Source organism: Branchiostoma belcheri, unplaced genomic scaffold (genome assembly GCF_001625305.1).
Source record: "Branchiostoma belcheri isolate BF01 breed outbred unplaced genomic scaffold, Haploidv18h27 scaffold15, whole genome shotgun sequence".
NCBI lineage: Eukaryota > Metazoa > Chordata > Leptocardii > Amphioxiformes > Branchiostomatidae > Branchiostoma > Branchiostoma belcheri.
In genome coordinates, this window is record NW_017802935.1 from 227138 (window position 1) to 284661 (window position 57524).

Consider the following 57524-nt stretch of genomic DNA (forward strand, 5'->3'; position numbering starts at 1 on the left):
ATGCCCGGCATTCCAATGCTGGAGCAGGAAAGCTTGAAATACCTACCAAAACACTTGAATACAGACATACTGTCAGAAATGCTTCTGTGCAGGTGTTAATCAAGTTAAATCCCAACAGCCAATCAGCAAGAAGTATAGAGGAAAGCTGCATGCCTATTGGTTGATGCCCTGCATTCCATTGTGATGACTCATGCCCAAACGTGGTAAACAAGGCACACTTACACAGTAATACATTTGCTATAACACAGCCAAAAAACTCAAATAAAACCATTCTAAAAGCCTGTATCACAATAATTTAAAAAACGCCTAGGGGTATTTGCCCACTGTACCTCCATACCAAATTTCAGGACCTTGGGCCCTAAAATGAAGAAGCTGAATCCATTTAAAAAATGGCAGGAGGAGAAGGAGGAGGAGAAGAAGAAGAAACATCAGAAAAAGCAATATGGTTTCACCACACCACTTCGTGGTGTGGTGAACCCATAAAAATAGTCTGAGGTACATCTACGGGCAGACAGTCACGCAGCTTACACTAGCAACATGTCGACTACAAGTAGACTGTTATAACAAGTCTACTGACGCCTTAAAGTAGAGACTGCGTGTATCTAGCAGCGGTAAGGCTGATGCCCAGAAGATAGACGATTAATGTCAAGACTGTGCATGATCTACAAAATGACTAATACACTGGTGGATGGAGGAACTACTAAGAACTTTATTCCTGTCCAGATAAGAACAAGAAAGAGCCACGCCTTTACGTAGCTTAACTGAAATATCAATGCAGGATTGCGGTTTACAACATCACAACTTTGAAATTTGTTTTTCTGGAACTTTTGTAGACTGAAACTCGTTGCCCCGAGTACAATAAGTGTGTGTGTGGGTGGGGGGGGGCGGGGGCATCATCACCAGATAGCTTGAAAAAACACTTGCAATTAGATGTGCAAAAGTTAAATCTGTATCTGTATAGCCGGTATAACCGCCTTTCGGCGTAACACACCAGCTTCGCAGGCACGCGGCGCGGCGGCAGCTGGCTATATTACACCGATCGACTTGTTACACCTAACCCTTGAACTTCTAGCTCTAGACTTTGTTGAAAGCTATCTATTGACAATGCCCCTACTGTACTTGGTGACAGTGAGTTCCACTCTGCAGTAGTTCTAGGAAAGAATGAATTCTTGAAACACCTCAATCCTTGGTTGATAACTCTGGTACTTGAAGGCATGGCTTATAAATCGGTTATACCAAGAAGCTTTGAAAGAAATTTTAAAAGCTCCTTGGTTCTACCGGCTACAACGTTACAGACACAGACCTGGGCATCGGGAAGTTCCTATGCCGAAAGGTACGAGGTAGTGACGGAGCTTCTTGCCGTTCTTGTAGAAGGTGGTCTTTTCCTTCCCGTTCTCAAGATAGCGGTCGTACTTGAAAGTCTGAGGATGACACAGGGTAGACAGTGTTGTAATATCTGCCACACATTGACATTTACACATCGGTAAGTTCAAATCTCAGAAATGAATATGGAAATTGATACTATCTAATATTTGATCCTACCTAACATTTTTATTTTATTAGGTACTTTAAGGCAGTGGATAATGAATAGTCCCACATTCTGCATAATTAGTGGGTTTTGTGATCTTAGTAGAAACGTAGTCTTTTGGTGGTCTTCTAAATGACGAAATGATGGAGAGATTGTTGTAACTGTCTGAAATAATCTGTTTCTTTCGGTCTCATAGTGAGGACACTGGCTAACAAAATGTTTATTATCTATTCCTGATGCCTAATCTCCACCTTAAAGCTTGTTCATAAAAAGATGACTTTTAGACTTCCGGGAAGTATGCAATCGTCGACTTCCTGAATTCCCCATGTCTTCTGGTCAGATTCTGAGACCTTTTACATCTTTTACATCATGTTTCGAAAAAAGAAGCCGAACCCAATAAGTTAGAACTAGAGTTAAACATTAGATTCCAATATTTAGGCTAGAGTAGTTACATGCTGTATAGTTACACATTGTCTGTTCTTTGTATGTCCACTTACATGTACTTGCAATTAGCCCACGGGCAAGAACTTGCAATAAACTTATCTTATCATTCTGCCTGTCAATCTCTCCCCCCACACCCACGTGCTGTCAACCTACTCCGTCCAGACAAACAGACAAACACACTATATTCAGCCAACCAAAAACAATATTTCTGTATCCGTGGGTATATTAAAAAAATGTCAACACACCTCCGGATCTTCGTACACTTCCGGGTCCATGTGAACGATCTGTGGGAACAGCGCCACCCTGTCCCCCTTGCGGATCTTGAAGGTACTGCCGGAGTTGAGGGCTATGGTGGTTTCCTCCAGCGCCTGGCGGAGGACGATGGACACACTGCTCACGCGCAGGGCTTCGTTCACTACACTTCCTAAAGAACGAAAGATGGAAAATTATGCTTTTAAAATTAGAGAGGTGACATTTGCAAAGCAAATGCATAATGTTTACCTTCGCATATGGTCTGCTCTGTTAATTCTTACTCAAACACATTCATATATATGGTGACAGGAGTTAAATCTCTCCTGCTATAAAATTGTAACACGATGTAATCCAACACCAGTTACCATGGTGATATACGTCTGGTTCAGGTCATTGACCTTTTGTGTTTGGAGAAGAGGAAACTGAGCAAAACAATATATTTTCCTTCGGTAAACATGATTATGTTGTTGTTTAACGACGTACACGTACATGTTTGCCATGCTGTCAGTGTTAGACATGTTTACTTGATATTCTCTTTCTTATTAAATGATTTTTTAGTTCGCAAGGTGGTCTTGTGTTTGCAAGGTTGTCGACTTAGAATATGAAAGTTCTGCGTTCGAATCCCCAGCAGGTCCCAATGCTGTGCCCGTATGGAAGGCACTTTGCATCTATTGCCTCACTCAACTCAGGTGAAAATGACTACCTTGCTTCGGTTAGGGACGTCCTCTCAGACAACAGGACGTAAAGCCAGAAGCTCCGTGTTTGAGGAGAGCCACACCTCCAGCACGTTAAAGAACGCACTAATCATCGACAATTTTGTACGACCGATATATGCACAACTGTCCAAAGAATACAGTTAGGTTACGATCGTGCGGCAATCGTGTGCTGATCGTACGACGGTTGTAAGATGATCGTACGACGGTCGTGCAAAGATCGTATGACGATCGTACAACGATAGTATGAAGGTAGTATGTCCATTGTACGACGATCGTATGAAGGTTGTATGTCCATCGTACGACGATCGTATGAAGGTTGTATGTCCATCGTACGACGATCGTATGAAGGTTGTATGTCCATCGTACGACGATTGTACGACGATCGATCAAAGATTGTATGACGATCGTACGAAGGTCTTGCGACGAATGTGACCGGACCCTTACCGAGACAAGCCATGTCGGCTAGCTGTTGCCTGGTGAAGTCGATTTTCTCCCCTCCATCCCGGAATCCAGACACGGTCTGCCCCGTCTCCTTCAACAGCTGAAAGTATCAACAAAATATAATATATAATTCAGCCAATCAGGATCGTCAGCAACAAACTTTACGTGCTAAAGCAGTGCTGTGTAACTTAATGTGGTCATCTCAGTGACTAGTATTGTATGAAGAACCGTGGCTGGGGCAAATCTATGTTCTTGGATACGGGAAGACTATCCAGAACCGTGCCTGATCCTCACTCTAACCCATTCAACTAGATAGGCACCGTTCTGGATACGATAGTAGTATAGTATCCAGGATGATAGTCATTCAGCACCAAGGAGAGGGTGCTGCGATACTAGTGCTTTGTTGCAATCTTCCCGGCCGTACAGGCAAGCCCGCCATCCTATCAATCTTAACTTCCAGGGACCTGAATAGTGGAAGGGCTGCTAGAAGCGTGATGTAGCCAGGCTAGGGGCTTGACCAGTGGAAGGGCTGCTAGAAGCGTGATGTAGCCAGGCTAGGGGCCTGACCAGTGGAAGGGCTGCTAGAAGCGTGATGTAGTCAGGCTAGGGGCCTGACCAGTGGAAGGGCTGCTAGAAGCGTGATGTAGTCAGGCTAGGGGCCTGACCAGTGGAAGGGCTGCTAGAAGCGTGATGTAGTCAGGCTAGGGGCCTGACCAGTGGAAGGGCTGCTAGAAGCGTGATGTAGCCAGGCTAGGGGCCTGACCAGTGGAAGGGCTGCTAGAAGCGTGATGTAGCCAGGCTAGGGACCTGACCAGTGGAAGGGCTGCTAGAAGCGTGATGTAGTCAGGCTAGGGACCTGACCAGTGGAAGGGCTGCTAGAAGCGTGATGTAGTCAGGCTAGGGGCCTGACCAGTGGAAGGGTTGCTAGAAGCGTGATGTAGTCAGGTTATGCATCTCACTAATACCTGTCAGATGAGTTAGAGACTAGGAAATATCTAAAAGTCAGAGGAAACAATTTCGTACCGTCTCCACCTCCTTCCTGACCGCTGCCATGGCGACGGGATCCTGCAGAAGGTGGAAGAGAGTCCAGAACGCCGTGGGCAGGGTGTTACTCTGTAGAACAAAACAGAAATGAGTGAATGTCGACTGCTTTATCTATTTTCAACAACAACACGATTTCTACTGTATTGAAATACGATAGCAGCCATGATACGGCTGAATTGAGGTCTGACTAGTACATAAAAGCAAAACCAGACACCGGGACTTACTTATATGAAGGAATATAACTGATTCTCCTTCCTTGTGGCCTGACGCAAATTTATCAACCTACTTTGTGCTGATGCCATACATACGCCCGTCTTTCCATTGAATTACCCAAAACAATACTTCCCGAAGGCAAAAAATAATAAAAAATAGAGGTATATTTACCAGAGAGGCCCACATAGTTGAGAAGTGCGCGCCTGCCAGCTCCCTGCCGCTCAGCCCGCCTCCACAGAACACCTCGTCACGCTGTTCTATCAGCTGCAGCACGTGTCGCTGGGACAGCTGGTCCTTGTGCATGAACGTCTGCAGAGGCAAACACACAGGGATTATCAGTTTGGAAACAAACAAAAACACATAAGGAAACAAACGTCTCTCTGGGACAGGTGGTCCTTGTAGCCTGGTTACCAAACCTATTATAGCTCCCGAGTCCTACATCCTCTCCGCAAATAGTCCTTGTGCATGAACGTCTAGAATGTAAACCCGTGAGAATCAACGGTTTTAAAATAAACAAACAAACAAACAAATAAACAAACAAGCAAGCGCATCTCTAGGCCACTCCTTCCCCACGTTTTCAGAAAAACGTAGCAGACGTGGCCTCCCAATAAAACGGACAAAAATCACGCACGGCGGGTTGTGACCGAGGCGTACTGTATGTAAAATGTAACGACTGCAAGTTTGACAATCGCGGAGTTTTTAACTCACCAGAAGGAAGTCCAGCTGACCCTTAGCTTTTCCCAGCATACACCACGGTATTCCGTACCCGGAAGTGAAAAAAAGTGTCTGCTGTTTATACTTCTGTTTCATAATTGCCAGAATTCCACTTTTCTGTGCCTGTGCCGGTGTATGTAAAATGTAACGACTGCAAGTTTGACAATCGATTGATGATTGTAAAGCGTTAAGCATGTGTAGGATAAAAATTGTGTAGAAGTCTAGTGGCGTAGATTCTCAATGTCATTTTATATGATTGTGAAGTCTGTGACTCTGTATTGTTTCGTCTTGTGTTCTTGGAATCCAGGAAGATTAGTCGCACAAAAATTTGTGCGACTAATGGATATCCTAATAAAGTATCAAGTATCAATCGCGGAGTTTTTAACTCACCAGAAGGAAGTCCAGCTGCCCCTTGGCCTTTCCCAGCATGCACCACGGTATTCCCGCCACGACCTGAGGGAACTTCCTGTCGTACTCCCAGAACGTCTCCATGGCGACCATGAACCGCGCGCGCTCCTGCTCCACCGGCTGCGTCTTGTGGCGCCCGAAGATGGTGAGGAAGGACGCCTCGGAGATGATCCGGCGGACGAAAGACCACAGGCCGTCTTTCTTCCAGGCTGTTTCAGGACCTGTGTGACAAGAAAACAGAAATCTTGCTCAGAAGTTATGCTGCAGTGCCAAAGAAAGCCGCCAGGGGGTCCAAAATCTAAAACTTTCCTTGATGGGTCAGAAGATGGTGAGGAAGGAGGCTTCCGAGATGATCCGCCGGACGAAAGACCACAGACCGTCTTTCTTCCAGCCGGTTTCCGGGCCTACGTGGCGACAAAATAAAAGTCATGAAAAAATCATGAGCCTAGAACGCAAATTTCTGCTGCAGTACCAAGGAAAGCCACCAGGGGGCCCAAAATTTAATAATTTTAATAGGTCAGAAGATGAGTAAGATGATCCGGCGGACGAACGACCACAGACCGTCCTGTTTCCATCCAGTTTCCCGGCCTAGAAAACAAGAAGAAAATCATGACCCTAGCACATTCAAAACCTGTTGAAGTTTTGCTGCAGTACCAAGGAAAGCCGCCAGGGAGTACAAAATCTGATAATTTTTTTATATGTCAGAAGATGGTGAGGAAGGACGCTTTGACCTTTCAACATCTGTCTGCCTGTCAATCTCCCTTTCCACCGATGTGCTGTCAACCTACCTTGTCAGGACAAATAGAGACACAGATCCACTGCTCACTACCTGTTTTATCCTGAAGTAGAAAAAAAACAACAGAAAGGAAATGGCACATATGAAGGTGAAGGTTCAAAGGCGAAGGTTCAAGGTCTTACCCATGTCAGCCAACATGGCCGTCTGCAGGTGTCCCATCATGCAGTTCGTGAGCGGGTCCAGGGCGCTGCCCTGTAGATGTACCGGGAAGTAGGCATCAGCCGTGTGCAATATATGCGCTCTTCCGGTCCGCTCGAAATGTGTGGTGCCGAAACCGCGCTCTACTATGTCCATCCCAACCGTTTTAAAGTCAAGAATTCTGCAAGAAAAACACAGAGGAATCTTCATTGATACAACAATAGTACAGGGAAGTACATGTGTACATGTGTGCAGCACGTGCGCTCGGCCCGTCCTCTCAAAATGTGTGGTGCCGAAACTGCACTCCACCATGTCCATCCCAACCGTTTTAAAGTCAAGAATCCTGAAAGAAAACACACACAGAGAAAGTTTAATTTATTGACATAACAAAAATACACGGAAGTAGGCATTCATCGGTGTGTGGTGGCAAAACCAAGAATCCCGAAAAAATAAACACAAAGAAATCTTCATCGACACAACAATAGTACAGGGAAGCTACTGCTATGCTAATTCTTACTTACATTCATACACATGTATATGATGGGACCAGCCCCTACAACTCTGTCCTGCAACTTGCTACATAATGTAACTTGCTACATAATCCAAACACCACAGGGTTTCTGCTACAGCACCAGTTACCATGGTCACAGACGTTTGGTTCAGGTCACTAACCTTTGGAGGAAGAGGAAGACGAAACAGCAAAAACTGTAGGTTTGAATAATTAACCCTGTTAAACGTCGATGAAGGTTAGACATCCAGGTAATACGATACGCCAAAAAACAGTTACTCAAGCAACTGGATTCCAGTTGCTTGAGTAACTGTTTTTTGGCGTAACCCTGTTAAAGTTTGTCGGGCGAACTGCACTTACTTGTGCTGCCGCATGACGTCGCTGTAGGAGTGCGGGTCTAGCACGAACGTGGTGAACTTGCCCGCGAGTTTGACCGTGAAGACGTCCCCGTACTTCTCCTGACGCGACCGGATGAACTTCAGACTGCTAACAAACTACTGCTGTGCTGATTCTTACTACTCTTACTCAAACACATTCATATATGGCATATATATGGTGGCCAGCCCCTTCAACTCTGTCCTGCAACTTGCTACATAATGTAATCCAAAATCACAGAGAGTCTGCTACGGCGCCATTCCCCACGGTGAAAGCTGCATATCATTGGATGAACCGATTATTACCATGCTGTTATTGGTTGAATACTAATGTTGTTCAAAAATTGGTCTTCATTCCCATATGAGGACCCACATCGGCAAATGAGGACCTGTATATACGCCTACTCATCTGTCGCAAGCGACAGGAGATTCCAAGACTAATGTTGTGATGTACAGTCAGGAGCTGCACTTACTTGTGCTGCCGCATGACGTCGCTGTAGGAGTGCGGGTCCAGCACGAAGGTGGTGAACTTGCCCGCGAGTTTGACCGTGAAGACGTCCCCGTACTTCTCCTGACGCGAGCGGATGAACTTGAGGCTGTCGGCGGCGAACTGCAGCGCCACGCCCAGATACGGCACCGGCCCGGCCTCAAGCGGCGGCTCGTCTGGGGATCTGTAGGCAACGGTAAAAAGACAGGCAATGAAAACATACATTGCCATGGCGACGGTGGTTGCTGTTAGGGTTATTGTTTGCATGGCACTGCATGATTTTGAGGAAGACTTGCTACCTGTTAAGTCTAGACAGATAAAGTGCACTGAGTGTATAGTGAACAAGCCCTGGGGTCACAGAAAGTAGGGCATCCGGGGCAGGGAGGCCTTCCCAAGGGTTTCCAGGAATGTGGGCATAGATGTGGGTCAGAGACATGCCTGTGGATATTCCATTCTTGTGGAAAAATGCCTGTACCAATCCTAGAATTCTTGCAGACTGCACACAATACTGTACCATTAGGCTCCTCCCTGAGACGTCGCCAAAAATCCGTCTGATGTTTTGATTTTTAATTATACAAACTTTATTGTACAACAAGTGTAAATGATGTTGCTACAGCTACTATTAGTATATTTTCCACCTTAGTTTTGTTGTGTCAAATATATTGCAGAAATGAGACATGTTGTTTTTTTGTTGAGTTTTAGTGTTGTTCCCCTGTCACGTTCACGCTCATTGCACAACAATAACAAAATCATATAAACTATAACTCTAGTATACGTTACACTAAGACTACAATATTTTACGTCATTTGTGGAATTTCTAGTATAGAGCGCCACGCCGAGCTAAGTACGGCACCGGGCCAGATTCAAGTGGAGGCTCGTCTTGGGATCTGTGGAAAAAAAGTTATTCGCACTCAAGAATGATAAGGCCACACTACTGAATTAATTTTATGGATGACATCCTCTGAAGACCCCTAAAGTAGTGCGCGCTGGCGAATGAAAATTTGGGAAGCAGACCTACCCATGTGGCTCTCTGGTGCAGAAGAATTTTTGACATTGAAATTATAGAAAGTACTTTCATTGGGACTTGTTTTAGTGTAGTTTACCATAGGCTTCTATGGGCAAAGGTAATTGTACTGTCTGCCCTAGATTCAACGATATCGGTCTTTCCGTGTGTCGTAGTTTTGAGCCGATGAAACGTATTGCACCCATTTCTTCTCAAACCTAAGACGAACATTGCAGTAAAAACATCGTAGGTACTTCCACGGGGCTTAATAACGAGGCTAGCGCTGTATCAATAGTTTTAAATCAATATTGTTTCTTCCGCTCAAGCCGTAACGATTTGCAAACAAACGACCTACCGTTTCCTGCTGACGGCCTGCACCAAGATGGCGACCAGCACCAACACCAGACACCCGGCAAGAAGTCCCGAAATCATCTTCGGTCTTCTTCTTCTTCTCTAAAGTGTTCCCGGACTAATAACTGACGATTAGACTGAAAGACAAGAAATGGTCAAACACATATAGCCCCTACCAGGCTTCGGGAGGCGGCTGGAAAGAGTAGAATTTGGCCAAATAGAGATATAACATGCCTGGGGAGTTGGTCCGCAAGAGAGCAAAGTATGCCGCACCAGAAAACTGTACTATAGCTAGCAGACCAACTCCTTTGGCATGTTATGTCAAATTCTATTCTTTCCAGTCGCTTTTGAAGCCTAGTAGAGGCTACAGCACACATACACAGAACAAAATTAGCTTACTGAAGAGCTTCCACTGTTCTTGCCAGAGAAGGCAGACTCTCAGTACTAGTACATCAAAAAGCAGTTACTCAAGCAACTGGATATGATTTTGGAATCCAAAATCATGATTTTGGAATCCAAAATCATATCCAGTTGCTTGAGTAACTGCTTTTTGGCGTATAGTATTACCTGGATGTCTAACCTTCATCGACGTAGCTCAGTACTAGTATTTACACTCATTTTACTAAGGAAATAATTACCAATCTGTCTTCAACATGTACATATATGAACAGTACTAGTGAACTGCGATACGACCGACAGACAACCAGACTTACGTCAAGCACCCGACGGACAGCGCTATTGTCTGCACCTGTTTTAGTGTTTACGGAGAAAATACTACTCGGTATCCCCCATTCACCGTGCATGTAGCGGCCTCGCTCTCTCAATGCCGTGTTTTTGTTGTTTTAACCCTCCCGGCTCTCAGCACTTCAAAGTACCACATGGGTTCTATCACGCGTTGTGACGTCAGGTCCAAGGTCTAAAGGGGGTCTGGAGGGTCTGCATGTCGTTTTCCGCGAGGTGTACATGTAGCTGTTTGTTGTATTTAGAACCGTGCTTATATCAATAGAGCCAAGGCACGGTTCTGGATAGTGTATGCGTAGCCAGAACCGTGCCTGGGGTAAATCTACTCTCCAAGCAGAGGTTGTGGGGGAATGATCGTTAGCTTTTTATACATGGCCGTTTTTTGTCACTAATCCCGTCGGTGGCCGCGGACCTTCTCTGGCTAATGGATACTGCCTGGCCAATTCGATACTGTCTTTTTGCCACCGAGAGGGATGTACTTGGAGATTAGGGTAAATCTACATTCTTGGATACGCGGAGACTATCCAGAACTTTGCCTGACCCAAACCCTAACCCATCCAACCATAGAACTAGATAGGGACGGTTCAAGATACAGTACTAGTTTTACAAGTTCAACGTTAATCGTAGTCGGCCTGCTCGCGTTATCGGCATATTATTCGCCAAGGGTATTTATATAGTTTAATTAGAAATAGATTCGGGATTGGTGCCGTTTTTTCTCTGTTAATTTATTTATATAATTCATTCATTTTCTTCTCTGTCAAGTATACACACGTTGTATACCGGTGTTTTGCTTTGTTTTCTTTTGTTTGGAATTAGCCTATGGGCATAGTCTTGTAGCAAAGATATTATAATTATTATTATTATCATTGAACTGGTCGCTCTGATTCCACGTTACTTGTTATCATCGTTAAATCGACAAATTCTTCGTATCAGAATAACTAGTGTCTTTAAATACGCGTCAGTTTAACGCAAAGCGTTGTCGGCATCCCCCCATGCAGACCCTCGGTTTACTTTACCCCAGAGTGGCTACACTGTTTCTCCATTCTCAAGCAAGTGGGATTCCTTTTAAATGTTTCTCTCCCCAACAGCCCGCATGGACGCTCCTACATAAACAGTCCATTGTTCCGTACGGTTTCACAACACCTTAATTGTGCTTCCCTCGCGCCTTAAGAGAGTGCCTTTTAGCAGTGCCGGGTTAGCCTCTACCAGGCTTCGGGAGGCGGCTGGAAAGAGTAGAAAGTGGCCAAATAGAAAGTTTAAATACCAGAGGAGTTGATCCGCTAGATAGCACATTTTGCCGGACCCAAAATGTACTCTCTATAGCTAGCGGACCAACTCCCCCGGCATATTATCTCTCTCTATTTGGCCGATTTCTACTCTTTCCAGCCGCCTCCCCAAGCCTGGTAAAGGTTAGAGTCGGGTCACTCGCTTGACCCGAAGTTCATTAGTGACTGTTTGTGGCAACAGTCGCTCCTTCTTAAAGTAAACCCTGGAAAGTACCATCAACCTGGTTTAAAGTGTAGTGCAAATTCTTGTCCCTGGACTAATTGCAAGTAACAGGAAAAGAACGAGCAAACAACGAAGCACAATACAATTTTATACAACACGTGGCGACGTCGATGAAGGTTAGACATCCAGGTAATACGATACGCCAAAAAGCAGTTACTCGAGCAACTGGATATGATTTTGAAAACGGTCAGACGTTTCAGCTAGTATCCACTAGCTTTCGTCAGTGTCTGAGAGACCAGAGGGGAAATGCAGGTTTATAAGCACTAACTATTGACATAGGACAGCAACTACTAGTACTACAGAATACCAGTGCAGCAGGTGCGGGAAGCTGTGTGCCTCAGCCTTTGGGCTGAGAAGTCACCAGAGGATCCACCCCACCTGACGGGCTGTGCACAGAAGTCATCATCGGAGACGATGGACAACCAACCATTGACTGATCTACGTAAGCACAATACAATTTCGTACAACACGTGGCTACTCTGAAAGCTGGCTCTACATCGTGACTCATGTTTCTCAGAGACAGCAGTGGATGATGAAAGATCCCACAATTAGCCAACCTGAGCTCGCCTTCTTGTGGGGTGTACGAACGAATGGCGCGCCATTTTCACCACTCAAATCTCCAGAATATTGTTCCTAAAGCTAAACTAATCTCCAAGCAGATCCCTTTCGGTGGCAAAAAGACAGTATGAAATTGGCCAGGCAGTATCCATTAGCCAGGGAAGGTCGCCGGCCACCGACGGGTGGGGGTAGCGACAAAAAAAACGGCCATGTATAAAAAGCTAACGATCATTCCCCCACAACCTCTGCTTGGAGAGTTTGCGATCGTACGAGAATCGTACCACGCATGTGACCGTCCCTGTGTTTACCGTAATGTTAGTTTTAACTACTAACATAAACATACCATAAGAGCAGCGCACGTTAAAAACCCCGCCCACAAATATTGTACAATGCACCTGGGACTTTTTTTCCATGAATATCGTAAAGGAACATCGTAGGTTTGCGAAGAAACGGGTTCAATTGTTTAATTTTCAAGCTAACCTACATCGTACCACGTATGCGGCCGGGCCCTCGTGTTATGTTATCTTTAACTACCAAAATAAACATACCGATAGAGCGGCACACGTCAACTGCACGGCACTTATACTCACCTACAATCGTAAGATCAGTTGTCTGTCGCCAGAGCTTCGTTTTCACAACAGTCTACTGCGTTCAGAAAATGGACAGCTCGTAAGTGATGCGACCGGGACCAGAGTAGGTTATCTCTTGGCTGGTATTGTTGGGTTAATGATCAATCGTTCAATATTTGTTCAAACTACCCTAGTACTACTGAAGACAACCCTGCACCAATGTCTATTGCAAGCACGGCAGGAACACAAACACTACAACACACGGACAGAGCCGACTGGACATACACATCACATCTCGGCACGGTTCTGGACGGTCTCCGCGTATCCAGGAGCACAGATATGCCCTTGTCATGGTTCTGGATACGCGTGGACAACTTACCTACAATCGTAAGATCATGAGTTGTCTGTCGCCAGAGTTTCTTCAAAAGTCGTTTCGTCAAATGACAACAGTCTGCGGCGCTCATAAAATGGGCGATGTGATCGTAAGTAGACATCAGTACTAGTAGGTTATCTGTTGACTGGCTATTGTTGGGTAAATGATTGACTATGTAATATTTGTTCAAACTACCCTTCGTCACAACATACGACTGATTAGCGTTTGGTCACGTGGGAGGGGGCAAGGCCGCTGTGGTTCTCAGTATCCGACCTTTGCTGAAACGTTTTAGACTTTGCTACTGTGATCCTCTACTATGTTAGAATTGGGCGGCGATTTAGGGGGGCCCGCAGAGCGTAATCGGCCGTTTAATTCTACGTAGAGCGTAGACGGACCGCTCTAATACTCGTATATTTAAACTACATAGCGTATTCGGCGTTTGAATTGTACGTAATGCGTTGTAGCCACTTTGAATTTATCGTAAAGCGTAATCGAGGGGTTTCCGAATTCAGCGTAGAGCGTTGTCGGGACCCCCCCCCCTTTGCAGGCCCTCATTTAGTCCAGCGGCATAGCTAAAAAATTGTGTGCACTTTTGTCTAAAAGCACCAAATTTGGCACACATGTAGCTAAATATATTCTAATTATAAGCAATTTAGATATGGAGGCATTTCCATTTCTACCCAGCATATCTTGGATCTTGTTTAGTACCTAGCCTCCACCTGGCCTTTTTAAGGGGTTATGGATCGCAAAATTCGGTAAAATTAGGGCCAGTCAAAAACAATTGGCCAGGAGAGTGAGTCCTCGGGTAACATTTTCCCTAACTGCGGAAAGAAATGAACTACTCTATGGTTAGCCTATACCGCTCCTTAGGTTGCTGGAAAAATAGATATACATGTAGGTCAAATATACTAATTGGCATACCAGAGGAGTTAGTCGGCCTGAAGGACGGCAGCGAATTGGACCCTCTAGCCTTCTAACAGAGCTGGCATGGCAGTCAGTCTACTTGACCTATTTTGTCCAGCTACCTTAGGAATATCCTGGTAGAGGCTAGAAATCTCCCCTGGCAAATATTGACTTCCTAAACGGCCAGCGTACTGTTACTGTCAGGTGGAGACTAGGCGCACCCATGGGGAGACAGACAACCATAACTTACGTGACCCTCACCACGTAGGCAGTTCCTCTCTTACGACAAAGTTTCGCTGACAGTTTGTAATGTATGGGTTAGCTTAGCTGCAAGTTTCTCCAACAAACCAGGAAGACTGATGGAAGCTAAACAACGGGTCTAACTGGTTTTGTTATGTTCGAGCCACATTGTCTTGATACGTACGTAGCAGCGTGCATTCAAGTCACAGGTAAACAAGGAATAGGGGGAAAGAGATCCAACACTTTTATTATCCACAGAATTGGATACCTTTTACAAAATGAACATAAGGAACAAACCTTCCGCGGTTCTTGCAGTAGCCTTCACCCCTCCCCTGGCCTCAAGAGCGTTTTCATAGTGATGCAACACAGAAGCGACGCCTGGTGATCTAATGTTGTACTGCACGTTTTGGGTCCGTTTTGCATCACCGCATGCGCGATCTCTACATTTCTACATATGTTCTTTTATTTCGGTCCTGCATTATCTGACGTATGAACTGACACCACTCACAGAAATAACATTGATGTACACACACTCAAACGTACATATACAAGCACGCACAAACACACAGTTACAAGTTACTAACGTTATATTCGTACATGTATGCATCGTCCTCACTCTAAACTACAACTGTAGCTTGTCACCTCTGTAGCATTTCATCAACATATGTTTACAGAATATATTCCTGAGGGCGTGTCATTTAGACCACTCTCATTTTGACGTAATTCAAATAATCTAAGTTTGTACAAACTGGATGTATGTTCTGAGCCACATACACACTCATAGTTGCACATAATGACATCCTAAGAATTTTGGGCGCCTAAAAGTCCTGGACATTTGGACATGTGTTGATGTCCGTCTCTGTCGGAGTGCTAATTGTTAACAACATCTTGAAACAAACTTGATACGTAAAATCGTCATTTTAAACCATCCACGGATTCCTGAGATTGTACCTTGTCGCTTGCTATACACTAGTATGTCGCATTTCGTTGTCGATTTTTGCAGACACAACAGAATGTAAAACAAATAAAATATCACCGAACAAACGTAACGTCGTCGATCAGTCTAACTATTCATAGAACAGATTCCTGAGAGTACATATCAACAGTCACGCCGGGATAGCTGTGACGTGTCAGGATGGGGCCACGTCCGGGATGACGTCATGAGATCTGCTGTGACGTGTCGTCAGAAGTGGTGACGTGTCATGATCCCCGCTGCACTTTCGTTTCTCACTGTGGCTGGAAGGTTAATAACAAATGTGTTGACGTTATTCTTAATGACCATGAAATTGACCTGTCCTAGCGCTTTGTGTCAATAATACTTCTCCAGTAGTCGAGGTATCGTGTTCATAAACAAATAAAGAAAAATTACATTCATATTTGCATAATTTTAATATCATTATGTTAAGCATCACTTCAGCTACCTACATGCAAAAAATCACGACGATCCATCAATCGGTTCTTGAGTTATCCGCCTTTAAACATTTTTCAACTAATGCCCCTGCAGTTCCAGAGCAAGCCGCTAGGGGGCCCAAACTCACGTCACTTGTTCCCCAGCACAAGTCACAAGAGCTACCTGCCATCCAAATTTCGTCACCTAGCATGTCTAGAACGAACGCCTACGAAAACGTAACCTGCTTTGCGAAGGTAATAAATGCTCGACGTGGGCGTCATTCAAAAGTTGTATGACGGCACAGGCCATTGCACTGAGCACAGCAAAACATTGAGACCACTGCAAACCAAGGCTGTCTTCAGCTATAATTTTTTGCCCGTCCTGTCCCGTTTCTTTTAAACGTTAAATGATTATATATATATATTTCATCCTTTTTGTCCTAACTGAATTTGCATCATATAAATTTTTCGTTGTTAAATCTGCCATTTTAATTTTTTTCTTCATTATCTTGAAATTGTGATTTTTTTGACGGACAAGGTGAAATTTTTGGACAGTTCCTGGAGACAGCCAATATTTCCAACACTACAAAAACATAAACTGCAAAACACACAACATCGACTGGACATATACGGCACTACTCGGCACGGTTCTGGATAGACCACCAGACTCTTTTGCAGGCTGATTAAATAGTAGAAGTCGGCCTAAAAAGAACGTAGCTGGTCAGGGGAGTTGCAGGCAAATTGGACCCTCTATGGCCGACCAATTCCCCTGGCCAGCTACGTTCTTTTTAGGCCGAGTTCTACTGGTGTAGTCAACCTGCAAAAGAGTTTGGTGAGGACTAGTTCTGGATAGTCTCCGCGTATCCGGGAGGGTACAATTTCCCCAGTCACGGTTCTGGATACGCGTGGACTACTCAGAACAGTGCCTGGACATGTTTCTGGATAAAACACGGTTCTGGATACGCTTGGACTATCCAGAATAGTGCCTGAACATGGTTCTGGATAAAACACGGTTCTGGATACGCGTGGACTATCCAGAATAGTGCCTGAACATGGTTCTGGATAAAACACGGTTCTAGATACGCGTGGACTATCCAGAATAGTGCCTGAACATGGTTCTGGATAAAACACGGTTTTGGATACACGTGGACTATCCAGAATAGTGCCTGAACATGGTTCTGGATAAAACACGGTTCTGGATACGCGTGGACTATCCAGAATAGTGCCTGAACATGGTTCTGGATAAAACACGGTTCTGGATACGCGTGGACTATCCAGAATAGTGCCTGAACATGGTTCTGGATAAAACACGGTTCTGAATACAGCACAACAAACACACGACAAAACATTTCACACACACACTGCCCTGCCCACTGCCTTACGCTGGTATGTTTCTCGCTGTATCTACTTCTCAGCTTTGTCTTCGTCCCTGTTCACGGATCTACCCTAGTGTGGTTTAAGGGGAAAGGGAGGGAGGGATTGGATTAATAGTAAGGAATCGTTAGTAAAGCTCGTTAATCAAAATATAAAGGGGGTAAATATTCAACATTATAAAAGCACATTCGCATCCCATATTACATAGAGTCGGATAGATTCACACCAGCACCAGTGTATAGTGTTTCAATTCATATGAGTATGCATATAGCACATCATCATCATCTTGTCTTTCGTGAGAGTTTCACTGATGTTCATGACATATAGTACATTGCATTCCAGACTATCAGATATCAATGTTTTACATCTGAGCGTTCAGCCCTTTCGGCTTGGGTATGCAATAAAATTCATCAGTGTTAAAAGGTATGAAAGGATTGGCCATGGGGGAGGGGTTAGTTGGTAAGGCCACAGCAAGTAAATTCAATGGATGACATTCTCCGCAGACTCCAAATCTAATGCGAGCGGGCGAAAAAAAAACAAGGTTCTTACATTTTGAAATTTTGACTAAATTATGTACAAATGGTTTTGATTCAGTAGGAACAGTACATATACACAGCCAGCATCACATATCACTGCATCAAAGTAAGAAACAAGACATTAAATCAGAGCTTTTTCTTGTCTCCTCTCTTTATAGTTATCTGCCATCCACCTTTCGACATGGCAACAGACATCTTTGCCCATTTTGGCATGTTGACCACTGTCAGAAGGCAACGAAATGTCTTGTTTTTTTTTCTCCAAAATCAGGCGCGCGGTGATGTCATCCATAAAAATTAATTGCTGTGGCCTAAAGGAGCGAAATGAAACCCAGGGATAACAGATGCTGTTTCTCACCCCGTGGATCATCATCCGTGTGACCTCTACCCGGGCCTGGATGTCCTTCAGCTTCTTCTCCTGCTCCTTGACGGAGGTCCAGACCCTCTTCAGGGTGTGGATCTGTCGCTTGGCAACCATCATGGCGATGGCGTTACCTGGAGAGGGGGGGGGGGGGCGGCAGAGTAACAACCCAACGTTATTGTACAACCCTAACTTAAATATTAATATTATTTTATTTTATTCGTGCCCGAGGGCTAATTGCAGGAACAGAAGAAACATATGGTATATAAAATAAAAAATAAAAAAAAACCAGACAATTAGACATAGAACTACTGATAACTACTAAGAAACTACTAGTAAAACTACTGGGTTTGACGTCTTTTTTGAAGACAGAGGAAGAGAAAGGATCACACTTTTTCTATAATTTGTGGGTTTTCGGATGTTAAGAGGAGAGTAGTTTTTTTCATTTGTATATGTGTGAAAGTTTGGGTAGAATTTGGAGGTTGCAGTCAGATAATAAACTTGATTCGCACAGCAATTGTACAAGGCACACAGTATGGTATTACCGGTACATGTACATAACTAGACATTTTTCGTTGGTCGTCGTACGATTTTGATGTTGTAGAATTTTTCAAGCAGGCTGTGAGAGCATTGCGTCTGTAAATTAAAAGATAGGAATATAACGTATGAATTTGCGCGTGTGTGTGACACCACGTTGGGGTTATCAACAGGCTATTAATAATGCATGGCAGTTAGCGGCTGGTGACGTACGTCAACAGTAGGGAGGAAGAGAGGCGGGGTGTTTGTTTGGACAGTCGCTTCACCTGCCAATCATCATATTGAGTCATTGCTCCGTCTGATGTCGCACACGTAGAGGATCAATTCTCGTGTGTTTGAAATCTTCATTCAAAATTCCACTTAGCTGCCTTATTGTGTCTTAGACAGTCTAGATTATTCGAGCCTTTATGCACTTGACACTATAATATCATCGCTTGTCAGTTGTCGTTTGAGTTGAAATATGGAGCACATATTGGACCCCCGCTGAGGACCATTTGAAGTATCTGAGCACTCTAAAATTGGGTGCCATATAATACCCAGCTGTCTTGGTACGGAAAAGTCTTCTTAGTGACTTCAACTTCAGACTGTTGAACAGTCCCTTCTTTAGAAACTTGCTCCCCCCCTCCCGTGGGCAGACAAGTAACAGGCACACAAGACATTGTAACGATCTAGACACAATCAGAACTAGAACTGAAAGATTTAGAAACAGTAGCATACCTTACCTTGTAAGACTACTGAACAAATACAACAATCTGTCATGACACGGTATATGCTATTGTAAATACTTTTAAAAATTTTGCTGTTTTTAACCGCTTGACTATGATCGCCACCTATTGTAAATACTTTTAATAATTGCTGTTTTTAACTGTCTTTAATAATTGCTTTTAATGTTTGTGCCAACCGTTTTTAACAATTTGTAATGCGGCAGATCAATTCAGGGCCCTGCGGGGACCCTGCTACTCTGTACAGCATAGTATGAAAGAAATAAACCAGTATTATTATTATAGACGCCAGCGCACTAAACCATCACCGAAAAAGCTTTAACCCACGATAATGTCTCACGGAACTAAATAATAAATCTTAGATCCTCGTCGGCGGTTGATTTCTTCAAAAACCCACCAACTTTATTCCTAAAAAAAAACTTTCCGTATACGTGCACGCTACCAACCGTCACACATTACTAATAGCCTGTTAGGAAGACTGGAGCAAATTCATACGTTACATTCCTGCCTTTTGATTCATAGCCGCAATTTGTTCAAGAAGCCACCAGATATTATTCAAGTCGCAAAACAAAACCTTTATGGCACTGCGGAGTTTAAGCCCCACGACGGGCTATTTGGTTTACATTTGAAATAATTTAATTCAATGCCGGCTGATTGTTATAATACCAGGAGGAAAATAATCCACAAAACGTTACGTTAACGTTTAGCTTGGAATTGTTACATTTTAACAGGATGTCCTTTGGAAAGACATTGTATTGCCAAAGTATTGCCAAACGTGGCACACTTTGGAATTTTCATACAGAAAACTCTCTTGAGTGCTGTGGAGGTTTTAGGCCGAGTTGGGCAGTAGAAAACGTCAAAGGGAAAGGTATCAAAGACACTGTGCACTGTGATGTGCATGCACGCCCACAGTGCGCCGATATCTATCGGAATCCATTAATTAAAAGAAAGCAAATATTTTCTTGTACAATTCTAACATCTATTTCAAAATCGATTTCCGTGAAGTGAACAGTGATATTTCTGCGCTGAACTTTTTTCTGTTTTTGAAAAGAAACATAATTATATAATTCTGCGGAGAATGTTGAGATTTTTTGGGTGTTAAAGTATGGCTTTTAGGTTCAAGTCTGCCCTCAAAACACCGCCTTTTGAGAAAAAGACAATCCCCACAATAGTAAATGTAGTACCTTATAGTTGATCAGACAGTTCATGTATGTGCTGTAAATTCATTACTTCACTTTACGGGCATGATTTTGCAAATAAAAGACATAATAATTTCAACGTTTTGGTACCATCATGCGGGTAATAAAAGCCAAACATTATTAATTGTCAAATTCACAGTTATGGAAAAAAATCAATATAACTTACCTTCCCTTCGCAAAACCATGATGTCTTATATCAGAAGAGCGAGCGCGACAAGAGAAAATTCTCTTCCGTGTTGTTGGGATGAGCGAGTCAGAATGATATGCCAAATTTTCTGTGCGCCTCCTTTCTTTTATAAGAAGTATTTTTGGTGAGTGAAACATGAGTGGTGTTGGTATGCTCCTGCATGATTCAGACCAGATTTCTGCAAGGCTAGCAGGTCTGGGAGGATGTTAATTTTTTCAGCTGTTTTTGAACAAACATAAAATGGAAATCTACTGAACATGTTTGTCCCCTGGGACTGTCACGTGGTCTTATCCTAGGGCGCGGTCACATTCATAATTGTACTATTTTAATGCCAAAGGATTTTCACACAAGCTGTGATAGAACCAACCGCCGACAATGATCTACGATAAACCTTTTTTTGTTTTGCAACAAGACAGCTGAAATTTGCAAAGCACTTTATGACTATCCCAATAGTGCCCCCAGTGAGATGAGAATGGAAAGGGACAAACGTAACATTCTGTTATCATATAGAGACCCTCAAATTCGAAGCCCAAGCTTGAGAGTACGCAATTAAGGTAAATTAAGGTCAATGACCCTGGTGACTACTGAAGACCATTTCTGACGTTCTGTTCAAGTCTCATAGATGTAACTGATGGAAAAGTCATCAAGACATTAATGATGTAAAAAGGACTATGGTATGGTCTAGATCAGTGAAAAAGTGAAAGGCAAAAGACTAACACTCTGGTTCCATAGAAAAACTCAACCCGACGCTCAGTCCACACAAAGTATCCACATGAGGTCAATGACCTTCGTGATAACGTAGGTCCATGCAACAGTCTTCAATAAAGTCTTGTCTGTTGAGTCTTAATTGAATAAAATGTGTTTTGTTTGTATCGGATATCGGTAATCGATGGATTAAGTAATTAGATGGATTAGTGACCAGGAATACACTTGTAAAACCCAGACCGTAATCGTGTGCAGTTGAGCGAAGTTTTATTTAATAGAAATCCTATTAAGGAATGGGGACAGCGGACGTCATCAGCTATCGGGTCAAGCTGACCCAAATGTCTTTTTCTCCATTTTTAGGTCTTTATGACTTTTTAACGACATTCATTCTCGGAAGACTTACTATGAGATGCGTTTGCTATGCTCATGCGATCAAATTGGAATTTGTGTGACTCTTTATATTATTTAAAGTATGAATTAATTATACTTGAAGAAAACACACAAAAAAGTAAAAATTATTTCTTTATCCATGAAATTAGATTTGTTAAATCTTTACTGTCGCAGCGCGATCGCATTGATGTATTGGGTCACGCCGACGCAAATGTCTTTTTCTCCATTTTTAGGTCTTTATGACTTTTTAACGACATTCTTGCTCGCAAGACTTCCTCCGAGGTGCGTTTGCTATGGTCAGTACAGTGCAACAACACGTATCTGGTGTCTCTCGCAAGTTTCCTAGTCTCTACCAGACTAACTACGCTGGCTATATATAGGAGAATATTTGCCTGGGGAGTTTGACCACCTTGGGGTTTGACTGGCCGCGCAGTTCGGAGGGAAAGAAACTACCTCCCCGCGGCCGGACTCCCTTGGCCAATTTTACTTTCTTGTTTGCCGAATTCTACGATCCGTATTGCCGTAGAAATGCCTGGTGGAGGCTACAAGTTTCCCAAAACAACCTGCGATACAAAATATAAATACCGAAATAGCTTTTTGTGGCGCTGTAAGCATAGTGAACGTGTACCTCGGAGGAGGTCTTGCAAGAAATAACGTCGTTAAAAACTCATAAAAAACTAAATACGGACTAAAAACAGTCAAACCTGATACTTTATGGCGTCGGTTGCCCCCATTCCGCAGTAGAATCTCTACATCAAATAAAATTTCACTCGACTACACCAGATTATGCTCTCGGTTTTATGAGTATCCTTTAATCATTGACATATCTTCTTAATGAATTAATTACTTCTATGCGATATAAGAAAATTCGTTGTGACGCTAGCGCGCTGCACGACCGTGACCAAGAATGGAGGCTACAAAATTGCGAGCAAGAAAGTCGTTGAAAAGTCATAAAAACCTAAAAACGTACTAAAACAGCCTTACCCGATACTCGTCGGTTGCCCCCATTCCAGACCAGTATCTATCTCTACATCAAATAAAACTTCATTCGACTGCACAAGATTACGGTCTGGGTTTTATAACTATTTTTTTTTTATTATTGGCATATCAACTTAATCCATTAATTACTTATATGCGATACAAGCAAAACGCTATTATGACGCTACGCAACCGTAACCATTATTCAGACATGTACATTCAAACTTTCTTCCATAGTTTGTCTGTTAATACCGGTAAACTGATATTCTATAGAAAATGTAAAACTGAATACTGTTTAGAACAATACCTAGAACAGTGTGACTTCGATCAGCGCTCCGCTATTAGTAAAATTAGAATCAGTGCCCACTCCTTGGAAATCGAAAAAGGGCGATATATGAAACTACCTGTGTCGGAGAGAATTTGTAAATATTGCTCCTCAAATGCAGTGGAAGACGAAATTCATTTCATCTCTAACTGTCCATTTTATGACGACATAAGAAATCAATTATTTACCACCGTGTCCAAAATGCTGCCTTACTTCCCCACCATTCCTTACCACAAAAAAACAATTTTACTACTAAAATCAAAGAACCCACATATTATAGAAGAAGTGGGTAAATTCGTCTTCCATTGCCTAAAAAGAAGAAGTCAAACCCAGTAAAACTAGTGTCATGTCATGTTGTAGAATATATAGTATAATGTTAGAAGTAGATATAGTCTCACATACCACTGTATTTTCTTTCTATGTTGTTTGTAACTGCAATTAGCCCTCGGGCAAGTATTTGCAATAGACTTTCTACATTAAATGACGACTACAAAATTGTCTTTACTTGAGTTCATTGACTCCGTGTGGTCCCATCTATGACACCAGAGGATGACTTTGGTTTTATTGACATTTTTCGTGACAAGTGGTGAGAAAAATACTTGCCATTTTCTCACTCTCCTGGCTATTCATTTACCCTATTTTTACCGATCCAACTTCTACTGTCCATAACTCTTTGGGAAGGCCGGTGTATGCCCAGGCGTTTGTGTCTGTAAGATTTGGCAGACTTTGTTTCTTGTAGCATCACAACATGTGAGGTTCATGCCGGATGTGGAAAAGGTTGATTCAGCTTTAGATCTAAAGTGCCTGTGTTTTGCCCTGACGAAATGGTGGTTACAGAATAGTCTTCAATAGTTATTGAGTTCATTGAACCAATATGTGTCATTATACATCACATTCAGGACACCAGATGAAGATGCTGGTTTTATTTGTATTTTCCGTTTTAGTTAAATGTTGAATATTTGGGATTTTCTTACTCTCCTGCACACTTATTCACCCTATTTTTTGCCATTTGTACTATCCATACTGATACCATCTGCTGGGGCTAGCATTTATGTCAATCGGATTTGGTAGACTTTGTAGCATCACAACAGGCGAAGTTACATTCGGGATATACGTGGATAATGTTGATTTTTGACTGACAAAATGGTGGTTACGAGGAATGGTCTTCGATCGTCATTGAGAGTTTATTGACCCAATATGTCATCACATTCGGGACATCAGATGAAGATGTTGGTATTTTGGTTTTATTTGTATTTTGCGTGACGTGACGGATGTGGTTAGTGTTGATTCAGCTCCGGCCTTCCGGTGTTTTTGCCCTGACGTGACTCGCTTTAGAGTTTCCCAGAAGTCGGACGGACCGTCTGTCTGCTGATGCCGCAAAACAGCGGCGCAACAAACAAGGTTATGATTAGCCTCCTGTGCAGGCCTCCGGGCGGGTGGGAGTTTTGATACTGCGTTTTGTAGAGTTTTTAACGCGTTCTTTTAATTGCCGGCCATTCTACAACCAGCTAGTGGGCAAATGGAAACCTTTTCTGGCGACTGGTTGTAGGATGGCCGGCTATCAAAAGAACGCGTTAAAAGCTCTACAAAACGCAGTATCAAAACTCCCACCCGCCCGGAGGCCTGCACAGGAGGCTAGGTTACGATAAAGAAAACTTCACCGCAAAATAACGTACATAATGTTCAGCAGAAAAAGGAATGGATGTAAAAGAATATGATAATTATGAAAAATATAGCCTTTAAGTATTTGCGAAATATTTAATGTTTTCCTTTTCACAACTATTATTTTAGGAAGAAATGTCATTCTCATTTATGATATAAACTTTATTGCACGACAATTGTAGAAGGTTCAAAGTATGACAATATTTTTGTATAACAAACATACTGTGAGACTAGCTTACAAAAAACTATGTAGTATGGGATGAGGATGTGATTTAATAGACATTGGTCAAATATCTATTCTTAAGGCATTTTAGGATATTGTTCTCCTATTATGTACAATGCATGGGATGTCATTTGCCAATATGTGCTGAAATTTGCTATTTGAATCCGCTGAGAGAAATCCTGGTACGGACTGTGGTGATAGTACTACGCTAGCTATTATGGGATTCGACTTCTTCTTTGAAGGAATGCAGTTTTTGGTGATCTTCTAAATGACGAAAGGATGGAGAAATTGTTGTAACTGTCTGAAATAATCTGTTTCTTTCGGTGTCATAGTGAGGACACTGGCTAACAAAATGTATTTCATTTCCCACTGCATTCATTGGACAATATTTACACAATCTCTCGTGCACAAGTAGTTTTCTATAGCGGCCTTTTTCTATCTCTCACGGTGGATGCGCACTTATTCTAATCTTACACATGGCAGCTCGCTCGTCAAATTTATTGTGGTATAGGTATTTTTCCATAGAGTATTACATACATCAACATATTTGGGACGCAGAATGAGAAAGTGATCTGACGAGTTGGCTCCCGGAATAGAACTCTGACCAGGCCGGTAAGTAGGTCGGCAGGAAGCGAGACGGTATAAATACGGGGCGCGTTTGCTCAGCGCTTAGAACAGACACCAGCGCACAGAGAAGACCACAGCACTCAACATCTCTCCAGCTTTTGGAAACATGATTGGACCTCAGAGTAAGTTTTCAATTCAGATTTTTACTTTTTACCTTACTGACGAAAGGTAGTGGATGCTATTCGTGATGTATATGACCGTTTTCAAACTCTACACATTTGCTTGAGTAACTGTTACATTTGTCAGCGGCTTTATGTATTTCGCATCTGGGAGTGATACACTACAATGCTAGTAATCTCAAGGAAAGTTAGACATCCATGTAATCAATGACGAAAAGTAGTGGATGCTACCTGAAAAGCCTTACCGTTTTCAAAATCTTTCCAGTTGCTTCATGAAATGTTACATTTATAAGCTCATATTATTGTTTCTGACCTGATGGTGAAACGGTACAATGTTCGTATTGATGCTCGCTGAAAGTTAGACATCCAGCTACGTACAAATGTTGTAAAAAACACCAAAGTAACAGCGAAGCAACCGGATAGAATCTGAACTGGTCAGGCGATTCCCCTTGTACCGATTGGAGCCTTTGTCGGCAGAAACTTCGATCAGGATACTGTTAATGTGTTAGGCTGGTTTACCATTTACAAAGCCTAAATTTCAAGTCAATTCATTGATTTAAAGTGACCTGAAGTTCAAAAGTTCTGACTTTTAAGCGAATATCGTAAATTTACAGACTCCAACAATGTGTTTCTGTTGAGTTGTATTAGCTATCTTATGTACAGGCCTTGTTGATTGCAATAGAACGTGTAAAGAAAGAAATGAAATGTATTAATATGTTTTGATGCTGTTTTCGCTAGCTTTTTCCGTTTGATAAAGGCTTTCGCTCCGTTTGTAGGTACCGAAGTAGCCAAGCGTCTGCTTCAGCATAACATCCGGGTCCTCCGGAACGTGTCACATGACCTGGAGGAGCGGGAGAAGCGATTGGTCAGGATGAGAACGAGGCTGAGCCGGCTGGAGAGCGCTGGGACTCTGGTAGGTGTCAAAATCTCCAAAATACGGTGAACTAAAAAGGTCTGCATGGGGGTCCAATCAAGGATTAACGTTAAATTGACGCGAATTCATATTTCCACTAGATTCGGGTATCTCATCGGTAAGATGACCAATGAAAATGTACTGACGTTGTTGCTGCTACTAAAAACTTAAAGTCTAGCTAGCCGTGCGTGGTCGACTATAGAATTAACTTGTAAAGTAATTTTTCATTGGTTACATTGAAATGCTAGATTTCCCTCCTGTGTGTTGAGTCCGTTTAGTCTTCATTCATCTTTTACACAATAATTACCCACTTGAAAATGTACACTGCCAATGAACCACCGGTCGATTTAAAAAATCTATTTGCGTTTTTACTGAATCTGAAAGTATTACAATTCTTTAATCTCTCTCATTGTACCTTGCAGCTGAGTGTGAGAAAGCAGTCCACCACCAGACACCAATAACCGTGGAGAGGGGCAGTTTCAAATTCAAAACACCGGGGAAATCGTGTTGATATACATGTAGGACGTTCTACGTGACTGGATATTATGTATCTATTTGAATTTGATACGTTGGTGCTCGCAGTAGACAAACATGTTATATATACAAATATCCAGTCCTTGCGTTTTTGAAAGGTATAATTTGATAATCCCTATCTGTGCTTTATAGGTTCATATGTAATGCGAGACTTGTAATCACTTTATAATTAAGCTTGGAAATAATGCTACATTATGTAAAACTAGATAAGTAATGTACGTCGATGAAGGTTAGACATCCAGGTAATACGATACGCCAAAAAGCTGAGTAACTGCTTTTTGGCGTAAATAACTAATGCATGATGCTTTTATCCAATTGATAATTACCTACCACCGACTGACTATTTATCCAATGCCCTGTCTAGAAATGAGAGAGACAGTCGGAATCTATAATCGTAATCTGAGTCATGTATAAACACGACAGACGTGGATCATATTTCAGAGATGCCACTCAGAATGCTTCCTATTTAAGCGTAGGGCCCTATTACTCTCCAAGCAGAGGTTGTGGGGGAATGATCGTTAGCTTTTTAACACTTTATATATGGTCGTTTTTTTTGTCGCTACCTTCTCTGGCTAATGGATACTGCCTGGCCAATTTGATACTGTATTTTTGCCACCGAAAGAGATCTGCTTGGAGATTAGGGCCCTATAACATTTATCTGTGGAGTCCAGACGGACTCAGTCATCGTGCTATAATGTTAGCCGCTGTGTTCATACTGGTTTATTTCTTCCAGACTGTACGGTACAGAGTAGCAGGGTCACCGTAGGACCCCGAAGTGATCTGCCGCATTACACAGGTTATTAAAAACGGTTGGCACAGATATTGAAAGCAATTAGTAAAAACAGTTAAAAACTGATAGGGGCCTATCTGCGACTGTCTGCGATTGTTAGACGCACTCAGTCATTTTAATGTAATGTTAGCCACTTTGTCGACAGCTGTACACTCATATATAGATGCAGCAACACGTCGAAGACGATTGATACATACAAATAATCTACAAGCAGATCTTTTGGTGGGGGTAAGACAGTATCAAATTGGCCAGTCTGTATCCATCAGTTCCCCATCCAAGATCTGCCTGCAGTCGAAACGTCAAAGGCTATTAACACCTAGTTGTTGCCTGATCAAAATATTGGATGGGGAAATGGATACAGACTGGCCAATTTGATACTGTCTTACCCCCACCAAAAGATCTGCTTGGAGATTGACATACAAAGGTTAATTTAGACTGTTACTATTGCTGGATACAATACCTCACGCATGTATCGTTAATGGTATGACGGTAGTTAATGGTATAAGTACTTTGTATGTTGTATAGGAATAAGCCATCTAAATTATTTTCGAAGATTACGTTTGCTCAAATACTACTTTGTTTACTGTTTGTGCGTGTCTGTGTATGTCTGTCTGTCTGTCTGTCTGTATGTATGTATGTGTGTGCGCGCGTGTGTACGTCTACTGTGGTCTACGTGGTGTGTGTGAATCGAACGTGTGCTCGCGCGTGAAAACGGGACCTCTCGCCCTGCCCCCCACCACAAAACAAACACACGCCAACAATCAGTTACCCAGTACCTGTCGAAGTACCCTATTAATACCTCAGCGTTGTCAACAAGCGGCTATGGAAATATACGTACGTGTTGTCACACTGGAAACACATTACATACCCAAAACAATGGGCTTAAAATCGCAGACTGGTTTGTGCTATCTTCATGGCACTAAAACAACGCCAGGGCACCAATAATGACAGAAAGAGGTTGTCATGTCTAAAAACGTATGTCGAAAACATGTATAACGCTACATTGCCCATTGTAGAATAAGTTCCACTCCGGTAACACTACTAGCCTCAGAGACAGTTCAATATGAACGTGCGATGCACAAGTGAAAAGAGTCATTATACTGTAGTAAATAAACATTAGACAATTCGTGCGTTTCTACTGTTAAAGTCTCCACCGTCAGGCTACTACTTTAAGCCGATCGGTGTAATGTAGCCAGCTGACGCCGCGCCGCGTGCCTGCGAATCTGGTGTGTTACGCCGAAGGGCGGTTATACCGGCTATACAGATACAGATACTCCAAAGATTTTCAAGCTGATCCAAAGAGCTTCGTTTGCCATCAAACACTGATCTGATGAAACGCTCCCCCACTTCCCAAGCTATAGTAGTAGTAAACACACAATTAATCACTCACACTCGACATAACTGTACTGGCAGGGACGCGGCGTCCTAGTTAGCGTGTGCACGGACAGGGGAAAAAAATAACCACCTACTCCAACAACCAACATGAAGCTGTCTGTGTTCTGTCTGCTCGTGGCTCTCGTCTGTCAACGAGCGTTCGCAGACTGGGTCCGGCAGCCGTTTTGGTATGTACATAGAACTTATAGGTAATACTTAATGTCCAAGCAGATCCCTCTTGGTAGCAAAAGGACAGTATCAAATTGGCCAGGCAGTATCCATTAGCCAGAGAAGCTTCGCGGCCATCGACGGCTGTGGTGGTCAGGACAAAACAAAAAAACAAAAACGGCCATATATAAAAATGTAACGATCATTCCCCCACAACCTCTGCTTGGAGAGTAGGTAATACTGTAGACGTGAGAGTAGATGTTAGCTAGATATGTAGTACTGAAGAGTTTGCCATGCACTGTACCCGTTACAATTGTTGTGCAATAAAGATTGACTTGACTTGACTTGACTTGTAACAGTGGTGGAGGGGGGGGGGGCAGAAGGGGTTTTTATCTGTTTCTACTCGCTCCTCCTGTTTCTTACAGTGGTTCAAAAACCGCCGGCCCTGGGAGTTCTGGTAAAGAGTGCCGCTCCAGGGATGTCGAATTCGGGAGATTCGAGGACGAATCTTGAAAAGAAAAGGGGGAGTAGTGTGACAGTGGGGGGTTGTGGGCGGTTATAGACGCTACCAACTGACCCGGCCGATGGGTCTAGAGACCTTTTCAGCCGAGTGGTTAGAGCGTCGGCATGTGGACTGGTGCCCGGGTTTGGTCGTGGGTTCGAACCCCGGCCTGGGTTCGTGTGGCGTAGCGGCAGAGTGCGTGAGTCGGAACCTAGAGGTCCCGGGTTCGAGTCCTGACATGCCACCGATCTTGTGCCGTTGGGAAAGGCACTTTACAAGACTTTCCTCACTTCGCTCAGGTGAAAATGAGTATTGTCCTGTCATGTATTTGTCCCCTGTGTTGGTGGCGACATTAATATAAGTTGATAAAACTTGAGTGTGCCGTCACCACGTCTGGTGATTACATGTTGGAATAAAAAAAACGTCCTGGGACCAGGAGGGTTTTTACCTGTTTCTACTCGCTCCTCCTGTTTTCTCACAGGTACGACGACGCGCGCAGGGATAAAGTGGCGAAGGGCACGGTGTGGCCCCAGCCACGGTCCATACAGACGACACAACAGAGCCTGTCTCTGAACCCGGACAGCTTCAGTTTCAGCACGTCTGACGATGCGAGCAGTAACGCCAACTGCAAGGATGTGCTGGACCCCGCTATTGAAAGGTTTGCATCGGTAGTAAATCAGCAGGGCTCGAAATTCATTTTGGAGAATAGGTGCACCGGCCGGTGCACCCAACGTAAAAAATCAGGTGCACAAATTTTTTTTTTGTGTGCAACATATGAAACAAAACCTAATTGCAGGTCTTAGCTTGAATGTATAAAATGAGAGCTAACTTCAAAATCTTTTAACAACAAAGGTTTTATTATTTTTCTGATACTTAGAGACCAAGAATATCCGGTATACTATCATACATTTCTAATGCTAAAAATTCCTACAAAAATGCACCCACAGAAAAAAAAATCGACTTTTCTTGTAATTTTGGTCTCTGACTTTGCGTCAGTGACAAATGGTTGATGCTACTTGAAACGTCTGGCAGTTTTCCAAACCTACCCAGTTGGTTGAGCAACAATTTCTGTCGTGTCTGTCTCTGTACGTAGCAAATCACTATTGGTAAATTAAAATATACAAATAAACGAAGCATGGCCAACATTACCATTGTTATCCTGTTTTCGTGTGGCTACCTATGTGTGAGAATTTGGTTTAATTCATTTACCCATTAACTTGGGTGTAAATGTTGATACATGATACATAAGTGCATCTCTGCGAGAGATTGCTTTTCTTGGCTGTGTAAAAGGTTAGGATTATACTATCATGAAAGTTCATCTGTGTTGGTAGTTACAATTAAAGTTAAAACGTTTGGTCCAACACAAAAAAATTCTCTCACCTAGAGCTTTCGACCAGTCACTCTGGTCTTCCTCAGTAGACTGACCCAGTGAGGCTTCTTTGAAGTGTGACGTCAACACTGGGTCAAATGTAGACGATGTCGACCCCCGTCGCGTTCAATGAAGGGTGATGGGCCCTGATGTATATGGCTTCCTTCACCCCTCTCAAGAAATAGTCTTGTTTAGTGACATGGTTAGGATTATGTTGACGTTAGTCCAAGACTCAAGCTTTCGTTTACTGTCACAAAATCTTTGATTGTTGTCGCTGTTTTTGTGTGACATTTTCAGGTACCGCGATCTCCTGTTCTGGATCCCTGCGGGCGAGAGAGTGAGTGTGAGCGGGGACCGTGTGTTAGGCGGCCTCCGGGTGACCATCTCTGGCGGAACATGCTCCGAGTACCCGACTCTGGACTCGGACGAGTCCTGTAAGTAGAAAAATATAAATTTGATAATAATACGTTTTATTGCAAATTCATGCCCGAGGGCTAATAGCATGAACAAAAGAAACATTTGGTATAAAAACAGACAATGAGTACACATACATGTAGAACTACTGATAACTACTAAGAAACTACTAGTAAAAACTACTGGGTTTGACTTCTTTTTTGAAGACAGAGGAAGACAAAGGATTCCACTTTTTCTGTAATTTGTGGGTTTTCGGATGTTAAGACGAGAGTAGTTTTCAGAAAAATCACCAAAAATGCATCACCTCCTATACATGTATATGGTCACTAGAAAGCGCCAAGGTCAATTTAATAAGGACGTTTTGTACTTTCCTCACCTTTTCTGTTAAAATTCCTGAAACAACAACAAAAAATATGCGTCGTTTCGGCTCTTCAAATACGCTGCTTTAAAGTCCTGATAAATTTGTTTACTGACGCCAAGATATTGAAGTGTTAGTTGATATGGGGGCATTTCGTAGCCTCCATAGCATGCCAATTATGGAGGTTTGGGGGTGTTCAGGGTCTTTGGGAGCTTTTATGTGCTATTTTCTGATTGCATATGGACAACATAGCCGGCCTGGTTGAATTACCCCCGTTTTATAGAACTGGGCTAATCAGAAAACAGCCGAAGACCACCAAACCCCCAGTTCTATAAGCCTGCTACGGAGGCTAGGCATTTCGGTACAGGTCCTGTACACTGCCGTACAGCTTGCTACGTCATGTATACTTTGTACCTATACTTTATCGTTGACGTGTGTACCTACACGTACTACATGTACGTCTCAATTATATCAGGGAACACATCTAAACCAGTCAGGTGTACGGTGATACGTTTTGTACCTTGTGTAACTATTATCCATTTTACACGCACTATCTACATGTATTATGTCATTATCTCTAAGCCCTTTTGCACACACACACAAAGTGTCTGTTCGAGTGTTTGTTTGTAGTGCATAGAGGACGGTGACCGGTCAGAGCAAGTTTGTTTTGCACTTCACTGTAATTTATGACTGGTCTATAAGCAATTACGGGCAACAGTTCAAAAGAACAATAGGTACTAAAGGTCTCGGTGAAGGCAATCAAATATTGATTTACAAGTAATACGCCGTGTACAGGCCCTTGAACCATGTTTTGGTCTTCTGTATCACTGAATTTGTTAATTTTTTGTTGATCTTTTGAAATAGACACGCTTGAAGTCCCTGCAAGTGGGGACGCGACACTTCGGGCCCAAACCGCATGGGGCGCTCTTCGCGGCCTGGAGACCTTCAGTCAGCTCGTGTACGAAGTTGACGGAAAGGTACGGTCGTTTTGTCGTCTTTTAAATCTTACTTTTGCATCATGCATTATATTCGAACAAATCCAATCTTTGGTCGCCGAGCAATTATCATCGTTTGAAAGTGTTCTATCCAGAGCCATGCTCAGGCACAGTTCTGGATAGTCCAGGCGTATCCAGAACTGTGCCCGGGGAAAATCAACGTTCTTGGATACACAAGTATGCCTGATCCTTTCCCGAACCCATTCAGGCATAGCACTAGACAGGCATGGCACTGGACACTGGATTCTATTCATCTGTATTTTTCAAGCAGGTGGCAAGGTGGTGTTGTAGTTAGGTTTGTTAAATAGAGTCTAGGTTCTGGATACGATGAAAGTGCCCTAAAGGCCATAGTCGTTTGTTTCAAGACCATAACGTCGTCCCCCTATATTTTTATTTTATAATTTTCCACTGCAGCACAAGCGTGAACGTATCGCCTGGGGTAAATCTACGTTTTTGGATACGTGGAGACCATCCAGAACCGTGCCTGATCCTAACCCTAACCTATTAATTCATAGAAGTAGGCAGGCACGGTTTTGGATTGACCTTAAATGCAATGGTCGCTTCTATCATGATTAAAATCACAACGATGTGTCGTGTGGCGTCGTGTGGCGTGGCGGCAACGTGCTCGACTCGGAACCAAGAGGTCCCGGGCTCAAGTCCTGACATGCCACCGATCTTCTTCCCCTGGGAAAGGCACTTTACATGGCCTTCGTCTCTTTAACTCAAGTAAAAATGAGTATTGTCTTGTCCTGTATTCGTCCACTGTGTTGGTGGCGGCATAGAATAAGTTGATATAACTTTTGAGTGTGCTGTCGCCATGTCTAATTATGAAATGTTGGAATAAAAAAATAATGACGACGTTATTTTACTGCAGCACAAGCTGAACGTGACGACCATCTCAGACGAGCCGAGGTTCCGGCACCGCGGAGTCATGTTGGACACCGCCAGACACTTCCTCAACGTGCCGTACATCAAACAGAACCTGGTAAGGATACAATGATACATACATGTATATGACATTCTACGTGAGGAGCGGCATAACCTATGCCTACTCTTAATATTTAGGGGTCGTGTGGTGTAACGGCAGAGTGCTCGACTCTAAACGAAGAGGTCCCGGGTTCGAGTCCTGACATGCCACCAATGTTGTACCCTTGAGAAAGGCACTTCACGCGACTTTCCTTTCTTAATTCAAGTTGACATGAGTATGTCCTTTGTCATATCGTAACTGTTCTTGTGTAGCACGTTGGTGGCGGTAAAAAATAAGTTGATATAACTTGAGTGTGCCGTCACCATGTCTAGTGATGTAATGTTGGAATATTAAAAAAAAAGATATTTAGGGTTAGGTATTCCGATATATATGATGATGAGGTATTCAGAGGTGTTCCTAACCGTAGACAAGACGGTGCTAGAATGTATTTCCTCTGACTGAAAAAAAAGTGAAGAAATCATTTTATGTTCTGTATGGATGTCATCAGCAAATTAGGGTACATAGAGCAGAACCTGGTAAGGCTACAGGCTGTGCCATTCTTCGTGAGAAATGGCCTAATCTATTCCCTGCGAATCTCGTCAGAAGTTCAGATGTATTGAGAGCCTGTTCTCCAAGCAGAGGTTGAGTGGGAAGATTTTTAATCTTTTTCTGACAGTCGGCTCGATTCTGTAGCCGATTGGATACCGTTTTGCAATTTGAATACTGTCTTACCTTAAGTCTGATTGGACACTGTCCCGGGTGCTTAAAGATCTACCAGGAGATTAGTGAGTGTGTAGGTAGCCGAATAAACCCTTGGAAGACATCAGAAAATTACTCTAGGGTAGTACTGTGCGAGTCAGACAATAAATGTAGAATTCCGTACGAAGTTCGGAGGTCATCAATATTACTTCCAATAACTTTATGGCAAAAGGTAATTATTTTTCTCCATCAAAAAAATAGTCACCCCTGATTATAGTATTTGTGTACAAAATCCCTTTCGTGCCTTTACAGGACGCCATTGCATATAACAAGATGAACGTGTTCCACTGGCACATCGTGGACGATCAGTCCTTCCCTTTTCAGAGCGCAACCTACCCGGACCTCAGTGGAAAGGTAAGATGCACTGTTGTATCCTGAACTGTGCTTTATCCAGAACCGTGTTTAGTTTCCAGTAATGTTTATCTTTCATTTCTGAGAGAAGTCCTTTAAGCTAGTTTCTGTTTTCATGGGTTTCTCTCTTTACATATCGGATAATGTTAGGAGAAGGTTGCTGATTTGACGTTAATGTCCTCTAGACACCATACAAAGATCCCAGTCAGGCCCGTTTTATCCAGAACCGTGCTTTATCCAGAATAATGCTCAGGCACGGTTTCGGATAGCCCATACGTATCCAGAACCGTACTTAGAGACATACGGTTCTCGACAGTCCACGCGTATATCCAGAATCTTGCTTCGGGCAAAATCTACGTTCTTGGATACCCAGAAACTACATGTAGCCAGAACCGTGTCTGATCCCAACACTAACCCATTCAACCATAGAAGTAGTTATGCACCTACTTTGGACACAATAATGATTCCATTCTTCTCCCTATTTTCTAGGGCGCCTACACCCAGGATAACGTGTACACGCGACAGGACGTCCTGGACGTGATTGAGTACGCGCGCATGCGCGGCATCCGGGTCATTCCCGAGTTCGATTCGCCAGGTCACATGCAGTCCTGGGGTCAAGGTTACCCAGAACTACTCACAAGGTACGTCATGACCTGTACATGAATTACACAGTAGTGAAAAACAAAATGTATCGATAGATTTTACACGAATGAGGAGCAAGAAACACGATCAACATCATCCAGAACCGTGCTTTATCCAGACCCATACTCAGGCACGGTTCTGGATAGTATGCAAGCACGGTTCGTGTATCCAGAACCGTGCCTGGGACAAATCTACGTTCTTGGATACGCGGAGACTATCCAGGACAGTGCCTGATCCTAACGCTAACCCATTCAGGCATACAACCGAATAGACACGACTCTGGATATGATGCACGTTATAATATTTCGTCGCCATATAATATTTCGTTGTCATACATTGTACCTGTCAACTGTGACCCTCACTCAGGTGTAGGGACTGACACGGTCATCCTACTCGGAAAGTCTGTATCTGTATATCTGTACATGAATATGTATCTGTATCTGTGCATGAATCTGTATCTGATTGCAAATAAAGATATCGAGTGACTGCCATAGTACTTGTTGCAATCGTTGTACAATAAACTGTGAATTGACTGATCTGTTTCCCCAGCTGTAGCCCCACGAATGTCCAGGCGGACATCTACCACCTAGGCCCAGCTAACGTGGCCAGGAACAGCACCTACGACTTCATGCAGAACCTGTTCACGGAAATTAGGGACATCTTCGCGGACGACTATTTACACCTGGGCGGTGATGAGGTCCACTTCCAGTGCTGGTAATTTTTTTAAATTTTTGTTAACGTAATTATTGTTTTTTTTTTTCGTCTTCTTCCCGTTAGAAACAAATACGGCCAATGACTATGTCAGAAAATGACCTGGGCCAGACGGCTGTCACCATGGTAACTGGTGCTGTAGCAGACGCCTTGTGGTGTTGGGTTATTATCATAGACTAGGTCATTCCGTGATCAAGGTGTACAGTCGACACCGAAGATTTGGAGGTACGTAATTTACCTTACATAATACAGTCACTGAACTTCTACTAACTGGGTTACGTTATGTAGCAAGTGGCAGGGCAGATTTAGAGAGGCTGGTCACCATTGCTAACTGTATCTTCTTCTAGGATGTTAGAAATCTCTGATTTCTTGTTTGTAATGATGTGCAGGATGAGCAATGCAGAAATTCAGGACTTCATGAGGCAACAAGGATTTCCCAACACAACACAGGGATTTGCTCAGCTGGAAGGGTACTACATAAAACGGTAAGCATTTTAAAGGGTTACTGTTGTATCAAGAACCGCGCCTATACTACTACTAGTTCTTTGTCTGAATAGGCCAGGGTTAGGACGGGGCATTATTCCAGATACGTCGATGAAGGTTAGACATCCAGGTAATAAGATCATACGCCAAGAAGCAGTTACTCGAGCAACTGGATATGATTTTGGAAACGGTCAAAGTCGGTAAAAGACCGTTTCCAAAATCATATCCAGTTGCTTGAGTAACTGCTTTTTGACTATTCCAGATAGTCCCCGAGTATCAAAGAACGTAGGTTTGCCCCAGGCACGGTTATGGATACGCGTAGACTATCCAGACCTGTGTCCTAGCACGACCCTGGTTACAACACCTCTCTGTACTCAATGGTTAACCGGTCTGTTTTGTCGATATGTCAAAAGCATTGGAAGTTGACGTGGTTTGGTTGGGTTGTACAATCTGTATACTGTGTCTGTATTGCTGATCAAATCTTTGTTTATTGTATATTTCAAAGACCTCCTTTGGTGCGTATGTACAGTGTATACTATACTATACATGACCTTCCTGGAGTCATGTATAAAACCTATAACACATAATATTATCAACACAACGTAACAAAAACATAACATCAAACTTTCCTACCCATTAGATTGTTGGACATCGTGGAAGGCCTTTCTGTGGCACCGAAAAGGTCCCGGGGAATCGTTTGGCAAGAGATCTTCGACAACAACATCCTCAGTGGTGACTTCACGGTCAGTTAGTTAGTTTGTTTGTTTGTTTGTTTGTTTGGGATCTCCATTAGTGTAAATTTCACACTACTCTTCCTGGAGTCCGTAGCGAATAATCAGATGAGTATTTGGACCACCGCACACTGGGGCATGCCCCTACTCTTTTTCGAAAGATGTGGTGGGTTCTTTCACGTGCGTGGGGTGTGGCTCTCCTCAAACACGGGACCTCCATTTAACGTCCTATCCGAGGGACGTCCCTAACCGAAGCTAGGTACTCATTTTACACCTGAGTGAACTGAGGAAAATCGTGTAAAGTGCCTTTCCCAAGGGCACAAGATCGGTGAAAAGGTGGGGTTCGAAATCGGGCCTCTCGGTTCCGAGCCCAAGACGCTACCGCTACGCCACACGACCCCATTTTTCTTCAGATTTTTGTCATACTCTAAATAATTCTCAGACGCTCATTGTTCTTCTTATACGAGTATGTAGTGTAATGGTTTTGTTAGTTTACCTTCGCAGAAGGAAAACCTCTGTTTTTGGCTCTGCTTCTTCTTCTCCAAACACATAGCGTTATGGGCCATACGTCTGTCACCATGGTAACTGGTGCTGTATTAGACAATCTGTGGTGTTGGATTACATTATGTAGCAGGACAGAGCTGGACTTTGGTTTATTGGTTGCTTGAAGGGCTTGATCTTGTGTTACTATAATTAGCCTTAAAACAGAACATTGCTAACTTGTAAAAAAAAGTCCCAAAAGTTCATGAAAAATATTCCACTGTCTCCAGGTTGACCTGGACACTATAACCCACATGTGGCAGTGGAACAACAGTAAACATATAGTATTTTCCTTGTTTGTTCTTTTCCAAACACGTAAGGTCAATGACCTGAACCAGACGTCTGTCACCATGGTAACTGGTGCTGTAGCAGATACCCTGTGGCCTGTGGTGTCGGATTACATTACTACTATGAAATACTAGTACAGAGAAGGAGAGACTGGTCACCATATAAATGCATGTACATGTATTTGAATAAGTCGAATAAACAGAGCAGTAGTTTGGTAGGCCAGATCATCTTGATCTGGTTGCCTTAACCACTCGGTCCTTCAATGGCAACTTGTACATACATTTACATATAGTTTTATGAACACATATTTAGGTTGACCTGGACACTATAATCCACGTGTGGCAGTGGAACAACAGTAACTTCCAGGGGATCCCGTACTGGGACGAGCTGCCGCTGGTAACGGGGGCGGGGTACCAGGCCATCCTGTCGTCCTGCTGGTACCTCAACTTCATCAGCTACGGACGGGACTGGCCCGAGTACTACGCGTGCGATCCCCACAACTTCACCGGTACGTACTGTTCATTAATAATTTTATCCAGGACCTTGCTTTTGTAGTTCTACGCCTGAATGGGTTAGGGTTAGGACCAGCTACAGCAGGGACTGACCAGAGTACTACGCGTGCGATCCCCACAACTTCACCGGTACGTGCGCTGTTCATATCATTCTCTAGTTATATGTCTGAATGCTTATGCAGTATAGAGTAGAGGGGATGCATTCCTCAGGCTACCGACATCTTGCACACGCAGTCGTCCCTCAGTAAGACATCTGGAGCCGCATAGTTCCCGTTTAGAACTTTTAGAATAAACTTTTGGAATAAAATTTCTAAACGGGAACTATGCGGCTCCAGATGTCTTACTGAGGGACGACTGCGTGTGCAAGATGTCGGTAGCTTGAGGAATGAATCCCCTCTACTATATACTATATGCCTGAATGCGTATGGTTAGGATCAGGCACTGCTCTGGATGGTCTTCATCAGCTACGGATGGGACTGGCCGCAGTACTATCGCAGTATTATCGTATCCAGGACTTTGCTTTTGTAGTTCTACGCCTGAATGGGTTAGGGTTAGGATCAGCTACAGAAGGGACTGGCCCGAGTACTACAAGTGCGATCCGCACAACTTCACCGGTGCATATATACTGTTTATAATAATTATGTTTACCGAAGGAAAACATATTTATATTGTTTTTGCTCTGTTTCCTCTTCCGTTCCAAACACTGACCTGGTCAATGACCTGAACCAGATCGTCTGTCACCATGGTAACTGGTGTTGGGTTACGTCATGTTGCAATTTTATAGCAGTTGGGATTTAGACTCCTGTCACCACATGTATGGATGTGTTTGAGTAAAAATTAATGGAGCAGACCGTATGAGAAGGTAAACATTATGCATTTGCTTTATAATATGAAATAATCAAACATAGAGATAATAAACAATATAAACAATTTTATTCCTTTGTTTTATTTTTTGTTTTGTTTACGCCTAGGAACTCCCCAGCAGAAACAGCTGGTGATCGGAGGAGAAGCGCCTCTGTGGGCAGAGTGGGTGGACGCCACCAACCACGTCGCCCGGATGTGGTAAGTTTCTAGCCTCTACCAGGCTTCGTATCGGTTGGAAAGAGTAGAAATCGGCCAAATAGACAGATATAAAATGCCAGGGGAGTTGGTGCCTCAAGTATGCATGCATGTTCAAATGACTACACTTTGCCGCATGTCTGGGGGATCAAGTTGAAGGTACCACTGGCGAAGTCAAGGAGTAGACAACATGTATTCAGTGTGAGGGTCATCAAAGACTGGAATTCGCTGCCGTCGAGTGTAGTATCCAGTGAATCAGTCAACGAGTTTAAAACAAGATTGGATCGACACTGGGAGCATATGAAGTACAAAGAAAGCGTCTAAGATCAGTCCAAAACAGGCAGGAAGAAGCCTTACTTGACTGAAGGCGGTATCAAGTATCACTTTATGCTGCATACACATGAATGTCCTCCCCAGGCCCCGTGCCAGTGCGGTAGCAGAGAGGCTGTGGAGCCCGCAGAGTGTGACTGACTCCGCCGCCGCCTCGCCCAGGATGGAGGAACAGCGGTGCAGGATGGTCAGGTAAGGATCAACTGTAGCCTGGGGTCCGGCTTTGTTAGCTTTGCTCCGCTACCCTGCTATACCGTTGGTGGGGTAGCGATCCTTGTAAAGCGGACCAAAGCTAACAAGGCTGGACTCCAGGCTACTTCGACTGTGCTATACTGTTCGGAGATTTCAAACTCCCGGGAAGGTTTGCGTTAATGTAATACAGTAAAGAAGGAGATTGTATGTCATGGTTTATTTCATAGACCAAGCCAGTGCACATGCAAATACGGTCTCAAACGTAGAGTTTTTTTTTCACATTACAGACACACATTGTCGAGTACGTTAGTAATAAACACGTTTCAGTTAAGAATTTGCAGTTCTACAGCAAGACACTGTTGCCTGAAGGTGACAGAAATTTACCGAAATGTCAGTTGTAAAAACTTATCTTATACAGAATAGCAAAGTTCTTTCATCACAACGATTTATTTTTCAAGAGCCGACGTTTCGATGACCGTCTGTCATCTTCATCAGTAAAAACTAGCTTAAGTGCACTGTGAACTTTGTAACACCTTTAGTGCACTATGCACCAAGCAACATCTAGCGTCAGTGCACAGTAAACCAGTCAGAATTGCCCTGATGAAGATGACAGACGGTCATTGAAACGTCGGCTCTTGAAAAAAAAATGGTTGTGATGAAAGAACTTTGCTATTCAGTCGTTTACCAACCTGATGAAGGTGACTATTTACGGATGTTTCTGTGGTGTGTTCCAGACGGGGTATCCGTGCGCAGCCGCAGGGGCCGAGCTACTGCAAGTACGAGTGGAACCTCGCGGGGCAGGCCGGGAACTACGTCCCAACCGCCTCGGGCGCGCGGGGCATCACGGGATATGCCCAGCAGCTGCTGTTGTCGTTGTTCTCTTGTTTGGTCTTGACCTTTGGCCTTTCGTGAATGCGACCATACTGACCGTAGTGAAGTTGTATCCAGAATCGTGCTTTATATATCCAAACGCATGCCGATGTACTGTTCTGGATAGTCCACGTGTATCCAGAACCGTACTTCATCCAGAACCATTGTCAAGCACGGTTCTGGATAGTCCACACGTATCAAGAATTGTGCCTGCTGCAAATTCTACATACTTGGATACCTGGAGACTATCCAGATCTGTGCTTGATACCACTCAAACGCAGTAATGTACGTACTACATCTTTAATTCGACTTGAATGTAATATTTGCTTGCCACTGTTTGGTTTTTCTATTTGCATTCAACGTATAGTTTAGAACGTATGATATTTTTTTCTCTATTCTACAAAAATTAATAGGCTTTGAATCACTGGGGAATTGATATTCGTAAGCCTAGAGCTAGACTGTTTTGGACCTCAAGTGCCTTGGTCGCAATGTACTTCGGAAAGAATTCATCTGTGTGACTGGCAATTTTGAAATGAATTTTTGCAATAAAAATCCTCACTTTGTTTTCCTAGATAATGACTTCATTGCTGAGTTATTTTCATAGTGCTGCCACTTCTTGTTGAAGCCATATCAACCTAAGTGCAACTTTATTATTAATTTTTTTACAACGTGGATGCCTTGCTACGTCCCTAACCCTATATGTGTGACTCCATAAGTTTCGAATTTAGAGGGGGCAAAATATCACATCTGGCATTCAAAACTGTCACTGATGTCACAAAATTTCCAAAGGGAATGTGAGAGGGGCACAGTACAGTACGGAGTAGGAAGGTCAGATGAAACTGTATTAGAAACTGTATACATGATGCTAGTTGATTCAAGCAACGTTTTTTGGAAGAGGAAGAAATATTCCTCTTCCCATACATCCATTGAAATATGACTCGACCCTTAGTAATTTCTAACGTTACCGCCGCGGTGTCAAGCCATATACATGATCCTGCCAAATACATGACTCCGACACTACTTGGGGGTTTCCAATACACCGTGATATACCTGAGACGGGGTGTGAGGGGCTTGGTCGTGATGTGGGGGACTAAACCTTACCAAACCCTTATCATAAGTCTAACCTTAGCCGCCCTAAAGAATAATCCCAACTGTAACCCTAACACCAACTCCAACCCTAACCCTAGCCCTTAACACCTGGCCTCTCACGTATGTGGCAGCGCTCAAGAATTTATTTAGTTATTTATTATTTATCTTACAAACAAATGGATAGTCCCTTCAGCCGTTGAGACTGATTTCCAAGGGAGCCCATGGAAACATGATACAAGAAAATGATGTAACATGAAATAATAATAATTGAACGTATCAAAGAATTAAAAAATCACAAATCAAGATTTAATAATGACCAGTCAGAGGTGTTTGAGATGGCCAGAGTTAAAATTCCAAATAAAACAAACTTAGGAATAGTAGATCATAAATAAAGTATTTGAACATTGAAGTAACTGGCTCATCAACACCTTTGTATTTTGAAACTCCCACCTATCGTAACGAGATGTAATACTTTGCAACAGAACAAACATGTCGACTGAAGGGTGCCCCCAGGTCAGGTCTGTTGACAGGTACTATGGAGACGCATGTATGGTACTATATAAGCCCAAAACGCTCTATCAATAATCGGTTACCTATTAACCCAAACTCTACTCTGGCTAACAAAGTGGCCAAGAAAGCCTTGTTGACCTGATAAGTAACTCAATGATTTGGGCTGCGAGCTAGCCTCCAACACAGACTTTCTAGAGGTCATCAGCTAGAGCTAGCTTCCACCAGGCCTTTCTATATACGGGAATACGGATCGTAGAATTCGGCAAAACAGGGAATAAAATGGGCCAAGGGAGTCGGCCGCGGGGAGGTAGTTTCTTTCCCTCCGAAGGCCAGTCAAACCCCAAGGCGGCCAAACTCCTATATTCCTCTATACATTCTCCTATATATAGCCAGCGTACTTAGTCTGGTAGAGACTAAGCTAGAGCTGCGACCGCCGTTTAAATTCTTTTCGGGGCACTGTGTTTTCGGAATGAAAGAGCTAGGCTGGCCGATGCAGATTCCCTCCGATACAGCCCTCCCTCCATACACAGCTTTCCCCCCGAAAAAAACCCCGCCGCGCTCTAGCTAGCCTGGCGCCGCGTAGAATCCGCAAACGCCCACGAGAAAGTCTGCTTGGTAGGCTACCACAAATCTAAGCAGGCACAGTTTAACTCGTAGGCAAACCAAACTTCAGTAGTGGCCCGAGAGGGCGGATATATTCCAGCAAAGATGCAGCAGCGTACGTGTTTGGTGGCACTCTTAGTCGTAGCGCTCAGTCTTCAGGCATCCTTGGCGGAATGGTCGTACCAGACGTCGTGGTTTGAGAAGGCGCGGGAGGACAAGGTGGCCCGGGGAACCGTCTGGCCGAAGCCGCTATCCGCGACCACCGGCACCGGCACGCCCGCGCGGTTCTCTCTCGATCCCGGCAAGTTCAAATTGGTGGCAGACTCCAGCTCAGCAGCAGGGACTGATAAGGAGTGTAAGGAAATCGTGGATCACGCCTTGAGTAGGTATGTGTGCTATCATTAGCCTCTACCAGTCTTCGGGAGGCGACTGGAAAGAGTAGAAATTGGCCAAATAGAGAGATAACATGCCAGAGGAGTTGGTCAGGTGCGGCAAACTGCACTCTCTAGCGGACGCCGGACCAACTCCTTTGACGTGTTATCTATATTTGCGATGTGTTGGTCTATAGAAGGTAAACATTATGAGGATGACTGTTGTATCCAGAACCATACGCAGGCGCTAGGCACGGCTATGGATACCAGAATCGTATCCAGAACCGTACCTGAGGCACATCTACGTTCTTGGATACGCGGAGACTATCCGGACGGTGTCTTGCTCTTAGAACCGTGCCTAATCCTAACCTTAACCCATCCAGGCACAGAACTAGATCGGTACATTCCTCGATACGGTGCTGGTCAAGTATAAGAAGATACATAACAGAGGAACAGAGCAAAGCAAATATGTTTTCCTTCTGCTAACTTAAAGGCAAACATAAAAGCGACATGGTAAGAGTTACTAGAAGATTCTTCCAACAGTGACAAGTTTGAAGGGTAAAGATTATGACCTCTAAATTTTCGATGACTATCAGTCCATCTTGTTCACGGAGTGGCCTTCAAACTTGTCACTGTTGGAAGAAACTTCTAGTAACTGTATCTATACGTGACAAATGAATCTCTTCAACGACATGGTAAGAAATGTGAAAACAACACCCACAGGTATGCCGATCTGCTGTTCTGGATCCCTGAGGACGAGAGGGTGAGTGTGTCTGGGGACGAGACTGTGGATCAGCTGGTGGTGACAGTGACGTCACCCTGCAGCAGGTATCCTAGTCGTGACATGGACGAGTCGTGTAAGTATATGGCAGGCTGGTACTAACGTATAGTAATTAAAGGTTATACTTGATATACACAGCTATGGCGCATAGACTGTTATGGACGCCAGGTAAAGAACACCAAACACCAAAGAAACACAACCATAGAAACAAATTAAGAAGAAAATAAACTTCATCAATAAAAGACAAACTGCCTGCCTGCTTACCTGCCTATATGCACAGGCCAGTAAAAATAAACTGCTGGAAAGTAAACTTTGTTTGTTACAGCTCTTTAGAAGAGAATTGGTGGTGATGATGAATTTATATACAGGTCTTGTTTTCAGACCCATTCTTTGTCACTGATTCAAGTTTATTTACTTATTTTTTTGTCACCTGGCTAGCCTTCATCAAAGTAGTGTCAAGGGGCCACTATTTGTAAGACAGATGCCTTTCTTTTCTTGTTTACACCATTTGTAATGGTTTATTTACCTCAGACGCGATCTCGGTAGGCTACGACGGAGCGACGCTTCGGGCCCCAACCGCATGGGGCGCTCTTAGGGGGTTGGAGACATTCAGTCAGCTTTTGTACGAAGACAACGGCAAGGTAATAGAATAGAAAAGTAACATTTGCAAATTAAATGCAGAAGGTTTACCTTTGTATATGGTCTGCTCTGTTAATTCTTAACTCAAACATCATTCACATATATGGTGACAGGAGTCTCTATTATGAAATTGCAACATTATTTAACCCAACATCAGTTACCACTGATTTTTGCAAAAAATACCTTTTAGAAGTCCGTGGCAAGACAAAAAATCATTAACTCACTGATACGAAATTTCCAGCAATATTGTAGTCACCAAGTTTGGTGGCCATAGCGCAAGCCGTTCGGACGATATCTTGCATCAAAATTGGCGCAGGCACTATTACCACCCCCCTCCCGTCTAGATAGGATTATGTCCACCAGGTAATGTTTTTGTGAATGTTTGAATAATGGATTCAAACATATTTCCATCTTGTTAACATCTCTTATTTGTGTACCTGACAGCATGTGATCGACAGAGTGACCATCAGTGATTCTCCCAGGTTTACGCACAGAGGCATCATGGTAGACACGGCCAGGCACTTCATCCCTCTCCCATACATCCTGCAGAATCTGGTGGGTTCAGTTGGATCGCAATGTCAAATTATGCACTCTTACATATAGAGCTGTGTACCTAAACAGATATTAGGTACAGGTACACGGGTTTAGGTACAGGTCCGGACCTGAACCTGTACCTAAACAATTCGACCTATTAACATGTTCTTCTGAACTCCCCCAATAACGAGAAAACATTAATAAACTTGACAGTTAAGTGTATGTTTTTGTTTATGACCTTGACTTATTTGTGTTTCTGACAGGACGCGATGGCTTACAACAAGATGAACGTGTTCCACTGGCACATGGTGGACGATCAGTCCTTCCCCTTCCAGAGTACCACTTTTCCAGACCTCAGCGGAAAGGTGAGAAAACAATGCAGTAACTGTTGTACCCAGCAAAACCATGCTTTATCCAGAACCGTGCTTTATCCAGAACCATGCTTTATCCAGAACCATGATTTATCCAGAACCATGCTTTATCCAGAACCATGATTTATCCAGAACCATGCTTTATCCAGAACCATGCTTTATCCAGAACCATATACTCAGACACAGGTCTGGATACTCTACGCGTATCCAAAACCGTGCCTGGGGTAGATCTACGTTCTTGGATACGAAGAGACTATCCAGAACCATGCATGTCCCTAACCCTAACCCATTCAGGCATAGAACTAGATAGGAAAGATTCTAGATACGGTAGTATCCCTGCACTTTATCAACGCAAACTAAGTTTGACATCTCTGATTTCTTGTTGATGTCATGTATTTTTGTTCACCAGGGAGCATACACCAGGAAGCACGTCTACACGCATGATGACGTCAGCAAAGTGATCGAGTTTGCGCGCCTGCGCGGAATCAGGGTCATCCCAGAATTCGATTCCCCCGGTCACATGATGTCGTGGGGTCAAGGTCATCCGGACCTTCTGACCAGGTCAGTTGATCATGACTCTTCTTCATTAACGCCAGAAAGTCTACCATTCTATGATGACTACGATTACAATACACAGCTGTACTCAAAGGTGTTGATCCATAGGTTTGTGCACATTGCTATAGCTTGTCCGTGAAGTATTCATACCATTAATATAGTGCAATGCTGTATTGGTTACAAATATAAAAGACTGTGGATCTATCTGTAAAAAGAAGTCGAAGACGAACTCACTTTTGCCATGGCTAGGACTTCTTTTACTTATGAAGCCCAGGGTGTTGTTGCAGCCATGAAATCAAATCAAATCAACTCACTGTCTCATAACGTTTAAACGGAAAAAATAGACGTAAGAGCTGCAGACGACGTTTCTGTATGCTTTTTTTATATTCCAACAATTAATGACCAAACGTGTGCCGTCGCCATGTTTGGTCATGAATTGTTGGAAATACAACTTCTTTTACGCCGCCACCAACACAGGACACAAATACAGGACAGGAAACTACTCATGTTCACTTGAGTTAAGTGAGGAAAGTCGTGTAAAGGCCTTTCCCAAGGGCACAAGATCGGTGGGATGTCAGGACTCGAGCCGGGGACCTCTTGGTTCCGAGTCGAGCACTCTGTGTATGCTTTCTTAGGTGCTCCCCCACAGATTTCCAGCCGGACATCTACTACTTAGGCCCCGCCAACCCTGCCCGTGAGGAGACCTACACCTTCATGCAGAGTCTGTTCCAAGAAATCCGGGAGGTCTTCGCGGACGAATGTTTCCACGTCGGGGGTGACGAGGTCCGCTTCCAGTGCTGGTAAGATGTCGACTATTTTTCATTCATTTCTACTCTTTCGAGCCGTCTCCCCAAGCCTGGTAGAGGCTAGTACCCACCCAACCCACGACGGGTTTTGCTTGGTGTGGGAATGGGTGCCCGCTTTAGGGCGGTCGCTTCAGCGCATAGTCAACTTTTGACTTCAGACGACTATTTCCGCATAATTTCATACCGGAGGTCCATGGCCGCGCATAACAGAATGTAGACTATTCTATCACCGAGTATGGTTAGAAAATAAGAATGGAATATTGAAGGTCGGATCTTAAAGATTTTGATCTTAAAGATTTTGATCTTAAAGATTTTGAATATTATCTGCATCACAAAGTCAAAGGATAACTTCAATCATGCAAATCTATTTTGTCCCAGACCTCATGACCTCAATGACTGGGTTTGAGTATCTTATAATCAAACTCAAACAAATCTAAAGCAAAGATATAAACAATCTTTTGGATTACGTTTTGAGTTCTTAATGTTGTCGAAAACGTTCAAGTTTCAAATGCCTTGTCCTTTTCCAACCCACAGGATGAGTAATGAGGAAGTACAACAGTTCATGCGGCAAGAGGGGTTCCCTAACACTACAGAAGGGTTCGCTAATCTGCAGGGACACTACATAAAAAGGTAGGTACAGTATCATGCTTCTAACACAATTCTTCACTTCCCTTACATAGAAGTTGTACTGTCCGTAACTACTTGCATTTGGCCTTGCTGTGTGGCATCTTTGGGGTGTAGTCGTATCCAGAATTGGTCTCTATCCAGAATCATGCTCAGACGTGGCTCAGGATAGTCCACATATATCCAGAACCGTGCAAATCTACGTTCTTGGATACGCGGAGACCATCCAGAACCGTGCCTGATCCTAACTCATTAAGCATAGAACTAGACACGGGGCGGTTCTGGATACAATGTAATTCCCTAATAGTGCCTGATCCTAACCTTAACCCAGTCAGGCATAGAACCATATAGGCACGCTTCTGGATACGATCATCCGATCAGGACATGCATGGCTAGACTCCTTGGATCTATAGCTGAGGGAAAGTTACTTTTCAGCACGGCTGAAATGAATGGGGGAGGGGGTGACAGAAATGGCAGCATGGCTTTACTATTGAATACGAAAATGATCGCCGTTTTGTGACGTAGTGTTTACTTTGCAGGATCCTTGACATCCTCCATCAGATCCCCCAGAGGACAAGAGGCATCGTCTGGCAGGAAGTGTTTGACACCGCCAGTATCGCTAACGATCTCACGGTGAGTACCGCATGGTTACTCCAACAACAACTCCGACTTGTGATCATGAAGTAGTGTGGCGTAGCGGTAGCGTGTTCGGCTCACACCCCGGGTTTGAAGAGGGCCTGTTGTGTCCCAAACTGTGCTCGTCCCATTCCGTGCCTGAGCGGGCACAGAACGGGACACAGCCTGACTGTCCAGAACCGTGCCCGGAAGTGCTGTCAATCATAGTGATTGGCGGGAACCTACGCATAATTATTCACGCCCACGATTTCTTATATGGCTAGATTACGTGAAATTTTGCGAGTCTGTGTACAGCATGTGCTTTCAAAACGCAGTTTTCTCACAACTTAGTCTTATGTTTGGTCGACATGAACTTAGATAATAATATACGGAGACTAGCTAATACAAGAAAGAAACTGGCTTGGGACATACACATGTTATGAGAACTGTGTTCAGTCCCCTAGCACGCAAGCCAGAACGTGTCCAGAACTGTACATGTGTGTGGTCAGGCACGGTTCTGGATAGTCCCCCGCGTGTCCCAGAATGTAGATTTGCCCCAGGCACGGTTTGGGACACGCACCGAGTGTTCCAAACCATGCCCAAGTACGGTTTGGGACAAGGCATCCGCGTGTCCAGAACTGTGCGTGACCTGAGGCACGGTTCTGGTTGTAGATAAACAAACACTTTGTTTATCTACAAGTTGATTTGTTCTAATCTGTCGTCCATACGCGTCAGGACTATCCAGATCCGTGCGTGGGGTTGGTGGATAAGCAAGTGTTGTTTCCGATTCCAGAACTGAGCTTGGGTCAGTCTGCTTTCTTGGGTATACTACGTGCTATGTTGTATCAAGATCTGTGTTCGCACTGTGTTGCAAAATGATACAAGACACTCTGTTTGGACGCTACATGTAAGTCGTACAGCAGCGTGAAATGTAAAAATGAAGCTCTATAAAGCAGGAAATACGCCGATTCTTTTTTTATACTTGCCCCGACGAAAAACAAAGATGGCGGCCTAAAACAGTAAACAACACCACGAGAAGGCTCCTCCCTCAAAACAATAAGCTCCACCCCCAAAGCACGGAATGGGACAAGGCCCTTATGTATCCAGAACTGTTCCCGATCAGGCACGGTTCGGGACAGTCCCCGCGTGTCCCAAACTGTGCTCAGTCCCAAGGCACGGTTTAGGACACGCGCCATGTGTCCCAAACTATGCCCAGGCATGGTTTGGGACAAGGCACGGTTTGGGACACAACAGGGCCTGCAAGGGGGGGGGGGTCCCGACAACGCTCTACGCTGAATTCGGAAACCCTCGATTATGCTTTACGATAAATTCCAAGTGGCTACACGTCTACGCATTACGTAGATAAAAACGGCGAATACGCTCTACGCAAAATGCGAAGAGCAGTCCGTCTACGCTTTACGTAGAATTGAAACGGCCGATTACGCTCTACGGAAAAGGGCTTGCGGGCCCCCTTTGAATCCTGCACGATGTCATCGATCTTGTGCCCTTGGGACTTTCCTCACTTTACTCAGGTGTAAATGAGTACCTAGCTTCGGTTAGGGACGTCCCTCTGATAGGACGTAAAATGAAGGTCCCGTGTTTAATTAGTCTACCAGCTGATTCATCACTACGAACAACATGCCCTGCCAGGGCGAGCCTGTGTCGTCGCTCTACAGACGAAATGGCGCGAGAGAGCCATAGACTGAATGTTTTTTTTTTGTTAGATGTTAAGAATGTTAACCTTCATCAACGTATTCTATTGTAGGACTTGAGTCTGGACACGATCGTCCATGTGTGAGTAGATTGCGAACTTGAGAGATGACCATCATGAAATTTTGAATCACTTTTTATTTCTTATCATGACTTGTAATCCCTTCTCATATCATATCATATCATATCATATCATATCACATCACATCATCTTATATATCATATCATATGGTCGTCGTAGAAAAAATTGGATCGAACAAACCCAACAAGTTCAGATTCAAAACATTGGGAATAAGAGCAACCACATCTCCCATATGGTATGGCTATATGATTAATATATCATATCTGCAATTGTCCTTCGGGCGAGAATTTGTACACACATCATTATTACAATTACAATTGCATTACAATTTATACTATATCACATTGTAGGACTTGAGTCTGGACACGATCGTCCACGTGTGGGAGTGGAACGACACGAGGTTCCAGGGAGAACCGTTTAAGGAGGAGCTGGCGAAGGTTACCCGGGCCGGGTACAACGCCATTCTGTCGTCATGTTACTACCTCAACTATATCAGCTACGGACGGGACTGGCCGCAGTACTACGATTGTGACCCACAAGATTTTCAGGGTAAGGTCAGTTTTTTGTTTATTTTTTTTTATTTGCACATACATAAAACAAAACAATACAGTAAGTGAATATACTAATCGAACGAAACAGAATATAAATGCTATTTATATTACATGGGCATATCTACGACAAAACAAGTGCAGGTAACGAATAGCAAAGTTCTTTGAACACAACCATTTATTTTTCACGAGCCGGCGTTTCGATGACCGTCTGTCATCTTCTTCAGGGCAATTCTGACTGGTTTACTATGCCCTGATGAAGATGGTCAGACGGTCATCGAAACGTCTGACCTTTGCTATTCATTTGTGTATCAACCTAATGAAATTATTTACGGAAGTGCAGGTAATGTTACTGATTTGTTTTGTTTAGGGACGCGGCAACAGAAGGACCTGGTTCTCGGTGGGGAAGCCTGTCTGTGGGGTGAATGGGTGGATTCTACTAACTTCGTCCCTCGGATGTGGTAAGTCGGACTCTTTCCTTCAGAAAATGCGACGATTTGTACCCTAGAATGTATACAGCCAGAACTGCCAAAGAAAACCACTCATGGGGCCGATAACATCTGATCTACATGTAGAAAACAAAAAACGGCTCACATTGCCCTTAGCCTTCTTCCCACTGCCTAACTCGATACACATCTCGTTCCAAACTTCTACTTCAGCAGGTAGAATGTTATTAATTAGAGGTGGTGACTTGTATATTTATTAATTTTTTAGTTGGTCACTGATTATAGTGTAAGTCTTCGTTTTAGACATTATTTTTCGTACGGCCATGCCATAGTAATTGTAATATCTGCACTCTTGAATACAGTGTAACAGCCTGAGTAAGGTCGAGATATATGAGTTTTGCTACCAGTGAGACTGAATGATTTGTTTAAAGTTAAAACCTTTGGTCCAACATAAAAAGACCGCAACGGGGGCCGACATCGTCTACCAGATACCTTTGACCCAGTGTTGACGTCACACTTCAAAGAAGCCACGTGACAAGTCGCACTGGGTCAGTCTACTGAGGAAGACCAGAGTGACTGGTCGAAAGCTCTAGGTGAGAGAATTTTTTGTGTTGGACCAAACGTTTTAACTTTAAACATGTAACTGTAATGATTGTTGTACATGTATCCAGGCCCCGTGCCAGTGCGGTAGCAGAGAGGCTGTGGAGCCCGCAGAGTGTGACTGACTCCGCCGCCGCATCACCCAGGATGGAGGAACACAGGTGCAGGATGGTCAGGTAAGGCCTCTCAACACACGTGTACCCTTGTCGTTACTTCCAAGTACGGAAGTATTGTTTTGGGTGGCTGAGTTGTTGTGTTTTTTTCCATCTTTCCGTCTGCTATAATTGTCTCAGTTGCACGGTGGATGGGAGGTAATTTTCACAGATGATTGACAGGGAAGTCAAGACTAAGTTGTGGGCCTAAAACTGGCCTAAAACTCAAAATGCTTCCGGGAAGTTTGAAATGTGGGAAGTCTGAAATTTCCAAAATACCAAATGTATTAATTGTACATTGTAAATACTATGTAATATATATGTAATTGTATGTTGATGTATTGTTATGTTCTATGTACCCTCTCCTGGAAAAATAGCTGCCACCCTTGGGTGGGCAGCTAAAGGAGAGTTTTTCCTCAATAAACCTCAATAAATGACAGACGATATTGTTTCGTTCCCAGGCGAGGCATCCCGGCACAGCCCCAGGGCCCCAGCTACTGTAAGTACGAGTGGAACATCCAGGGTGACCTGCCGAACTACCGTCCGGTCATCACGTCATCTGGGCCGCGTGTGGCGGCAGCAGGGCTGCTTCACAGCGTGGTGCTGAGCGTCTTGGTCCTGGCGGCTGCCAAGTTATGGGCCTAAAACTTATAATCTCTAAGCATGTAATGGTCTCACAACGCAAATATAGGTAGATATATAAAGGAATGCTTTGTTATTAGAAAAAATACCGAAACTTGTGATTAGCCCACTCGATTGTAACACTTTCTCAAAGACCTGTGCTATCCCTTATTATTTGTATACTGATGATATAGATATGTTAGGTTTTATTCGACATTAGGTCTTATTCAACACACTTATTTTATTGTTTTCACTCTCCTTATGTATTTTGCCATACATTGTACCATGTGCATTGTCGTGCAATAAATTTCTTCTTTCGGTGGCCGCAAAAGGCAGTATCAAATTGGCCAGGCAGTATCCATTGGCCACTTCGTTGGCTAATGGACACTCCTCTGGCGAATGGATACTGCCTTGCCACCGTATGATCTGCTTGGAGATTACCTAAAACTGGCCACAGAGTTAGCCCTCACCAGGTTTTCCTAATAGGCTATAGATAGTGGAAGGAGGCAAAAATAGGGTCTAGGGATGATTGGTTTGCTCAATAACTTCTGTCTAGTTTACGAGGCGACTAAACATTCAAACTGGCAGTTTTTTGCAGTCCACACAGGGGCGTACCCGAGGGGGTCACTCACTTAAATACCGGCCTATAAATACACGCACCTACAGATTCTCTTTGTTCCCTCGTACTATTCCACAGTGGAACTCCTTACCCGGCCCGGTAGTCATGGCTCCCAATGTTGAGTCGTTCTGGGCCGGGCTGGCGGCCTGCCCGCCTTATCCTGGGCCTCCTCTCCACCCCTAACGGCACCCCTCGCGGGGTTATTTGGGGGTACTTAAGATTAAGATGAATTGAACTTTTTAAAATAAAAACCTCCATGTGAGGATAGGCACACGGGCCTACTTTCAATTCACAGACAGACATATCTTGTTTACAGACATAATATCAAATAAATGTCATGATGGGTGTAGTTCAATGGGCCTACTGCCTGTGTCTTTCTTGACGTATGTAGTTGCACATTTGCAGACGGCTATGATCATGAGTATGTTTCGTACTGTTCTAACACCCTAAAACATCTCCGGCACCTCTCATTGCCTTCGTCGAGAAGGCTATGAAATCGCTTTGCTATAGTGTGGGAGACTATGAGGCATAACTCTTGAAGGCATGGATCGATGTTCATGATTTTTGGCAGGCAGGTTACCGTTGTAAAGACCAAGGTTATGTACGAAAATGGGGCTCGTGGGCGTCTTAAGGTCACTGCAATGGACCTTTTGTTTTTGTCGTTCGGGAACAGGATAACCCGAGTATATGTAAAAGGATGTTCTTGATTTTTTTGGTAGGCAAGTTACCGTTGTAAAGACCAATATTAAGTTTGAAAATGGGCCTCGTGGGGGTCCCTACGTTACTGCAGTGAACCATGCCGTCAAGAGTTATGCTACTTAGTCTCCCACACTATAGCAAAGTAATTCCATAGCCTTCTAGACAAAGGCAATAATCAGTTACCGATTAAGCTAAACTGTACTTTGGTGCACAATGTGACCTATAGCCTTGTTGACCTGATACGTATCTCATTGATTTGGGCTCCTGCCTTGCTCAGACTTTCTAGCGGTCACCCTTGTTTCTACGAGAGCGGCTAGAGCTGCGAATGTAGTCGGCACTGTTTTCCGGAGGGGGTGGGGGTGTGGAGTGGGAACTAAGTCCGTTCAAAGCGAAGTGGGCCGATACTGAAAAGAAACCACAGCTCGTTAAAACGAACACTACCCGCTAGAAAGCCTGCACAGGAGGCTACCGAAAATGTAGGTAAATGTAGGTAAGCACAGTGTAACTTGTAGCTAAACCAAAGTTCAAAGGTATTATAGAGGGTGGATCTCGACATTTCTGTTACTGAAAAGATGCAGCGGTTTTTAGTGATCTTAGTCGTAGCGCTCAGTCTTCAGGCATCCGTGGCGGAATGGTCGTACCAGACGTCGTGGTACGAGAAGGCGCGGGAGGACAAAGTGGCCCGGGGAACCGTCTGGCCCCAGCCGAGGTCTGTGGGCACCACGTCCGCGCGGTTCTCTTTCGACCCGACCAAGTTCAAACTGGTGGCGGACTCCGGCTCAGCAGCAGTGACTAATAAGGAGTGTAAGGAAATCGTGGATCACGCCTTGAGTAGGTAAGAGCGTTCTCATCGTCAACGATCACGACATTTAATGCATGTGTTGGTGGTCTATCCAGAACCGTGCTTTATCCATAACCACGCTTTATCCATGCTATAACCATGCGCTGGAACGGCTATGGATAGCAGAATCGCATCCAGAATCGTGTCGATGAAAAGCTACGTTCTTGGATACGCGGAGACTATCCAGAAATAACGGTTAAAAATTAGTCTTTATTTCATAATATCCAAAACGGCGCCTTGTGGTCTTGCGCAAATCCATGTTCTCAGAACCGTGCCTTATCCTAACCATGACCCATTCAGACACAGAACTAGGTCGGTACATTTCTCGATACAGTGCTGGTCAAGAAGAAACAGAGCCGTGTGGCGCAGTCGCGATCGGTAGCGCGTTCGGCTCACACCCGAGAGGTCGTGGGTTCGAACCCTGCCCATGTCACCGATCTTGTGCCCTTGGGAAAGGCACTTTACACGACTTTCCTCACTTCACTCAGGTGTAAATGAGTACCTAGCTTCGGCTAGGGACGTCCCTCGGATAGGACGTTAAATGGAGGTCCCATGTTTGGGAGAGCCACACCCCACGCACGTTAAAGAACCCACCGCACTTATCGAAAAGAGTAGGGGGACCTTCCCGGTGTGAGTGGTTCAAGCCTTACAGTCTGGTCTCGGGGTTGACATCTTTGAAGAGGTGATAGTCACCTGTTATGTCAATCCTTTCACAAATGTGGTAAATCGTCATAAAAAAAACACAGAGCAAAGCAATTTGTTTGAATTCTTCTAACTTATAATTAAAGGTAAACATGACTAAAAGCGACATAGAAATTTCATCGTATCTTAAAAAGTTCAGAACATGACAATATGATTCATATTTTACTTTTATTATACTTTATTGAAAGCTGTTTCTTAATATTGGGATTTATTTTAATGAAAAATATACGTCTCTGTTGTCTGACTTACGTAATGTATGTCAGATGTAAATTAGCATGATACGTCCGCAGGTATGCCGATCTGCTGTTCTGGATCCCTGAGGACGAGAGCGTGAGCGTGTCTGGGGACGAGACTGTGCATCAGCTGGTGGTGACCGTGACGTCACCCTGCAGCAGGTATCCCAGTCTGCACTCGGACGAGTCGTGTAAGTACCTCACAGTATGTGACTAAAGAAAAAAGCACATTTATTTAGTTATTTAGTAAAAGAGTGCACAAGACGAATTAAAAGAAAAAGTGGTGATAATGCCTAGTTTGTACTTTTAACCCCTGAAAAAATTATCAGCTAAGGAGTTGTTACTAGTAGTTACAAAATGAGTTAGGGAGGTGTTAACTCATTTTTCACTAGTAAGAGGTTGTATGAAATCTCTTACTAGACAGTACAAAAACTAGTAAGACGTTACATCGATTCTCTTACTAGTAGTGGAAAAAATATTTGTTAGCACAGGTGCTCAGCACGTGTTTGGACGGAAATACTTATTTGAACTAAAAAATGAGATAAATAGCTGACTAAAGCCCAGTGGACTTTGCACTGACCTACTCCTAACCATGGTTGGGAGTACGGCAATGGCAGAGGCCGTGAATGTGCGGGTTAACGTATCGTATATATATAGAGAGAGGTTACACTCTCGGTGAAGGTTGATTTACAAGAAATACGCCGTATACAGGCCATTGAACCATGTTTTGGTTTTCTGTATTACTGATTTTGTTAATCTTTTGTTGATCTTTTGAAACAGACAGGCTTGAAGTTCCTGCAAGTGGGGACGCGACACTTCGGGCCCAAACCGCATGGGGAGCTCTTAGAGGGCTGGAGACCTTCAGTCAGCTGGTGTACGAAGACAACGGCAAGGTAACAAATAAGAGAGTCGGAGTTTATTCTACAGTCACTATTGTAGAATAAATTTTGATGACTGACACCTTTAATTAAAATTGTTTCCATATGCAACTAGGGTCTACAATTCAGCTCCAAGGCTGTCATGACTAGCAAAAATGCGTATAGGCTAAATGAATGATAAAATCTGCAGTCTACTATTATAACAAACACTACGATATTGATAAGACTTTTAGCCATCATCAGAAAACCAAGTGTACCTGGTAGAAACCTGCTTGTACAGAGCTGTGCCAACTCACTGCCTGTCTGCACAATTTTATGCCTTTGGGTTTTTTTTTGCCAACCATCAGCCTGTGAGCTTGGATCTTTGTTTAGTGTTTGTTACTATATTATGTATTTTTGTCA

General features: G+C 43.6%; 4 protein-coding genes and 2 long non-coding RNA genes across 7 annotated transcripts in view; 4 read left to right on the forward strand and 2 right to left on the reverse strand.

Moving 5' to 3' along the window:
• Nucleotides 1-9886, reverse strand: part of LOC109465361 (cholesterol 7-alpha-monooxygenase-like) — a 10963-nt gene extending 1077 nt beyond the window's left edge. Inside the window, exons 1-10 of one of the 2 annotated variants that reach the window (XM_019762572.1) lie at nt 9422-9886; nt 8166-8247; nt 7563-7678; nt 6679-6875; nt 5743-5981; nt 4810-4947; nt 4405-4494; nt 3385-3481; nt 2218-2396; nt 1304-1421 (exon numbers count right to left, since the gene is read on the reverse strand). In XM_019762572.1, coding sequence (XP_019618131.1) covers nt 1304-1421; nt 2218-2396; nt 3385-3481; nt 4405-4494; nt 4810-4947; nt 5743-5981; nt 6679-6875; nt 7563-7678; nt 8166-8247; nt 9422-9498 — 1333 coding nt within the window. In that variant the 5' untranslated portion in view covers nt 9499-9886. Of the gene's footprint in view, nt 1-1303; nt 1422-2217; nt 2397-3384; nt 3482-4404; nt 4495-4809; nt 4948-5742; nt 5982-6678; nt 6876-7562; nt 7679-8049; nt 8248-9421 lie in introns of both variants that reach the window. The other variant, XM_019762573.1, reaches the window with a different exon arrangement.
• Nucleotides 9887-14531: 4645 nt separating this feature from the next.
• LOC109465386 lies at nt 14532-20689 on the reverse strand. The gene is made up of 4 exons (XR_002139950.1): nt 20592-20689; nt 17965-18101; nt 17082-17145; nt 14532-15546 (listed from the first exon to the last, which is right to left on the reverse strand). It is a non-coding gene; the product is annotated as an uncharacterized LOC109465386 (long non-coding RNA).
• Nucleotides 20690-25541: 4852 nt separating this feature from the next.
• Nucleotides 25542-28071, forward strand: LOC109465387. The gene is made up of 3 exons (XR_002139951.1): nt 25542-25644; nt 26418-26554; nt 26977-28071. It is a non-coding gene; the product is annotated as an uncharacterized LOC109465387 (long non-coding RNA).
• Nucleotides 28072-29240: 1169 nt separating this feature from the next.
• Nucleotides 29241-42056, forward strand: LOC109465357 (beta-hexosaminidase subunit beta-like). Its single transcript, XM_019762569.1, has 14 exons — nt 29241-29440; nt 30404-30580; nt 31589-31725; nt 32928-33040; nt 33933-34043; nt 35037-35138; nt 35625-35776; nt 36327-36491; nt 36878-36973; nt 37612-37714; nt 38843-39038; nt 40014-40104; nt 40519-40623; nt 41358-42056. The coding sequence occupies exons 1-14, from the start codon at nt 29361-29363 to the stop codon at nt 41533-41535; spliced, it is 1806 nt and encodes a 601-aa protein (XP_019618128.1). The 5' UTR covers nt 29241-29360; the 3' UTR covers nt 41536-42056.
• Nucleotides 42057-43787: 1731 nt separating this feature from the next.
• Nucleotides 43788-53174, forward strand: LOC109465161 (beta-hexosaminidase subunit beta-like). Its single transcript, XM_019762308.1, has 13 exons — nt 43788-44081; nt 44790-44923; nt 45379-45488; nt 45931-46041; nt 46284-46385; nt 46801-46952; nt 47582-47746; nt 48287-48382; nt 48916-49009; nt 51134-51332; nt 51702-51792; nt 52449-52553; nt 52991-53174. The coding sequence occupies exons 1-13, from the start codon at nt 43801-43803 to the stop codon at nt 53172-53174; spliced, it is 1824 nt and encodes a 607-aa protein (XP_019617867.1). The 5' UTR covers nt 43788-43800.
• A 1817-nt stretch (nt 53175-54991) lies between these two features.
• LOC109465383 (beta-hexosaminidase subunit beta-like) overlaps nt 54992-57524 on the forward strand; it is a 9614-nt gene continuing 7081 nt past the window's right edge. The window contains exons 1-3 of the mRNA XM_019762603.1: nt 54992-55303; nt 56302-56435; nt 57025-57137. Of these exons, the coding sequence (XP_019618162.1) occupies nt 55041-55303; nt 56302-56435; nt 57025-57137 (510 nt within the window). The 5' untranslated portion in view covers nt 54992-55040. The remainder of the gene's footprint in view (nt 55304-56301; nt 56436-57024; nt 57138-57524) is intronic.

Excerpts from the sequence above, each read along its gene's own strand:
- LOC109465161 (XM_019762308.1), top strand. The coding sequence starts at position 43,801 with ATGCAGCAGCGTACGTGTTTGGTGGCACTCTTAGTCGTAGCGCTCAGT. Across the intron at positions 44,924-45,378 it reads TCGTGACATGGACGAGTCGT|ACGCGATCTCGGTAGGCTAC; the intron begins GTAAGTATATGG and ends TATTTACCTCAG. Across the intron at positions 47,747-48,286 it reads GAGGTCCGCTTCCAGTGCTG|GATGAGTAATGAGGAAGTAC; the intron begins GTAAGATGTCGA and ends TCCAACCCACAG.
- LOC109465357 (XM_019762569.1), top strand. The coding sequence starts at position 29,361 with ATGAAGCTGTCTGTGTTCTGTCTGCTCGTGGCTCTCGTCTGTCAACGA. Across the intron at positions 34,044-35,036 it reads CGTACATCAAACAGAACCTG|GACGCCATTGCATATAACAA; the intron begins GTAAGGATACAA and ends GTGCCTTTACAG. Across the intron at positions 37,715-38,842 it reads TCCTCAGTGGTGACTTCACG|GTTGACCTGGACACTATAAT; the intron begins GTCAGTTAGTTA and ends ACACATATTTAG.